Source organism: Nansenia antarctica (genome assembly GCF_963989245.1).
Source record: "Nansenia antarctica genome assembly, chromosome: 5".
In the NCBI taxonomy this organism is placed as follows: Eukaryota; Metazoa; Chordata; class Actinopteri; order Argentiniformes; family Microstomatidae; genus Nansenia; species Nansenia antarctica.
In genome coordinates this window covers 21,654,738-21,726,826 of record NC_137690.1, presented here as the reverse complement: position 1 = coordinate 21,726,826, position 72,089 = coordinate 21,654,738, and the positions used below count along the sequence as shown (strand labels likewise).

Here is a 72,089-nt window from a genome sequence, read left to right as displayed (position 1 = left end):
AGACAGCAGCGTTTCCCTGGAGTATGTGATTTGCTGTATAGTTCCATATTCCCCCTGCGTGTTGGTCGCACGGCAGCGGAGACGGTCGCTGATAATTAAGACCAGCAGTAGAATGTTGCCAATAGACATATTACACAAAACACAAAACGAACAAAACAAATAAAAACACTTGAAGCAAACCAGTATCACCGGCCCGAGTCGCTACAGAGCAGCGCCACCGGAAGTAGGAAGTGGAAGACAAATTAAAGATGGCAAACCCCAAACACCACATCTTATGCTGGATATACAACCGGATATTCAGGACGCACATTTTTGCGCCCCGGCCAAGAAATAGGAGACAGCCAATTGGAGCGCTGCTACAGCTCACGTGTAAGCGAAAAGTATTTGCAGTGCCATAGACTTGCATTGACCGTAGGGCTGCAACTAACGATTATTTTGGTAGTCGACTAATCTGTCGATTATTTTTTCGATTAGTCGTGTGGCCGCGCGGGCTCCAGTGCATGTTGTACCTCACCTTCTCAAGTCTGCACACCTGTGAATGTCACCCTGTTGTCCAGTCTCTCTGGCTTAACATACGTTCCCATTGCAAATTCAAATAATGACTCATGAAATATTTGAATTTGGACCTTCCAAAACATTTAATACATACAATAATCAATCTCTGTTTCAATGAAACAAAATAAATAATAAACTGATTTATGCTTCTGCGTCACACCGCCGCAGAGCGACGCACGACGCGCACCTTCCCCAGAATCTCAAAAAGGGGCTAGTGCTACGCAGACCGCACTGCACGTGATTGGTCCGCTTGGTAGCACGTGACTCTGACATGTTTCTGACTGCCTCGTCGGCCTGAATGCGCAAGCGATGATAGAAATGTTGTTTACGTTTTCTGTAATTACTTGTTAATAAAGATTTGAAAAATTAAGATAACTGTCGCATTATCTTAGTTTAATATAATTTCATGTTTCATGTTAATGTTACCTTTTTTTATAACAAGCTTAACCCCCCCCCCCCCCCCCCCCAAAAAAAAAACTTTTATTTTTTTCAAAATTTTTAATACGATGCGTCGGCACTTAAATTCCACGGCGACGAGTTTTTATGATCGACATCGTCGATTATGTCGACTAATCGTTGCAGCCCTAATTGACCGGCGCCCCGCGTCCTCCCCCTATGTATTTTAACAGTGAATTTTACACACACACAGATAAAAATGTTTATTGTTTTGGAGGATTTTTAATGAATGCTGATAGGCGCCGACAGAATATCAGCCGCATTTTGTGAATAAACAATGTTTATTTTTTTTAAAAACGTTTACAAATCGCAACTAGGAAGTGAAGGTGGGGGCGGCGCCCCAGCGCCCTCTATCGGCCAGCCGCCACTGAACTCATCCAATATGAATACAAGCTTCGTGGAGGTACCACCGTCAAAATGGTCAATTCCTCTATGGGAGAAGTACCTGACATAAGACAAACCCATTGAATCCTGTTTTTTCCCAGCTGTCATGAACATCAATTACCTAACTCATTCTCAGAGTAAATGTATGAGGTTCCTCGGGACTACACCGAATTAGGTAAATCCGCTTTTAGGTGTGGTGCACCTCACTGCTGGAACAATCTGCAGAGAAGGTTTCAGTTGGCAGCCGCGCACACACACACACACACACACAGTTAATTGCAGTACAATTATGAATATATATATATGTTTAATATATATGTTTAATAGTATTACGTCGTATGTTGACATTATTCATAGAAAAGCAAACATCAGCGTATCATATGTTTCTATACTTCGAGTTTTCGTCTGCCAAAAACCGAGCACGAAACGCGGATGGGTTTTTGGTCATGTTGTGATACCGTACATTCCCAAAACAAAGTCAGGAGCATCTGCTGGTGGTAGTTCCGACGTTTATACTGATTGTATGTTTTTGTTAAGAACACTAAGTAAACATTATGGTTTGAATGGCTTCATTGTTCGTACTTCTACCAATAATACGTGAGTACACAGGCACTTAGGCTTAACGATACTCGATAGTTAGCTAGCTAGATAATAGGATGGCACGTGCCCATCCTCCGGCGACAGCTTGTTAGCTAGTTCTATAGGAAGGATAGAAGACAACCAGCTGCTGGGCTATCGGAATTTATTATATCAAAGTTAAAGCATGGACCCCAATTTACAGTAGGCTTTGTGTCGTAGTCCAATATGCAATGATTGCAGCATATATCTCATATTTTTCCAACAGCTGCCGTCATCTGTCTACAGCCTACCGAACATCTCAAGTCATCACTGATCCTGGACCGGCACTGACTGAGTCGCTTCTGAATCCCCGTCGACTTCATGCATCGAGCAGGTTCACTCGCAGGTTTGTGTCAAATCACAGATCACCTATTCCTCAGCAGCGGCCGAGCAGCAAATGACAATGCCACTGTCAAGCGTTTCAAGATCACTTGTGTCATCAACGCCACTCAAAACATTCCCAACACGTCCACGCTAGAGATGGATTATCTCCATATACCTGTTGAGGACTCACCGTCTTCTCCTCTGAGTGATTATTTTGATGGGGTGGCTGATAAGATACAGAGCGTTGAGGAGAAGTGTGGACGGACATTGGTTCACTGCAACGCCGGTGTGAGTCGCTCCGCTACACTATGCATGGCCTACCTAATGAAGCACCGTGAAAGAACACTGTTGGACGCCTACAAATGGGTCAAATGTTGTCGGCCTATCGTCAGGCCGAATAGTGGATTCTGGAAGCAACTCATCCAATATGAATACAAGCTTCGTGGAGGTACCACCGTCAAAATGGTCAATTCCTCCATGGGAGAAGTACCTGACATATATGAAGAGGAGACCAGAGATATGGTGCCTTTTTGAAATGTTATTACCACTGTAAAGGACATGCTTGTCTTTTGTACTTGATCCATTGAATTTATTTTTAATTCATTACAATTGAATTAATGTTGTTTGCAGCAAACTCTGTGATGCACATTCAATACAAAAATAAAAAATATATAATTTGTAGTTTATACTGTTCTTAAGAGCCAGTACGGTGTTAATATTATGTTGCTTTTACAGAACTACATCTGATCCCTTTCACATGAAACAATAACTGTTTTCTCTGCATGACTCAGCACAAAGGATTACACACATGTGTAAGACCTGATTAAGATATTTCAATGGAAAACAAATAAGTAATATAAATTATATTATAATAAGTAATAATTCCAAGGTGGAATGATAATATTATCATGGAGCTATATAAAGACACATAATAGAACATGATATCTACACAATTTCAATATAGGCTGCGTTTACACCGCCAGGTAGAAGTGACTGTGGCACAGATCGTATATGTAACACGTACGTGTAAAGCCGTAAAAAAGCACATTGACTCTGATATTCTCAGATCCGATTCAGGCCTCAATCTCATGCCGGCCTTAATCGTGTTGTGTCGTGATATGTGTCATTTCGCAGGGACGTGCCGTCCATATAAGCAGAGGTAAGCAGTGCTTACCCAACGAAAAAATAAAAAAGGACCGTGAAAATATTAAAATAAAAGGGCATGTAACCGTTTGTTTGTTTTCATTAAAAGAGTCGTATTTTAGGTCCCAGGGCAGCAGGAGTCATTCATTTTGACGTTGCATTTTTAGCGCCACCTGCAGGAGTAAGCACTTCCTACTCTGCATTGCGTTGCATATAAGCACTCCTCTCTCTGCTTTCCCTCGCGTACATTCGAATGCGTGAAAATGTATTTTTTATTTTTTCCCGATGCCTCAGCCCGCTGTTTAATGTGGCCATGGTAAGCATGCTTATAGCCAATCAGTAGGTCTTTAATTCCGATAAGAGCTACTGATTGGCTCTTATCACTTTCAAGTTCACTTAACATTTCACCTTACTTTCTTTCGCCCGGCAGAATAGCTTATGCCAGCTAGCTCAAACGATCTAAATAATAATAATCAATAAGGATAACTTGCTTGATTTTGTGAATATGGACATTACTGTCAGCGACCTAAAGGGATTTCGTAGACTGGACTGGAAAAACACAACTACTGGCTAAAGGCCGCCCGGGAGAGTCGCTAGGGGATGCAGCAAGCCTGGTATGAGCGGTTTATATGATTTATATGATTGGCGAGGCTGGTGGCGATCTGTGCTTGTTTATATGGTTTGATGTGATGTCAAGTGCCTGTGTGACAAAGTGTGAAAAGAAAGTGTGTTGTGAGTTTACTATGGAGGATGGAAACGGTATGTGTCTGTGTTGTGCATGTGTGCGTTTGCGATGTTGAAACTGGACTTGTGGATTTCAGCAGGTTGGCTACTTGAAATGATCTTAGTTCAAAAAAGATTGAACAATGAGCACCCCTGATATAGTCGAAACTGGCAACTGTTTTTTTTGTTTTTGGTAATCTGATCACAAAGTGACACTACAGTTTATTAGCGGGTTCTAGGGCATCAAAATTGCATTTCCTTGAAACTGCGTTCACTGATAGCGTGTATGTGTAATTATGTGTATTTCTATATCTTATGCTTACCCAATCTAAAAGCTCACGGCACGTGCCTGCAACCGTTCCCAAATGTAACTGCTGTTTTCGGCATAACCGTAGGATTAAAAGCAGAGTTTTTGATTGACTGGTGTTGTAGACGGGGGACGGGGGGTGGGCGAGGAGGGGCTGGTAGTGGAGATTAACAACAAATGTATGGGCTACAATCCAGCACAAATTACTTAAATTAAAAGCGCAGCCTATAGCATGGAGTAGGCTTATGAAATAATAACAAAATAACATTAAATAACAGAAACGGCAGTAATGGAAATGGACATAAAACTGTATCCTACAGTCTGCAACATTTCATTTCTAACATTTCTAACATTGCTATTCTTCAAGCATATTCTAAGTTTTTGACTTGCCTGCTTTGCTGAAAAAGTTCTTTCGGGCCATCCATTTGATTTCCACCAGAGATGGGGATCTTCGTCAATCACAAGCTCTCGACAATAGGCAGTCATCTCTGGTTCTGCTTATTCCTCTTTCATCTTCTTCACCTTCTGGTTCACCTTCTGCTTTTTTTTGTTAGGAATGAAGTCGCTTGCGCTTGCCATATATTTTTTCTAATTCTCCGATCTGAGGACAAGCTGTCACGTGACACGTCTTTTTGATAAGTTATTTATTTGACAAATTACAATTTCACTGCAAACTACAAGCGAATGTTAGCTAGCTAGCTAGCTAGCTTAGTAGCTACATACCATGAGCTTTGAATTACCGTAATAATTAACTAAATGAATATGAATCCAGTAAAATGGAAAGTGTGATTTCACATAAACAAAATATTTAGCATGTTCAAGAAAGTTTGTGAGCGCTCGTAATGTCGCTTCTCTCTTCAAATGTCGTATTTTCTGATGGTATGCAGAAAGACTATTTTTAATTATGTCTCTGGGATTTTTGAATGCAGCCGCAGAGAGTAACTGGAATCCGAGTTCAGGGCAGCGGTGGCTCAGAGGTTTGAGAGGTCGGCTAGCCGTCGGAAGGTCGCTTAACCCTTAATCGCTCCAGGGGCTCTGACTATGGCTGGCCCTGTGTCCAGAGCAAAAAATACCAAATTCCAACAATTGACTGACAAGTTGATTGCATGGCAATTAAAACCTACTTCTTCTTCTTCTTCTTCTTCTGTATGATTCAAGATCTTTTATTTTTATTTTTATTATAGGCGGCTGAGATGATGTCAGAGAAACCTGAGGACTTGAATCACCTGCATGGACTGACTGTTGAAATCAAAGAGGAAGAGGAGGAGGAAGATGTTGGCTTCATGATTCTCTCTGATGGAGGAGTTGATTCTCCTAATCTCGGTATGTTGAGAAAGAATCTGGCATTATTAATGGTGCGTGGGTGTGTGTATGTTACTTCCTGATCAATTAGCTTTGGCCTTAGCGTAACTGGTGGTCTTATGCACACAGGAGAGAGTTCTAGACATTCCTCTGACAGTGTTGGGGGTTCTACACCAGGAGAACCTGAACAACAACAACAACAACAACAGGCGAATGACACAGCAAAGACCTCTCACTGCTGCTCGGAGTGTAGAAAAACATTCCCGACAAACTCCAAACTTCAAAGACACATGAGAACTCATACCGGAGAGAAGCCTTACCCGTGCCCTGTATGTGGGAAGCGGTTAGCTGATAAAGGAACCCTCACAAAACACCAGAAGCTGCACACCGTCGAGAAGCCTTACCACTGCACAGACTGTGAGAAGAGGTTCGTTAGCCTGGGGGAGTTTAGAATGCACCGTCGGACTCACACCGGAGAGAGTGTGAGTATGCCAGTACAGTTATCTGATTATGGTGGTGAGCACGTTGGCGAAGCTCTAGATAGATTATGTCATTGTTACTTTCTCCATCGTTTCTTTGTCCTAGGACTCTAATCACCAAGCCGGCCTTTTCCCATCCCATCAGGTTGAACCCAAGCCGTCTGAGTCTCTGGGTTCTGGCCGTCCTCAGCACAAGATACAGGATGTGAACATGGATTTAATAACCCTGGAGGACAGTATTAACAGATCAGTTCTGGATATCGTCATTAAAGAGGAAGAAGAGGATCCCTTCTTTGGTAAGTCTAGAGACTGACTGGCAGGCTAAGCCTATACCACAAGCATTGCATCTAATTCTTTTTCAGCCGCAGTTATAACTGAGCTATACATAACTGTACTAGGATCGCAGCCTGGGGTGGTCCAGTGGTCTAGCACCATGGCCTGGGGTGGTCCAGTGGTCTAGCACCATGGCCTGGGGTGGACCATGGCCTGGGGTGGTCCAGTGGTCTAGCACCGTGGCGTGGGGTGGTCCAGTAGTCTAGCACCATGGCCTGGGGTGGTCCAGTGGTCTAGTACCATGGCCTGGGGTGGTCCAGTGGTCTAGCACCATGGCCTGGGGTGGTCCAGTGGTCTAGTACCATGGCCTGGGGTGGTCCAGTGGTCTAGCACCATGGCCTGGCGTGGTCCAGTGGTCTAGCACCGTGGCGTGGGGTGGTCCAGTAGTCTAGCACCATGGCCTGGGGTGGTTCAGTGGTCTAGTACCTTGGCCTGGGGTGGTCCACTGGTCTAGCACCGTAGCCTGGGGTGGTCCACTGGTCTAGCACCATGGCCTACAGTGTACACATTCTTCCTTACTTTCCTGACACTCTCCACTGTCTCTATCCAATAAAAAATGTAATAATGCCCCCCCCCCAAAAAAAAACGGAGCCAACCCTAACCTGCTACGGCGACTGCAGAAGCAGCGTGTCAGTGAAGTGAACTTGTCCTGCTGATACAGCTTTTTAGGTTTCAAGTCTATTTGAGTGACAGTATCTATATAGGCTAACTAAAGGGGGCGGGTCCTTCTCTCTCGGGCAGTGTTGTGTGTGTATGAGTGTGTGTGTGTTTGGTGCTCAGCTGAAAATGGTGGCCCGAAGCCAATTCAAATTGTGCTTAGAGGGAATTATTTTCACCGGACATTATGTCAGAAGAGTTTTCAATTTGTCGGACTTCAACAAATTTTACCGGACAAAGACCGGTAATTACCGGTTAACGGAAACCCTGCCCTGTAGAGTCTTTCGTCAACGGGTGGGGGTTGGGGGTGCTAGCGGAGAATGTTTTCTTCAACGAATGGAGGGTTGCTGGTTCGATCAATTTGACATTGACTGTTCGCTCCTAACTCTTGCTTTCTTGTTCACTCAGGGGAGAGGTTTGACAAGGAAGGAGGCAGACCTCCATCAGAAGCTCTTGAACAACACCAGGAGAGCCACTCATCAAAGGGCACTGTTTTCTGCACGGTGTGTGGAAAAGATTGTCAAAAGTTGTCGGCACTACAGAAACACATGAGAATCCACACAGGTGAAAAACCTTATAAGTGCACCGAGTGTGGAAAACAGTGCACTCAGAGCGGACACCTCAAAGACCATCTCAAAACACACACGGGAGAGACACCATACGCCTGCCCGCACTGCGGAAAGCGCTTTGGTTACTCCGGAAACATGAAAAGACACATGCGGATACACACGGGGGAGAAGCCCTACCAATGATCTGAGTGCGACAGGAGGTTCGCCCAACATATCAGAGACCAAACCTGGCTACTTAACTGCAAGAGATCCTCCGGCAAGAGAATATGTCCACTATGCAGTGAAATCGGCGAAGATTAGTTTCAAAATTCATTAATAATAATGGAAGACTGGACGCTCTCCCGCTTTGTACTACCGCTTCTATTCTGCCAAAATGGTGGCGTTAAGGACCATTTCTAGGATTTTCGGGTTGCGTGACGTCAACTCCCGGAGCTTTATAGAGAGCCGGCACAGCACTGTAGAGTGGCCACCTGTTGTTCCCAGTGTCGTACTGAACATGTAGACAGTGTCCATGTTTCAGAGAAACACAGATAGGGTCTAGAAACTCACTTTAAAAACAATGATATATTTCTGAGTGACAGGACAACACAATTCTTCTTAAAATTTGAGACAATTTATTTCACAGTGAAAAGGAAAGTGACTTTGTTTCCTATCGAATACAGTACATAAAAGTCAGTCCTTTATCTGTTTCTTCAAAAACCCTAATTCATGTTGTGAGGTAAATCATGGCAGTACACAGTACTGTTTATTAGTTTCTCACTGCATTTTAGGACAAGGTTAGTAAAGTGTCAAAGACATGGATGTCTTAATTACTTAGAAAGTAAACCAAACTGATATTGCATGACCTACTACATGCCTTTTCTCATCTTAAGAAGGGAAAGGTGGAGTGGCGGCTGATTATTCCAGTAGGTTGGAACATGGTTAGACAGGGCTGGAAAAGTGTCAGGTTAGTCAGAGAGAATATATACCGGTATTAGTAAGAAGAAGTAAGATAGTCAAACTGTTAGGCCTCCTCTGGGATTGTTAGTATACCTCTCTACTCAGTTAGTAGTGAAGGAGGAGAGTTGCTCCTTTCTTTGAGCTCGACTTATTTCATGTAGAAAAATATACACATCAGGTTCTATAACGGCGGCAAATCAAGCGCTGGGCTGCAAAACCTTCTTGAAAGTTGGCCACACAATGGACAGGGGGACTTTCAACCATGATTTGCAACATTATTGTGATGGAATACATGCATGTGTAATACTAAACAAATGTATCTTGGCCTGTTGAGTTTGACATCATTAACATTTGGAACACGTTTTTGTTCTCTGGTATACCTACCCCCAGGCACAAGTGTGTGGCCAACCGACTAGCACACAGGTAGCTGTTTGACCTTTCATTGTGTGTACAGTTTCTCATCCCAGATCCTGGAACCATGCTCATTCTTTTTTAGGGGGTGGGAGAGGGATACATTTGTGTTTGTCCCTAAAGTAACTTCAAATTAAAAATCTATCTGATTGATTTGATATGATTCTAATGTTTTGGGTTGTTCAAATTTGGCAGGAGAAGGGTTGCAGGACCATGGGAAAGGATTCTGCATTTCAGGGCAGAAAGCAAAGGGTTAATCGGTGTGTTAGAAAGAACAAGCCCAGCCAGCATCATCCATAGTAGAGGTTAGTAACAATGGTTAGTAGACATTAGTACTGTTAGGTATTAGAGATATTGTTAGTGCATTTATTGGTAAAGAAGTTTCAGGGTTTGCTTTCAGAGTCAAATGAAATCAATGGAGCACACTAGACCACACACTCACAACCAACCACACACACACACACACACACACACACACAATGAACACAATGAACACACATACTATTGTTAAATCAACAGGCCATAAGGTTAAGGACAGTTGCATTGAAAAGACAGGCAAAGCACTTATCTAAAGTGTGGATTTGAGTTAGGTTGATTAATACGATGTTAGTCCAGGATAGCAAACCAAGATTAGCTGTTGTTTGTTAGTTCAGCAAGACTCCAATTGAGATAATTGGAGCTTAAAATAACATGCAGCACTCACAAGACAAACTGAGGAGACGGTCTCATTTAGAGCAAAAGGAGCGAGAGAGACTCTGAGCAAACACTGCTATACAGAATCAGAATCAGAATCAGAAGACTTTTATTGCCATGACATGTAAACATGTTAGGAATTTGGTTTGGTACCATGGAGCACGGTTTACAGCAGGACAGGTGCAAGACAGGACAAGACAGTGCAAACCAACATCAAAGTGCAAGAGTCATAATTAATATAAATATAAAGTGCAGAGATCAAGTGTTCATATCCAGACAGTCTAAAGCTCTCTGGGTGGGGGTGGAGGGCCTGGGGTGGTCCACTGGTCTAGCTAGACACACCTAGTCAAAGCCCACACGACAGTACTGTGATATTGGAGTAGTGCAATGTTACCAGTCCAGCAGCACAGGCCAGTCATGGCTCAGCTCTCTACTGGCTTGGTTATAATAAACATGTTCCTCTATCACATGTAGAGGGAATGCTGTTAGTAAACACAACCTGGTTAGTCATGTTAGATGTCAAGAGGTAGGAGGAAGTGGGCAAAGTGTTAAACAGTGTTGCTAAGGTTACAGAGAAGAAGAGGGACAGAGCTGTCAGCATCAGGAGAGGCAGGCATCACCACAGAGAGGTGTTAGTCGTCTATCTACTGCAGTATTAGGGTTTCCGTCAGCTCAACAGCGTGGAAGCAGATGAAGCTGTGTTGTTTTCTACAGAGAAGGAGCATCCCTCAAGCATACATTTGAGGGGGGGAGACACAGACGCATCAGTACACACTAAAACAGCAACCATCATGAGTCTCTCTTATGGCATCAATGTTGTCCTATCAAATACAGACCTGTGAAAAAGGCCTGCGGTACTTGTCATTTACTCTTAGCATCCATGGGTAAAATGTATATTTCACAACACGGTGAACCTTCCATTTAACTATCTATCACATACAACAATAGTTGAAGCTCTGTTGTGCCCTTTTAAGTCGCCATGTAGTACGGTCCATCGCTTGTAGTAGGTGAAAACCATAGGTCCCAGTTCCTCTTCACCTAATAGATGAGCCACACACACACACACACACACACACACCGTATAGATGCATCTCATGTAGCAACTTGATAGGAAACGTAAATAGGCCTAGCCTACTGGAGGGACATTCTGAAAAGAGTTGTAGCAGTGATTAAGTTCTTGGGTGAAAGAGGACTTGCATTTAGGCATCCTATAAAGTATAATTGCTATCACAATTTGACCCATTCTTGCACAGTATCCTATTTGTCATCGACCATATGCGAGGAACTCATTGAGCTAATGGGTCTGAAAACGTACAATAGCAGATGATATTCATATTTTTCAATAATTGTTGACTCCACCCCAGACCTGTCATATATGTGGACCATATTCTGGTTTGCTAACAGTAGCGGGAATGTGGTGGAGCGATGGAGAGGAACGAGAGGAAGCTGTTTTACGCCCTCCTGTACACCTCTTGTTGAAAGAGAGAGAGAGCAGCAGCGAGCTAACTCGGATTATGCTTGCCATCCATCAAATTTGCAAGCCAACCAAAGCACTTGGTTGACAAAACTTGGCCCGTTTGGCCTCATATGGAGCAGGGGGGTAGAGGAGGCTGAAAGGCCAGGTTTTAAGCACAGTTGAAGGCAGGGAGTGACTGGAAAAGCTGTGCACGCCACTGACACGCACTGCGTAAACCTCGCTATAGTAAGCCGGATAATGAACTCAAATGTTGAACACTTTGCTTAATGCTTCTATATCTTTCTATATGAATCTACAAAGGCAAAAGCTGTCAACAATAATACCCTATTGTAACAAACTGAGGTAAACGTTGAAGTATATTCTCACCCACCCAAAAAGTTCAAAAAGCATAATTGGGCACATGATTAAATGAAGAAAATGTGCAGTTTATTTGTTGATCTAAAATGGATGATGTCATACTTATCAACTGCAGTGGGTAAAATATCCTCTTGTGAAAAGGGGTCTTGGAATGCAGAGCAGTTGATTGGCTAATTCAGCGCCTCCCCTTCTTTGACCCATGACCTCCTCTCTTCTTGATGATGCGTCGGAGGGTGGACAGTGACACCAGGTGGGCCTCAGAAGCTGTTCCTTAGGTGGTCTTGTGCAATGGCAAGATCGGAAAAATCCATTATCTAAGGAAGAGATGACATGATAAGTGTGGCAAGTGTGTAAGACAAACCCATTGAATCCTGTTTTTTCCCAGCTGTCATGAACATCAATTACCTAACTCATTCTCAGAGTAAATGTATGAGGTTCCTCGGGACTACACCGAATTAGGTAAATCCGCTTTTAGGTGTGGTGCACCTCACTGCTGGAACAATCTGCAGAGAAGGTTTCAGTTGGCAGCCGCGCACACACACACACACACACACACACACACACACACACACACACACACACACACACACACACACACACACACAGTTAATTGCAGTACAATTATGAATATATATATATATGTTTAATATATATGTTTAATAGTATTACGTCGTATGTTGACATTATTCATAGAAAAGCAAACATCAGCGTATCATATGTTTCTATACTTCGAGTTTTCGTCTGCCAAAAACCGAGCACGAAACGCGGATGGGTTTTTGGTCATGTTGTGATACCGTACATTCCCAAAACAAAGTCAGGAGCATCTGCTGGTGGTAGTTCCGACGTTTATACTGATTGTATGTTTTTGTTAAGAACACTAAGTAAACATTATGGTTTGAATGGCTTCATTGTTCGTACTTCTACCAATAATACGTGAGTACACAGGCACTTAGGGTTAACGATACTCGATAGTTAGCTAGCTAGATAATAGGATGGCACGTGCCCATCCTCCGGCGACAGCTTGTTAGCTAGTTCTATAGGAAGGATAGAAGACAACCAGCTGCTGGGCTATCGGAATTTATTATATCAAAGTTAAAGCATGGACCCCAATTTACAGTAGGCTTTGTGTCGTAGTCCAATATGCAATGATTGCAGCATATATCTCATATTTTTCCAACAGCTGCCGTCATCTGTCTACAGCCTACCGAACATCTCAAGTCATCACTGATCCTGGACCGGCACTGACTGAGTCGCTTCTGAATCCCCGTCGACCTCATGCATCGAGCAGGTTCACTCGCAGGTTTGTGTCAAATCACAGATCACCTATTCCTCAGCAGCGGCCGAGCAGCAAATGACAATGCCACTGTCAAGCGTTTCAAGATCACTTGTGTCATCAACGCCACTCAAAACATTCCCAACACGTCCACGCTAGAGATGGATTATCTCCATATACCTGTTGAGGACTCACCGTCTTCTCCTCTGAGTGATTATTTTGATGGGGTGGCTGATAAGATACAGAGCGTTGAGGAGAAGTGTGGACGGACATTGGTTCACTGCAACGCCGGTGTGAGTCGCTCCGCTACACTATGCATGGCCTACCTAATGAAGCACCGTGATAGAACACTGTTGGACGCCTACAAATGGGTCAAATGTTGTCGGCCTATCGTCAGGCCGAATAGTGGATTCTGGAAGCAACTCATCCAATATGAATACAAGCTTCGTGGAGGTACCACCGTCAAAATGGTCAATTCCTCCATGGGAGAAGTACCTGACATATATGAAGAGGAGACCAGAGATATGGTGCCTTTTTGAAATGTTATTACCACTGTAAAGGACATGCTTGTCTTTTGTACTTGATCCATTGAATTTATTTTTAATTCATTACAATTGAATTAATGTTGTTTGCAGCAAACTCTGTGATGCACATTCAATACAAAAATAAAAAATATATAATTTGTAGTTTATACTGTTCTTAAGAGCCAGTACGGTGTTAATATTATGTTGCTTTTACAGAACTACATCTGATCCCTTTCACATGAAACAATAACTGTTTTCTCTGCATGACTCAGCACAAAGGATTACACACATGTGTAAGACCTGATTAAGATATTTCAATGGAAAACAAATAAGTAATATAAATTATATTATAATAAGTAATAATTCCAAGGTGGAATGATAATATCATGGAGCTATATAAAGACACATAATAGAACATGATATCTACACAATTTCAATATAGGCTGCGTTTACACCGCCAGGTAGAAGTGACTGTGGCACAGATCGTATATGTAACACGTACGTGTAAAGCCGTAAAAAAGCACATTGACTCTGATATTCTCAGATCCGATTCAGGCCTCAATCTCATGCCGGCCTTAATCGTGTTGTGTCGTGATATGTGTCATTTCGCAGGGACGTGCCGTCCATATAAGCAGAGGTAAGCAGTGCTTACCCAACGAAAAAATAAAAAAGGACCGTGAAAATATTAAAATAAAAGGGCATGTAACCGTTTGTTTGTTTTCATTAAAAGAGTCGTATTTTAGGTCCCAGGGCAGCAGGAGTCATTCATTTTGACGTTGCATTTTTAGCGCCACCTGCAGGAGTAAGCACTTCCTACTCTGCATTGCGTTGCATATAAGCACTCCTCTCTCTGCTTTCCCTCGCCTACATTCGAATGCGTGAAAATGTATTTTTTATTTTTTCCCGATGCCTCAGCCCGCTGTTTAATGTGGCCATGGTAAGCATGCTTATAGCCAATCAGTAGGTCTTTAATTCCGATAAGAGCTACTGATTGGCTCTTATCACTTTCAAGTTCACTTAACATTTCACCTTACTTTCTTTCGCCCGGCAGAATAGCTTATGCCAGCTAGCTCAAACGATCTAAATAATAATAATCAATAAGGATAACTTGCTTGATTTTGTGAATATGGACATTACTGTCAGCGACCTAAAGGGATTTCGTAGACTGGACTGGAAAAACACAACTACTGGCTAAAGGCCGCCCGGGAGAGTCGCTAGGGGATGCAGCAAGCCTGGTATGAGCGGTTTATATGATTTATATGATTGGCGAGGCTGGTGGCGATCTGTGCTTGTTTATATGGTTTGATGTGATGTCAAGTGCCTGTGTGACAAAGTGTGAAAAGAAAGTGTGTTGTGAGTTTACTATGGAGGATGGAAACGGTATGTGTCTGTGTTGTGCATGTGTGCGTTTGCGATGTTGAAACTGGACTTGTGGATTTCAGCAGGTTGGCTACTTGAAATGATCTTAGTTCAAAAAAGATTGAACAATGAGCACCCCTGATATAGTCGAAACTGGCAACTGTTTTTTTTGTTTTTGGTAATCTGATCACAAAGTGACACTACAGTTTATTAGCGGGTTCTAGGGCATCAAAATTGCATTTCCTTGAAACTGCGTTCACTGATAGCGTGTATGTGTAATTATGTGTATTTCTATATCTTATGCTTACCCAATCTAAAAGCTCACGGCACGTGCCTGCAACCGTTCCCAAATGTAACTGCTGTTTTCGGCATAACCGTAGGATTAAAAGCAGAGTTTTTGATTGACTGGTGTTGTAGACGGGGGACGGGGGGTGGGCGAGGAGGGGCTGGTAGTGGAGATTAACAACAAATGTATGGGCTACAATCCAGCACAAATTACTTAAATTAAAAGCGCAGCCTATAGCATGGAGTAGGCTTATGAAATAATAACAAAATAACATTAAATAACAGAAACGGCAGTAATGGAAATGGACATAAAACTGTATCCTACAGTCTGCAACATTTCATTTCTAACATTTCTAACATTGCTATTCTTCAAGCATATTCTAAGTTTTTGACTTGCCTGCTTTGCTGAAAAAGTTCTTTCGGGCCATCCATTTGATTTCCACCAGAGATGGGGATCTTCGTCAATCACAAGCTCTCGACAATAGGCAGTCATCTCTGGTTCTGCTTATTCCTCTTTCATCTTCTTCACCTTCTGCTTTTTTTTGTTAGGAATGAAGTCGCTTGCGCTTGCCATATATTTTTTCTAATTCTCCAATCTGAGGACAAGCTGTCACGTGACACGTCTTTTTGATAAGTTATTTATTTGACAAATTACAATTTCACTGCAAACTACAAGCGAATGTTAGCTAGCTAGCTAGCTTAGTAGCTACATACCATGAGCTTTGAATTACCGTAATAATTAACTAAATGAATATGAATCCAGTAAAATGGAAAGTGTGATTTCACATAAACAAAATATTTAGCATGTTCAAGAAAGTTTGTGAGCGCTCGTAATGTCGCTTCTCTCTTCAAATGTCGTATTTTCTGATGGTATGCAGAAAGACTATTTTTAATTATGTCTCTGGGATTTTTGAATGCAGCCGCAGAGAGTAACTGGAATCCGAGTTCAGGGCAGCGGTGGCTCAGAGGTTCGAGAGGTCGGCTAGCCGTCGGAAGGTCGCTTAACCCTTAATCGCTCCAGGGGCTCTGACTATGGCTGGCCCTGTGTCCAGAGCAAAAAATACCAAATTCCAACAATTGACTGACAAGTTGATTGCATGGCAATTAAAACCTACTTCTTCTTCTTCTTCTTCTGTATGATTCAAGATCTTTTATTTTTATTTTTATTATAGGCGGCTGAGATGATGTCAGAGAAACCTGAGGACTTGAATCACCTGCATGGACTGACTGTTGAAATCAAAGAGGAAGAGGAGGAGGAAGATGTTGGCTTCATGATTCTCTCTGATGGAGGAGTTGATTCTCCTAATCTCGGTATGTTGAGAAAGAATCTGGCATTATTAATGGTGCGTGGGTGTGTGTATGTTACTTCCTGATCAATTAGCTTTGGCCTTAGCGTAACTGGTGGTCTTATGCACACAGGAGAGAGTTCTAGACATTCCTCTGACAGTGTTGGGGGTTCTACACCAGGAGAACCTGAACAACAACAACAACAACAACAGGCGAATGACACAGCAAAGACCTCTCACTGCTGCTCGGTGTGTAGAAAAACATTCCCGACAAACTCCAAACTTCAAAGACACAAGAGAACTCATACCGGAGAGAAGCCTTACCCCTGCCTTGTATGCGGGAAGCGGTTCGCTGAGAAAGGAACCCTCACAATACACCAGAAGCTGCACACCGGCGAGAAGCCTTACCACTGCACAGACTGTGAGAAGAAGTTTGTTAGCCTGGGAGAGTTTAAAAGGCACCGTCGGACTCACACCGGAGAGAGGCCGTACACCTGCCCGGACTGCGGCAAGAGCTTCTATCGTCAATCGCACTTGAATAAACATCAGACAACGCACTCCGAAACGAACCAGACGGACAACACAAGGAGGCGTTTTCCGTGCTCGGACTGTGGGAAGGGCTGTTTCTCCGCGGCAGAGCTGAGGGACCATCAGCGTATACACACAGGGGAGAGGCCTTTCCAGTGCTCTTACTGCGAGAAGAGGTTCGCCCTGATAGGGACTCTGGTCAGACATGAACGGCAACACACTGGCATTACCCCGTACCACTGTTCCGAGTGCGGCAAGACGTTCGCGCAGCAGTACACCCTGACCACGCACATGCGCACACACGCCGGGGAGAAGCCGTTTAAATGCGACCAGTGTGAGAAGAAGTTCACCACGTCCGGGGAGCTGAGAAGACACCTGAAGATTCACAGCGGGGAGAAGCCTCATCAGTGCTCCGACTGTGGGAAGAGCTTCTCCTTATTAGGAACGTTACGGAACCATAAGCGGATTCATGCCAGGAACGGCGCTACTGCTGCAGCTGGCGGGAGTCAGTCTGCTGACGAGTCACTCCAGAAACAAGAGGCCACTCCTCCCAATGAGGTTTGTTTACCTACAATGAATTAAATGACACTCTGGTCTACGTTCACATTTTAATTTTTGGGCATTCAGGAGACGGCTTTATCCAAAGCTAATACATTGTCTAGCATCAGTCATCGTTAGAAAAAAACTTTTTTATAATTATAGTAGAGAAACTGTACAGGGGGTAGTAGGGTTGAGGTCTTTAGGAGTTTATCAAAACTACCGTATGTTGTGTCACATTGTATGCCGGTACAGTTATCTGATTATGGCGGTGAGCACGTTGGCGAAGCTAGATTTTGTCATCATTACTTTCTCCATCTTTTCTTTGTCCTAGGACTCTAATGACCAAGCTGGCCTGTCCCCAACCCATCAGGTTGAACCCAAACCGTCTGAGTCACTGGGTTCTGGCGGTCCCCAGCACAAGCTGGGACTGACTGTTGAAATCAAAGAGGAGGAGGAAGTCGTTAGCTGTTTGATTCTCTCTGATGGAGGAGTTGATTCTCCTAATCTTGGTATGTTGAGAAAGAATGGTGTTAAGTCTCACATTAGTTATGGTGAGTGTCATATCTGTCAACCCTCCCATTATTCCTGGAATTCTCCCGTATTTTACCCTTCTTTCTCACTGCTCCTGTTTCAATATTTTCCCGTAAATCTCCCGTATTTTTAACCTTTCCTACAGGCTATATTTTTTTTAAATCCCTCCGGTAAAGCAGGTGGCAATGTGTAGCCTACAACATGATTGGCTGTAACGTCTAGTCACGAGAAGTTATCCAGCACCCCCCAATAAAAAAAAATGTTGATGCTTTGCGCCAAGAATAATGTGCCCTTCAGCTTCTGTGACGATTTCAACTGTAGTGTAGCAGACATGTTCCCGGACTCAGCCGTCTCTTGGAAGTACTCGGCAGGAAAAACAAATGGCTACGTTAAAGGAGCACACCGACTTTTGGGGAAATTTGCTTAGTTGCCATCTACCCCAGAGTCAGAGAAGAAAATACATACCCTTCTCTGTGCGTGCAGTATAAGGAAACTAGAGACGGCGTGCCGTTAGCCTAGCTTAGTTTCATTCACTGGAAGTGGGTTTGCCTGGTCAAGCTGGTCTAACCCACTTCCAGTGAATGAGGCTAAGCTAGGCTAACGGCGCAGGACGGGGCACTGGAAAATGTCCCTTATTTTCAAATCCCAATGTTGACAGGTATGGTGTGTGTTACTTCCTGAACAATTATCTTTTGCTTTAGTGTAACTGGTGGTCTTATGCACACAGGAAAGCGTCCTAGACATTCCTCCGACAGTGATGGGGGTTCTACACCAGGAGAACCTCAACAACAACAACAACAACAACAACAACAGAAGAATGACACAGCAAAGACCTCTCACTGCTGCTCGGTGTGCAGAAAACCGTTCCCATCAAATTTCAAACTTCAAAGACACATGAGAACTCATACCGGAGAGAAGCCTTACCCGTGCCCTGTATGTGGGAAGCGGTTAGCTGATAAAGGAACCCTCACAATACACCAGAAGCTGCACACCGTCGAGAAGCCTTACCACTGCACAGACTGTGAGAAGAGGTTCGTTAGCCTGGGGGAGTTTAGAATGCACCGTCGGACTCACACCGGAGAGAGTGTGAGTATGCCAGTACAGTTATCTGATTATGGTGGTGAGCACGTTGGCGAAGCTCTAGATAGATTATGTCATTGTTACTTTCTCCATCGTTTCTTTGTCCTAGGACTCTAATCACCAAGCCGGCCTTTTCCCATCCCATCAGGTTGAACCCAAACCGTCTGAGTCTCTGGGTTCTGGCCGTCCTCAGCACAAGATACAGGATGTGAACATGGATTTAATAACCCTGGAGGACAGTATTAACAGATCAGTTCTGGATATCGTCATTAAAGAGGAAGAAGAGGATCCCTTCTTTGGTAAGTCTAGAGACTGACTGGCAGGCTAAGCCTATACCACAAGCATTGCATCTAATTCTTTTTCAGACGCAGTTATAACTGAGCTATACATAACTGTACTAGGATCGCAGCCTGGGGTGGTCCAGTGGTCTAGCACCATGGCCTGGGGTGGACCATGGCCTGGGGTGGTCCAGTGGTCTAACACCGTGGCGTGGGGTGGTCCAGTAGTCTAGCACCATGGCCTGGGGTGGTCCAGTGGTCTAGTACCATGGCCTGGGGTGGTCCAGTGGTCTAGCACCATGGCCTGGGGTGGTCCAGTGGTCTAGTACCATGGCCTGGGGTGGTCCAGTGGTCTAGCACCATGGCCTGGGGTGGTCCAGTGGTCTAGCACCATGGCCTGGGGTGGTCCAGTGGTCTAGCACCATGGCCTGGCGTGGTCCAGTGGTCTAGCACCGTGGCGTGGGGTGGTCCAGTAGTCTAGCACCATGGCCTGGGGTGGTCCAGTGGTCTAGTACCATGGCCTGGGGTGGTCCACTGGTCTAGCACCGTAGCCTGGGGTGGTCCACTGGTCTAGCCCCCCCCCCCAAAAAAAAACGGAGCCAACCCTAACCTGCTACGGCGACTGCAGAAGCAGCGTGTCAGTGAAGCGAACTTGTCCTGCTGATACAGCTTTTTAGGTTTCAAGTCTATTTCAAGCATTTCTGTGTTTCGATGTTCTGGTTTAGCTTGCGAAACAAACAATGTTGGCTGAAGTAAAATGTGATACTTGCATTGTAGTTACGAAGTGATGGAGGAAGCGTGAATGATTTATTATACTGATTTGACATTGCATTTTTTCTTGCTTCTTTCACACAATAGAACAAATGAAGCCTGAAGAGAGGGAAGGAGAGGAGGAAGAGGAGGAGGAGACCGAGACCGAGAACAACATTGGTGGTTTCATTCTTCCCAATGGAGAGGAAGTAGATAGGGATTCTTTTAAACGGAGTAAGTTGAGTGACAGTGAAACTCAGTGTTTGGGTGGAGGGGTTGTGGCGGGTGGACCTCAGACCCTGTAGAGTCTTTCGTCAACGGGTGGGGGTTGGGGGTGCTAGCGGAGAATGTTTTCTTCAACAAATGGAGGGTTGCTGGTTAGATCAATTTGACATTGACTGTTCGCTCCTAACTCTTGCTTTCTTGTTCACTCAGGGGAGAGGTTTGACAAGGAAGGAGGCAGACCTCCATCAGAAGCTCTTGAACAACACCAGGAGAGCCACTCATCAAAGGGCACTGTTTTCTGCACGGTGTGTGGAAAAGATTGTCAAAAGTTGTCGGCACTACAGAAACACATGAGAATCCACACAGGTGAAAAACCTTATAAGTGCACCGAGTGTGGAAAACAGTTCACTCAGAGCGGACACCTCAAAGACCATCTCAAAACACACACGGGAGAGAAACCATACGCCTGCCCGCACTGCGGAAAGCTCTTTGGTTACTCCGGAGCCATGAAAAGACACATGCGGATACACACGGGGGAGAAGCCCTACCAATGTTCCGAGTGCGACAGGAGGTTCGCCCAAACGGACGCTTTGCAGCAACACCTCTGGTCGCACAGAAACGAGAAGCCCTTCTCCTGCCCGTTCTGCGGCAAGGGATTCATTCGAGTGGGAGAACTCAAGGCACATCAGAGGAATCACACAGGGGAGAAGCCGGTCTGCCTGGAATGTGGGAAGAGTTTCTGTAACGTGAGCGCGATGAGAAGACATATGCGTCTGCACTCGGGGGACCGTGCTCCGTCTGCGGGAAAGTCTCCGCACGTGGAAGAGGAGACAAACCCCACAGCTGCGGCGAGTGTGGGCGGAGCTCTACGGAAGCAGCAGCGGACACACCTAACCGAGGAGTCTGAAAGTGTGAAGAGTGAGGGAGACGTGTCTGTGACCGACGATGACACTTCCTCTGCAGCCCATATCAGCAGGGTGGACAAACAATGATTAGTGTTTCCTGTCTGTCTGTCTGTCTAATGTCAAGCAGGGAGACACTTACAGTCGGATTTATGCTTCCAAATAGTTTTTTTTTTCTCCAAATAATCTTTTTATCTATCATGTGAGCAAGGCTGAGTGCTTTTGTTTGATTCTGGTTGATTCATTCATGTGATTACTTAGGCGGCAGCTATACAGAGTGGAGCCATCCAATTACGCCAAACCTTAAATGTATTACCGTTTTCAATCATCAACGATGATCAATCCGACTTAACTGTCTTGACTGAATTGTCAATGTCTATGTCTAGTGCTAAAAATCCAGATACTGTAATTCATAATGTTTTCTCTTTTTTGTGTGCTAAAATTCCAGATACTGTAATTCATAATTGTATTAGCCTGAGGCGTGAAGTCAATAATGTAGTAGTCCTAAAAATGTGTTCCTTACAGTTTTTATGAAGACCTGTGGATTAGGGCTGCAACTAACGATTATTTTGATAATCGATTAATCTGCCGATTATTTTTTCGGTTAATCGAATAAAAATGCAAAAACAGATTTCTTTTGCAAATTTTATTTTATGTTTTCTAAATCAGCCAGGCCTATACATAGTACATGTGCAAAATGAACAAGTATTAATAAAAAATAATAAATAATAAATAATATAAATAAAAAAGGCTTTGCTACATCAAATAGGTTTAACAACAGGCCATGGACTATGGCGGTAGATTGTTTCAATAAAGTAGTTGAACTCTAGCTCAATACATGCATTGTTTTAGGTAATAACTTTGCTTAATGTAAAGGTCAGTAACCCAAAGTGCAATATAGGCTACAGACAAGACACTAATGTTTTTATATAACAGATATGCTCCAAAACAATTCAATGTGTCCTCTCACTCCATACAATAGGCTAGGCTACAGTCAGTGCCTCACTCTAACTCACGGGTAGCTTGGTAGGCTACCACTAGCTAGCCTTTAGCTTATCACCTCTGCTCTACCACTGACGTTAGCCAGCTAGCTAAATACACTTTATGCAATATTGAATTCATGAATGCAAGCAAACACTCACTGGCTATCGCATTACATTACAGCCATTTAGCTGACGCTTCGCCAGAACTCACAAGTGCATCTCTTTACTAATACAAGTGACTATGAGCATACTCCGGTGCTGAAGGCATAGAATGCGAATAGCAAGCTAAAAATACAATAGGTCATTAAGAGGGAGAATCTATTAGATAAACGAGAAGAACTAACTTAGGCCTACAGCTGTGCCAGTGAAACGAATTATCCTCACTTAAAAACGCAATGTATGGCATGGGTACAGCCAACGTTAAACTCGTATAACTTACCCTGCTGAGGCTGAGCCGTCTTCATCCATCACTGTCACATGCTTTCTTTTAAGGTGTTCTCGCATCACCGTTGTGCTCCCGTGCCATGCAAGATCGGTTTTGCATAGGTTGCAGCAAACACATTTTTTAGTAGCTTTTACATTTAAAATAATTTAAATGTAGCCGCCGCGCCGGCTCCGCAAGACAGCGTGGCGTGCGTCAACAGGAAGTATGTCTGTTATGGAACAAGACCCGACGAATCGATAATGGAATTTGTCGCCAACGAATTTCATTATCGATTTTTATCGATTTCATCGATTCGTTGTTGCAGCCCTAAACTGCGGTCTAAGCAGGCAGGTCGCATATAACTGTTCAAAGGTGAGGCGCGACACTAGTGAAGCTGAAATGGAAGAGGACGGGTCAGGACAGTGGACAAATGTCGAGGTGTCGTGTCTTTTAAGCCTTTGGGGCGAAGAGTCCATGCAAGCGAAAATAAATGGTTTGTACAGAAACAAAGCAGTGTTTACTGTCTGTCGTTTGTGTCCGTGTCTGTTTACTTTTGTTTCCGGTAACCAAACCCTCATGTACGCATGCGGGTCCTTTCAAATGTTAAGCAGTGTAAGCACAGGTGGATATGGGTCATTTGAAAAAGTAGGTGTAAGCAGGCGTTCAGGTATTGGATATAGGCACTCGGAACTAGGCATTACAACCTGTGGTGTAAATGCAGCCTAGGCTAGATGTAACCAAGTATAATAAGTATAGTCCAAACAGCAATGAATGTTGTTGAAATAACTTTACTCCACTTAACTTCAAGCCAATTACATACACATACTTACATTGTTATGTGACAGGTAATTATAGTGACTAAACTATGGCAACATCAGAGTATAAAAAGCGTTCCATATTTGATCTTAAATTGGTCCAGCATTCAAACAAAAACACTTAATATATTCAGCTATTAACTATAGTAAAGTATATTTTGCAAGCTCTGTATGAAACAGGGTCCTGGGTAAAAATATATAGTGATCTTTTAGGAAGCAGGCACATAATAGAAATTTACACTCACTGGTCAAGAAAATATTTATCATCATTGAGACCACAACAAGTTGGCTGAGCAGGGGGGGTATTCCATCAACATCGCTAAAGAAAAATCCAGGCTTATTTTGATTTGATAAGTCTTGCGAGACTTAAAATAACCCTGGGCTTTTCGATAAGTCTCGCAGGATTTACACAAATAAGCCTAGGTTTTTTCTAGCGACGTTGATGGAATAGGTCAGCCTTTCACTCTATAGATAACAAATACAATTCTAAGAAATACTCTCCATTGCAATCCAGATTCATGAGACATAACTCAAAGCCATTTGAAATACATGTTCATTTGGGTAGTTCCCTTGTAAATATTAAATCATAATAATATAATTAATCTAATTGCATTAAGTCCTCCATTACTCCACTCCATCAGCCAAAACAGTGCAAATAAGGAGCGGCCCTTTACAAGCCACTCTGCTATCTCTTCAGAAGGAAGACATGACAACACACATATTACATTATTGAAGTAAAAGTCACCCTATTACATTCAGCTGGCCAACATTACAATATGTGGTCATCATAGTAGATTTCCTACTATTCTAAACGTTAATTTCCTACTATTCTAAACTGTATGAAGGCAAGTTTTTTGCCAGAACCCTGGTACAGTACTCTATTACCAATCTCACAGTTGTTACCTCTTAGTGCTCTCATCATAAATGATGGTGTCATGTCATATCTGGCAATAAATGGCTTATTTCAAACAAACTCTGCAAAACACTGAGGTGCTAAAGAACCTGGAATCCAAAAAGCTAAACATTTTTTCTTTGACAAAAAAATCATCCTGAGTCAGTACCTTAAGGTACCATCAGTCAGATGGACTGACTGAAAACATAAATGGTACCCCAAAGTGGCACAATAACACACGTGTGCAAACAGACATGCTTATCTTTCTATTCCAACTTTCACAAATTCCCTCAATAAGGCAACATTGTTCTCTGCATAGTCATGCAATAAGCATCAAAAGACATGAGAAAAAAATAAATCCTATAATATATATATATTATATATATATTATTATATAATATAATTAATATTATATATACTGTATATATATATATAATTGATCAGTTAGATGAAAAGTTAGATCAATATTGATTAAACCAAGAATATTCACTACTACCAGAAATCAGTTTGCTGCCTTCATTTACCTTTACATCTATCCACAGTTTACTGCCAATTATTTTGTGACTGGGATACAACTTCACATCTGAAAGAGAAAGAAAATGTATTTAGTGCCTAAGAATTACATTTATACTGTGCCACTGCATTTTATCTCCAAGCTACTGAAATCCTGCATTATGCACAAGAGTGCATCATATCTCTCTATTTATAAGCCTCTATGGTAAGTGCACATAGTGCAAATAGTGATATTTATTTATTTAATGTGCAGTCACTGGTACTATGCAAAATAAGAATGTTACATGCTCAGTGCACTGCAAATTGATATCAGTGATTTGCTGTTCAATCTAACTTGTTGTGACAGTTTGATCAACTTTTTTTTTAGACTTTTATTCTGAAAAAAAGGTTCAGACTTTTATTCTGAAAAAAAAAAGTTCTGACTTTTATTCTGGAAAAAAAGTTGGATCTTTTTTGTTATACCCAGTATATTTCATTTACAAAAACATACAAAATGCACTGTGAAAAGTGGGAACAAGTTGGCACCCGACCGAAGGTTCAGACTTTTATTCTGAAAATGTAAATAAATTGTCAACATTGTTGAAAATCAATGACACACTCGCTAATCAAGCTAAAATATTGCAATGCAATGGATTCGGTAAGTAATCCCCACTACTACCTAGTTATACAGGTAAATCCATTGCATTGCAATATTCTAGCTTGATTAGCGAGTGTGTCATTGATTTTCAACAACGTTGACATTTTATTACATTTTTCAGAATAAAAGTCTGAACATTTCGATTGGTTGCCGACTTGTTCCCACTTTCACCAGCTGCTGTCATATATAGTAGTAACTTAAAGGAAACCATCTTTTTCAAATGCTCACATTCTGTCCCAGCTTCTTGTACTCTGTGGTGTTGGGCCGACGAGTCGATCTGGACCTCTTCCCCTCTATGACAAAGGCAAGGATCTGACAAACGGTGAACAGACATCATCATATGTAACAACCGGTTTCACTGAAAACATGACAATTATTAAATTACTTTATCAAACAATTGTCATCTAACTTGCATCTCTTGGTTGATGGACTTTGAGGAATCTTAATTTATAGAGGGATTCATTACAATAGGGTTAGATTAGGGTTACTTTTTACTGTATCTTTCTCTGTAACAACAGGGGTCACCAACTCCTGTCAGAGAGCTATTGGATGTGTAGGCTTCTGTTCAAGCCCAGCACGAATACACCTGATTACACTAGTTGTGATCTACACTCCAGATTGAGGATCATGAGAACTGATTTGAAACAGTTGTGTTTATACTGAGCTGCAACACAATCCTGGGTACCTTGTGGCTCTCCAGGGGCCTCATTTATAAAACTGAGTGCGTAGGATTGACATGAAAAGATTGCGTAGGACGAACTTCAGTTTTACACACAAAAATATTTGGATTTATAACACATTAGACTAAGTAATTGAATCATCAATCAACCAGTCATAGCAGAAAAAGTAATCTAGCTCAGGGCAGCAGCCATTGGCAGTCGTCGTGCTAGTAGAAGAAAAACACAGTGCATACGCACGTCCCACGCCAGTTTCCCTTTATAAATCACTATCAACTCTAAATGTTGCGCATGTGAGCAAGCGTCTTGTCCCACCCTTATAATGCCCATAGTTGCCTATGGTAATTGAAACACCCCTGATTAATATGCATCCATACATGGGTCAAAAGTACCAAACTGTCCTTCTTGGGCAACGTCTCGACTTAAAATGTATACAAAAATATATTTAAAAAATATAAAAGCATTAATTATCTACCTGGGCATAATTGTCTTGATGTTTGCAATGATACCTACAAATATAGTTACAATACTAAGCTTATTTAACATTTTATTCAAGAAATACTTATGTCTCCATTTCCCTAATGTCCTTCCTGGGTAACAGACATATTTACATATTTATTACTCATAATGCATTTGGATAGTCATGTGACAGGCTATTGCGTCATCAAGAAGATTCTGAAGGACCCCCTAAACACATTGAAAGGTCATTAAGTCTCTCTTAAAATGTTGATATTTTGACCTTTTTGATCACTGGTGCATTATGTAGTAAAATCATGTATCCTTCTGGATAACACTAATAAAACATTTATTTATTTTTATATTTAAAAACTGCCTCTTTCATGTGAAATATGACATTGATGTGTTGAAGGCTAAGTTATAGTTTTTCCACAGTAGGCCAAGTTAAGTTAAAAAAAAGCCAGGAAACAATATGTCCTCCCTGGATAACAAAGTTATTGAATGTTAATGACATGTTAATGAATATCGTTTTTTATTTGTATTTTTAGCTTTTTAGGCATTGAGTTGATATTGTTATATTATATTAATAACACAATTATGTATTTTTGTCATTCATTCTTACAATCTGCACTTTCATAATCTGTACATGGGGACTGTTTCACCAGACCCTTTCACATATTAAACTGTGCACTCGTATCTGCCTGAGTGAGGCATCAGTTTAAACATAATTTGTCCTACTTATTATTATTTCTGAGAATACATTTCATAAAATGCAAGTAGTGTTGAATAGTTACAGACCCAACTAAATATGATTCCTGATTAAGCTATTTGAGGGGTTCTTCTGCAAAAACAAATATTGCTGTTTGTATTTATTATCCTAAATCATGTTTTTTTTGTGTGCATTCCGGGGAACTCTTCATATATAATAGCCTACGTGTGAGATAATATTTTGATTTATTTTACACAATGGTATTCATTTCAAAGCGTTTCCTGAGTTTCATCGTTCTGCCATCGGAGTCAGAGTTGCTCATTTGTCCAGTTTATGCATAGGCATGTCCGTGGAGGACCGCACATTCTTCCGTTTTTTTTCTATGAATCCCAAAATTTGTTTAGAAGGTAACGTATGCCTTCTTTTGTGTACAGTACGCAACATTTATAAATGAGGCCCCAGGACTGGGAATATGAGAAAATGGAAATTGCAATTAATCTAATAGTGACATTAGCTAATATTGCATTACAACTAGGCCTAAAACTGCACTGCAACTAGCCATCATTCCAATGCCTTCTACGATAAATGTAAAGTACAAGAGTGTGTGTAAATAAATGTGTGTAAATAGGTCATAGATGCCAAGTACCTTCCGCTTGTTGTGGTAACCAATGTAGAGCACTGCCACCAACACAGCTGTACACACAAGGTATGCAAAGAAGTGACTACTTTCTGCATCATCCTCTATCTGTGCTGGCTTATGCTGATCAGTGGGCTCTCCTGTTTTTTTCTCATCAGTGGACTTTTCTGCTGCGTCTCCTCCAGTGGGTTCTCCTTCTGTTTCTTTCTCATCAGTAGACTTTGCTGCGTCTCTTCCAGTGGGTTCTCCTTCTGTTTCTTTCTCCTCAGTGGACATTTCTGCTGCGTCTCCTCCAGTGGGCTCACCTGTTTTTTTCTCATCAGTAGACTTTTCTGCTGCGTCTCCTCCAGTGGGCTCTCCTGTTTTTTTCTCATCAGTAGACTTTTCTGCTGCGTCTCCTCCAGTGGACTTTTCTGCGTCTCCTCCAGTGGACTTTTCTGCTGCGTCTCCTCCAGTGGACTTTTCTGCGTCTCCTCCAGTGGACTTTTCTGCGTCTCCTCCAGTGGACTTTTCTGCGTCTCCTCCAGTGGACTTTTCTGCTGCGTCTCCTCCAGTGGACTTTTCTGCTGCGTCTCCTCCAGTGGACTTTTCTGCGTCTCCTCCAGTGGACTTTTCTGCGTCTCCTCCAGTGGACTTTTCTGCTGCGTCTCCTCCAGTGGACTTTTCTGCTGCGTCTCCTCCAGTGGGTTCTCCTGTTGTTTTTTTCTCATCAGTGGACTTTGCTGCGTCTCCTCCAGTGGGTTCTCCTGCTGTTTTTTTCTCATCAGTGTTCTTTTCTGCGTCTCCTCCAGTGGGCTCTCCTGCTGTTTTTTTCTCATCAGTGGACTTTTTTGCGTCTCCTCCAGTGGACTTTTCTGCTGCGTCTCCTCCAGTGGGTTCTCCTGTTGTTTTTTTCTCATCAATGGACTTTTCTGCTGTTTTTTTGGACTCGTCAATAACATTCATATCATTTACCTTTTTAGTTTCCTTATGACTGATGTCTTCTTTCTGTTGATTATCTGTAGATTGCTCTAGAGGTGCAGCTGTAAATATAAGCCCCCAACAGACAAGCACAAATTAGAGGCTCTTTAATAATAAGTCATTTAGAAGTCACCCTGTTAATTAGCCATATGATATGGTTATTATAATACACAAGAAAGGGCATTCTCAATCTGAATGTATTATATCATACCGACATCTACTTAAGTGGGCAACTTCAAAAGTTACATAAACTATCTACGAAATGTCAAAGTGTGACATGTTATTGTCCTTGGTGAAAGCACCAACATTCTTCACCTCTGTTCAGGGCTGGAATGCACCCTGCCTATGTGAAACCACTAACAGAAGCACACCACACCTACACTTCCGTCTTTTCAACTGCTGTTTAACCAAGGGCCATAATGCTGCAAAGCAAGAAATACCAGACTTTCTCTTCAACGTTTGATTTTAAACACTTTGTTGTCTGATGTGTGTTTCATTTTAAACCCGTTGCTGTACATGTTGATTGTCAGCTAGCTAAGTACCCAAGATGTCACACGTCACCACCAGTCTAGTAGCTAGCTGTGTCGCTAGAGACGTGGTTGTCAGTGTGCATGCTGCTGTGTCCATCACAGTACAGTGAGACAGAACCTTCCACACACACACTCCACATATTCTGCTAACGAATTGCAAGCAAGCTAGCTGGGGGGTTACATTGTAGCTGTTGAATTAGCTAATAACTAGCTGATAAATGAAGTTATTAAACTCACCGTTGCTGCCATACAGATAAACCAACGTGATAAACCAAAATACTGCCCGCATTGTGTCCAAACAAGAGGTAACACGAACGTTTGACAGTAAAACAGACAGGTCAGATCCGTCCCTGTCAACACTGAAGTGATGGTGGTGATATGACACTGATGACGTCACGAGAGTCAAGAGAAATGGCTACTTTACAGTTCAGGGGAAACTACACATCTCCAACCAATAGAGTACCGAGGCGTCACGTACTTCCCGTTTACTTTCAGTGGCGATATTATATACAATTTGAAACCATGAACCCATCAATTACTTCCCAGATTAATTTGTTATTAAGTATTATTAAAGTATTCTTGAAGAGCGACCGTTGTGACTTTTAAAATGATAAAGGTATGGAAATGTTTTCTTATTTTTTTTTTTTTATATATATAATTTGAAGATACTAGTTACAATAACAATCCGTGAAATTCCTGTAAGCATTCGCTGAACACTGAATTCATAATAATTACCCTAAAGAACCGAGACGGAGAAAATGAATGTGGAACGTTCTTGTGTACACAAAAGTGACGACACACCTCGGTACTCAATGCGGCGCACAGATCTGTAAACCCCTTCCGAGTGACCCACAGAGACCAGCAGAGGGCGACACAGGCCTACTGGTAATATTAGTCAGAATCATAAAATTGATCACCAAATCTGCTATACAATTGCTATTGTAGTTTGCGTTATGCCAGTTGTCAAAAGTGATCATGATTTTAATTTATAAATATGATAAGCTTTATAATAGATCTGCATGTTTTAAAAAAAATCAATATCATGTATTCAGGTCTTTATATTCATATGAATATATGGCTACATGCTATTCACACCAGAGTTACTGATTCTGAGTGTGAATTACTGTGAACACAGAATGTGCAAATGATTAAAGTGGGGTTGATTCATACAATAGTGTTTGCCAATCTTTGAATATTTTCAAGCTCAGCAAAATAAACCTGTTGAAATATGAGAAAAGCTTCGATATAGTCCTCCATATCATCAATACGTTGCTGCTTTAAAGGAGTGTGTATAACACAGCATGACCTGAGAATTTGGAAGACAGGATAATCATCTAAATGTTAATTAGAGATGTTTTACATCTCAGCTGGAAATGAGAGACCTGTGGATTCTTCTAATGGAAGTCTTAATTATATGGTTTGACATTTGAAAAGTCAGGTGATCTCTCTCATGCTTGAGTCATATTTGCATTTCCATCTTTAAGGTCAAATGGGTATGAATAATATATTATGGAGGTTCTTAAGCTCACAGCCAGCCATACCTGTCTTCATAGAGGTGCCAGCTGAGTCTTGTCAAATTCAATAAGCATTGGGGAAACAATCAATTAATATCACGTTGGGAAAGCAGGGGAGAAGCAAACCTTCTAGACATTCCAACTTCCTGTTGTCAAAAGGGGCTAAGATAATGATAGCAATGGAAAAAACACTGATGTGACTGCCTAATAAAATGATGAGACTGCTCTCAAGGACGGAGCATATCATCTATACCTTAGAATAGATGATGACATAAGTAGTCAATTTAGACAGCGCATAACACTGAGGCTTTCTTACTCATTTTAGTCTATGGGTTTGGCTCTGGTGCAAACACTCCTAAGATGTATGTCCCTTTATCCCCATGCTAGATGTAGTACAATATTACATGTCTCATGTCTACCATGTCTTACTGCCAAACTGGTAATAAATCCTTGTCTAATGTCTATAATACAATAGTATGGTTGCCACTAATCCCTAACCCTATTTGTCTTAAAAAGTATATTCTTAGCTCGAAAAACAATATTATTACCTCTCAGTCTCATTGGGGACTTCCTTTGGTCTACAGTGGAGGCGTGTGTCTATGTGTCCACGTCATACATATGAAATATCAAAGGGTTAACCTGGAATGAATTCAAGATCAAAGGAGTGCCCAAAAAAAGAACCTTGGCAAGAGACTGCAAGAATTTAATGAGCAAAATTAACATGTATTAAATCTGACCTTGTGCTTACATGGCAGATGTCTAGTAGAGAGGCAAACCAATACAACAACTATTATTGTATAAACAGTGATGTGTAGGAAACTGAGATAAGAACCGTAACCCCAACCTGCTTCAGTACAAAAAGTTACATCCATCTCTCAGTCTGTTAGATTTCTTTTAAGAGCATTATGTCCCATGTATTTCAAGATTTTCATTGTAAAACATTTCCCTGCTAAATAATGAATTGACACTCATTATCAAAGAAGTTAGATTTACTAGTTGAATGATGTCTAAATTATTGTTTTAATCAAACATTGTTCATGGTTCATACCTATAAATTCATATTGAAAATATACCATTACAATATCATGACCGACTTTAATATCTACCCAATGTGCATGAGCAACAAATATAATAGGATTAGATCTCTATGGAAAAACATTACAATAGATGTGTAGCCTTGAGGAGCCAGCTTTACCAGCTGTTTTTGACAACTCATTACCTGTAATTTCAGTGACGGATTGGAGAAGTAGGGCAGGCAGGCATGGCACCAGAGACCATGGCCTCTGCCTGAGATGATGTAAGACAGAAAGGAAAAACAAACAGAGACTTATTATAGCTAATGATTGGTTAAAACATTGGTGGGAGACTGACAGCTCTGTATCTCACCGCAGGGCAAAAACAGCAACAAATTCCTCTGTGTGCACCCGTCCATCAGTCTGTCGCTTATGGTCCAGAACATAAAGAACCCAGAGTCTGAGAGAGAAATGCCCTTGTCTGAGAAAATTGTCCTACAGCAGCCTTGTAGAAAAAGTGTATGTTAAGGGTTGGACAATATTATATATACAATATATTGGACATACTAATCATTCCATACATATTATATTAAGGAATACTATTGTAGTTATTGGTTATTGCTATATTATTGAACTTGTCTTAGAGTGGCCAACCTGAGGACGCGATACTCAAAACCCGGAAAACTTAACTCAAAGCAGAGTGGGTTTGGGCCTCGAAGGCCGGTCAGTCTCCTACCATCTTGATGTTGATGGATTAGATTGAATTAACTAATTGCTAACTATTTCAGTTTGAATTGTTTGAACAATCAACTATACAAATATATGGATCTGGGCATCTCAGTTGGCAAATCTACAAAAAACAGTAGCTTAATCCCTCACCCAATGAGAGGTCTGGGTATGGTCTAAAACATACTCAGTGTCACAGGGTGATGGAACTTCAATGTGCTCTTCGAGGCCAGTCCCTCAGCTGGAAGCTAATTGGTCCATCCCTGGCACTGCTCCTCATCTCCAAAGCCACCAAAAACTGTAACCTACCTTGTGTATTTTTCACTAATTGAATTGCCTAATGAGGTCCCAGGGGCTACATCCTATTACCTCTGAGTTAATTAAAGCCTCAGCAGTGTGCCAAACAGTGAATAAAGATGCAGTAAAACTGTGAGAGGAACAGGGAGAGCGAGAGGGGTTTAGTGTGCCGGGGAGGGGGCTGACTTGCTTTTTTGTCGTTGTTATGAGACTACATTCCAGGATGGAACAGATGTCTATTATTTTTTAATTTGTATTTATTTTTGGCTTCAAATTTTGTTACCCTGGCACAGCATCTCTTTTTCCAGTGTGGTTAGCCTAAATTCACCCTATTAAAGATTAAGTTGTGATTCTTCCCACTACCGTCAAGATTTTTCATCGTCTGAAGAACTGAGACAAAAACACAACTCTGTCAATAAACAATACAATTGCACTTCCACTATTAATCTTGTTCAACTTCATAGGACCTCCATCAGACTGTTACTGACTTTCCCTTTTTGTCAAGTCAGTAGAGGCCCAGAGGGATCTTCACCTATATACAGCTACCTACAAAATACACTTTGTAAGCTATTGGAAATGTTAGATTGCTTCTGAAGTCTTCATATGATGTGACAGTTGTCTTAATGATTCTCATTTAAATGCAATCATAAAAAAAAATAGGCAATGATCTTTTTTTATTGTACCCAACTGAGAATACAATTATGAAATTAAAAATAAAGCTGTGTGTTCACAGTGCCTAAAGTAGCAAAATGTTTTTAGAGTAATATGCTGTAGGCATATTTGTGGGGACAATTATTCACAAGATGTGGCAACATAAAGCTGAAATAACACTTACTATCAAGTGGTTAAACACATCATGCGGTATACATAAAATAGGACGCATTTATTTTTTAAGAAACAATCTCAAAGGTTTATTGAACATGTCAAAGAAGGGTCACACACTTGAGAATTGAAAAGGGGGAGTTGCAAGGGCTGAAATTATTGGCCTGTTCTATGAATTAAACTCAGTACTAACATTAATCAAGTTTTGGCTAAAAAAGGTGTTATTTGTTCCTTTTGTTTGTTTTGTTTTTTTAAAGAAACATTTTATACATTGGTTCTTTTATACAAGAAGTTCATTGGATAAATGCATCAAAAAAGAAACCAGTTCTGCAGTAAACTTTACAAAAAATACATTTTGTTTCATTGAGAGGAGTAGAAAAGGAGGTGATCAAATATTGACCAATAATATTTCTTCCTTTTCATCATTTTAAAAAGTTGTTCTAATATCTATTGTTTTTTAAAAGTAAAAGCAATATACAGCACATACAAGAGAGAGAGAAAAAGAATTGCTTTTGTAGATTTAGTCATTTGATTTGGTTACCAAGGAGAGAGGCTGCGACTGAAACAGGGCATGATGGGAATGAAGGGCAGCTTGATGGAAAGGGGAGGGCGGGGAGAGCATTGAGTGGTGCAGGGAGGTGAACGGGATTGGCCGAGTGAGAATGGGTGTGGTGGACTGGCTGCCTGAAGTACCGATGGGGATGGAGATGCTTCGGTGGGAAGAGGAGGATGAGGAGGAAGATGATGAAGATGAACTGGATCCAGAGTGTTTGCCAGGTAGGGAGAAATGGTGGTGCAAGCGTCCCTCTGGTTTGGTGGTGAGGGACAGGGGCTGGGCCTGCTCGGAGTGGGTGGCGGCGGGCGCAGCTGGAGAGGCCAGAGCTGCAGAGGGTGTAGCTGGTGAATCCAGCATGCTTCCATGAGATGAGGCAGGGCTGTCACACATCTTCTCTGAGGGCAGGTATTGCACACACTGCTTCTTGTTCCTAATTGAGAAGTCTGGGGAAACAAAATGAGGGGAAATTACAATTATGCCGTTTAAGAAACCTACTACAGTTCAAAGTACCTCACTTCTGCCAGTTTCCTTACATAAAAGATGAATCAATAAATAAATGAACACACTCCTTTACAGACAATGCACACAATAGGGAACATTAAAGGGTATGAAACAAAACACAGATGCACTTTTATATTAATTGACAAACAAATACAGTTGCAAAGTGTGAAAAACATACAAAGAACATAAGGCTTTAAATGCAGACTGAGTGAAATCAAATGTATGTGGTCATATACATGAGAATGTTAAAACGCCTGCACTGAAATGAGGTTTGACCACTGTGGGTGGAGCGCCCCACTCCGCAACAGCAGACATACCTGCTAATATTAGCACTGAACCTCATATGCTGCTTGTCAAAGTATAGAGGGAAGAGAGTTGTTAGTAAGAAAGAGTTGATAAAGGGAAAAAAATGAATGCGTCCAAAAACAAAAAGGGTGTTATTTTTGTGGGCTTGCTTGGACCAATGCCTAATCACATGTATGCTGCAAGTCAAGTGAAGCCCATGGCAGTGTTTCACACAGGCCTATAGATGGAGTTATTTCTGTCCAAAACAGAGAAGAAAGGCCCAAGAGCAGAAGGACAGAGAGAGGGCCCCTTACCCTCTGGTGTTGAGTCTGGCTTATTATCTCTCTTCCTCTTTTTCCGCTTTCCCTGCACAGATAAACAAAACAATGAAGTCCAAAAAAGAAAGAAAAAACAATTCACTATCAAACTGAAAGCCAATTGCTTTAAACTACCTTGCATGATTTCAATTGATGAAAACAAACTTGTTATTACCACTGCAGATACATTTCATTATTTGTGAACCAAATGGAAATGAGGGATGCTTATGTTACAGACTTTCTACTCATTGTGACAAGATCCTTGGGAAAATGTCCTACTCACATAGTTATCTCGTGCCGACCAGCCTGGGTAGAGTTGGGAGTGGAGTTGCCTCTCTTTCCTTGCCAGCTCATAGTATTTGGCTTGCTCCTCTCTTGATAGTGAGTGCCACTGGGAACACAGACAAGAGGATTGGTACAAGGCTTTCACGCACACACGCACGCACACACGCATCCACACAAACATGCACACACACACACACACACACACACACACACACACAAACTGTTGTGTCTCAATCTGGTCAAGCACTCTGCTTACCCTTCTGCCCAGGATTTGGTTGATGGCAGCGCTCTCTTTCAGGGTGCACTCAGCCACCACCTTGGCCCTCATCTCCTTCATGTACAGCATGAAGGCATTGAGAGGCTTCTTGATGTGAGGCTTTTTGTCCTCCTCTTTCTTTGCTGGGCCAGGAGACTTCCTGCTGAGACAAAAAAAAAACATTTTAAAAGCCACTCAAAATTGTTTATGGTAAGATGTTTGATTCCCTTACGGATCTAAATCCACTAGGTTGACCCATTACTCTAGAAAGAAATGTAGGCCATTTAGCTTGGAAGAATCTCATTTAGGGTCCACTGAGCTTTTCCTGACCACATGACCTGACCAAAAATGAATAGGTCCCCTATAGTTTTCCCTGGTCAGGTACAGTATAAAGCCATGTGAGTACAGAGGAAAATGAGGTGTGGTTCTTACGCATGCATAGACGGGCTCATGTGGTGGTCACTATGGGGCTCTTGCTTGATGGCTGGTGACACGATAGCAGGATGAGGGATGCCAGTCTGGTGCAGGCTGTGGGGGTGATGGGACATCATGTGAGGGGAGAAACGACTGGACACCAAGCTGTAGACAAAGAGAGACAACATGGAATGTTGAACTTTCAATCATCTTCTCAAAGGCTCTGCCTGAGATGTCAAGTCAACCTCAACTGGTTGACCATGGGTCTAGACGAAAAGAATGTCCACAAAGAGCTACATATTCAAGTTTTTAATCAAATAAAGGCTTTTACAAAACCCCTTTATCACACCATGCCTTGAGAAAAGTGGAGTGTGTTGTTACCATGGTGACAGAGAGGACCTGACACCTGAAACCACTTTCACTACCACGCTCCAAACCATGGAGCGCCTTCTACAGCTCCCTGAACAGAACACCTCACGACAGTGGCTCTCTTATTTTCCAACCACTAACACAATGGAACATTGTGATGGACAAAGAGGAAAATTAAGTTCCATGCTGCTCTGCCATGCATTCTTGTTAAATTGATGTTTGATAGGAAAATCCTTCAATGCCTAATAAAAATCGAATATACAATAACAATTTAACACAAAAATAATCATGAGCGTCAAAACATACAATGGCCTGATACTTCAGGTTTGTGAGTGCGCACAGATTCTTTCATTACCATAAACGAACACATTATAGCCTACAAGTCAATAGAGGGCATAACCAATTATGCGGGCATTTGGGGAAGATTTTGCAAAATGCTGATCTCTTAAAATAGCTTTGTAAAAAAACAAGATGCAAACAATAATACAAAGACATTTAGCTTGCTAGCTGGCTAACAAGCACACTTTGGTTAGCTTGAATACAGTCCCTCTAAATAGGACCAGAATATGGCATCAACATGTCACAAGGGGATATATACATATATTGTCATGATTCATACTCTTATTATTCTAAGAATAATGATAAACTGTCAGTTTATTATTACCTGATACACCTGTCAAATCCTTTCAAGGGGGAAGAACAACATGATAATGTTCTGGCATGAACGGCAGATACTATTGACCACATTGATACTCTGCTGAATATTTCATCTCATACTAACACCGGAAGGCTCGCTACAAATCTTTCAAATTTTTACAGTGGGGCAGAGTTAAATCAGATGGGAGTTGTCGGTTCAGATAAGCTTTGATTTGTCCTAATCAATTCTCAGCCCTTTCATGTTTCTGTGTGTGTAGCAGAGCGGTTCAGAACACTGGCCTGGCCGCGGTACTTTTACTGAGAGAAAAGACAGTGCTGTCGAAGGAGTCGGGCTCTGAATGCTAACTCTGTTCACTTTCTCTTTGGAAGGCTGAACTCGTCTTTATAAGACTTAGCCTCAACTTTCCTTTGTAGTCCTTACTCACTAGAGGTTTATGGTTGGATATTCCTGTGCCGTTAAAAACCAGGAGCAAGGCAAGCATCAGAAACATGATTTGGGCATGTAATGTAACCACACAACATTTAATAATCTCTTTTTTGGGTGCAGGGGGAGTTGCTGAGGCAGGATGACACAGAGCAGAGAGATCCACTCACCTGGACATGGAGGCATTCATTGCTAGCGCAGGATAGGGGTGACGGAACCCCCCCGGGGGGATGGAGTACATGTGCTGGCCCTGCCTGAGAATGAGAGGAGAGGAGGCACCATTGAGAGGTGGATCAGACACAGCTGACAGATAAACCAGGACTAATCCCACCCTCATCAAGTGCAATCCCCTGCTTGCGGAACTGCACCGTTGAAATTGATTACCAGACCCATAGCGAAACACATAAATGTTTATAAGCTATAAGCCTGCTTCAATTATGTCTGTGTTTTATGGAAACTAAAAAGGAAGAATAATGGTTGTACTGTTAAGTCCCTCTATGTAAGTTGTATTTACTGATGCACTGCTGCAGGCCCAATTTCTTTGAACTGAGAGCAGCCCAACATGAGTTAGGAGGATTTGAGTTACTCACTGTGGCACCAGCCAGCCCAGGGGGTGAGGGATCTGACCCACTGCACCAGGAGACAGGGGGTAATATGGAGACAGCTCTGACGGGTGGGGGGTCCGGGGAATGCCTGAAGGCAACAGAAAGGGAACCATTTAGACTTAAGTACTTATACCAGTAACTGTCAAAATAGTGACGTGATCTTTTTATCTAGGAAATGAACTGATGACAAAGTCAAACACACTGCAGCTATTTTAACTCAGGAGACAGACAATATCTTGAATGCGAGCCATGTCATATTTTAGATCCAAGTCTGTGCTAGCCATCAAACATCAAAACATTAAAAAGTATTCCATAAGGAGGTACCTGTCTTTGGGTCAAGGATCTCCGGGGAGAGGTGTGAGGGAGGGGTGCCGGGGGAGAAGTGTTCGTTGCTGTACGTGATGAGGGGGGTCAGCGGGTGGACATGATGCGCATGCTGCACCACAGGGACCTTGTTGGACTGGAGAGAGAAGAAAAGAGGAGGCTTAGAACGACTGGATGGACAGACCAAAACACAAGCTGACAGGTGGACATTTGCACAGTAACTTGTTGCGCACGATACTTGACATGTTATGTCCTCTGCATCATGCAACATAGGTGATGCGACCTATGTTTTCAACACACCATGTAAGCCACCTAGCCATTTGTATGGAGTATCCACTTTCTGTAGTCACTGAGTGAATAACTAGTGTGAATGTCTGTGGCGCGGGTGAGCCCCTGTGTCTGAGTGCTGCTGGTGCTGCTCTCCATGGTAAACAACACAGGCTGTACGTGTGACAGGCCCTATGATGCAATCTGGATCCCCACCAAGGAACACTGAAAAGCCTGCGGGTACATGCCAAGACCATTACAGCCATTTAGTAGAGGAGAGGACTGTTTGTTCAGACCAACAGGCAAAACAACAGGGCCACAGATCCAAAAGTCATACCAACACAAGTCCTCCCCTCCGTACCCAGAGTAAGGTAATCTGAATGCTCAAACACCAGTGAATCCCTTCTCTCACTCCACTGACTCAACCACAGACGGCTCATCCCTCGGGATGACGTTTCCCTGGACAGTGCTTTTCTAGGCGGATACGGTTAGGTCTTGGGTAGGGTACACTGACATTAGATCTATTGATCTGACCAGAAGCATATCTACTGCATGTATCTTACTGTACATATCTCGGCATTGTCTATACATATCTCACTGTACATATATTTGTACATATATCTTTATGGCTTTTGCACTATTGCACTTCAGCTAGATGCCCAATGCGTTTCGTTGTCTCTGTACTTGTACTTTGCCAGTGACAATGAAAATTGAATCTGAATCAATAACAATACTGAATCAATCCTGATTGTGGGGGAATAAAAAGAAACATCAAGGAGTTAAAGCAGTTTCACTTTCTAGCACCAGTCTCATTGTTATTCCAGCTATTTAAATGGTGCTGCGTGGTGCCAGATAAAGTCCAGACCCCTGACTCTGGCTGTAGTGCAGCTTGCAGATCTGCCCAGGACGACGATGATGATGATGATAAATAATGATAATAATAATAACCAGCGTCTCTACTTTCATTAGGCAACGTTCAGCCTCCCAGTCATTTCCCCTGGCCGCCCCACTGAATGGAACGCTTGTTGGCTCAACTTGTCACATGGGAGGGCCAGAGGGTGGGGGGGGGGAGAAAGGAGTCTTGTTCCTCCAACCTAACCTTTCTTCAGTATCCCTCCCAACCCCCTTCTCAACCTCTCGTCTAACCAACATGGTCTGGGAGGGAACAAGGTTTGCATTGAGACTTCTGTATGCTCTCTTACTTCACGCTACTTAGAATTGTTCCAAATCTCAAACATGCTTTTTCTGCCACTTTTTTAAGGCAGGTCCAACCCTTTTTTTGATTTTTTAAAGTCTTAGCTAACTTGTTTCTCCTATGTCCAAAGCCTGCTTTGATTTCAGTGATCCCAGTTGTGATAAAGAAAATATTTGCAGATTCAAAGTAAGAGATCCGTTGCCTTGTTCAAAGACCTAGAGAATGTAAGATACATGGATAAAGCATCCATAATCTACAGTATGATAGCCACATAAAGTACAAATCCCAGCGCTCCAATCTCATGTATACTTTAGGGATGCTTTGTTGTTGTATTTCATGTACAATGTGACAGAATTTTCCCTATATAGAAAATGCTGTTTGAGACCTTGAGACCTGAGTGCCAACACATTTTGGGAAGCACTTCAGTGAGAATTGGAAATGATGTCTATCAATAATTCATACTTTGGAATACACCAATCGTGTGTTAGTTCTCAACAGATTTTCAAGTTTAAACGCACCAGTTTCAATATAGTGCTCAGAGTCTGCAAATGAGTAAAGCATGCCAAAAAAATGTATGGTACAAAAAACTAGGCTGTGTACATGTGCAAAACCATTTGGCCCAGCAACATACCTGCTGAAACCATCTCCAGAGAAGAGAGGTGATCCTGTGGTCTACTTTCAAGGGGATAGGCCTCGATGGTTACCTCATCATGTTAGGTGCTGAGCGCTGACTGAATAATGAGCAACTGCCTCTTCTTCAATCAAATATCGCAAGTGTCTACAATTAAATACACTAAAAGAGATTAAAGCATTGGTGTTAAACATACTCATTCTATCACATGTATGGGTTCTGCTAAAAAGCTGTTTAACAGAAGCCAGCAAACGTAAAAGTGATGAAACATAAGTTAATCGTGATCTAAAACTAAGGGCATACTCCTCCACCCATCAATGCCTCCATTCAGCTGCCTCATGTGTAGAGGTAATATTCCTCAGACCCATGTCAGCCTCGCATGCTTGGTTTCATGATCCATGGGCAAGGTGTAATAAGGAAACCACATGGAACATGAGCTGTGTTTTAAATATAAACAACATCTACGTGACAGGACGGAGAAAGAGCAACCTGGAACCAGATGGTATACGCATTGACAGACAGCAATCATGCTCTTTACATAGTCCTGCTTGTTGAAAACAGGCCTGTGCACTGCAACAAAGCACAATGCTTCAGGACTGGCATATGTAGCAACACTGAGGAATGGTATTGGATTTGCGTAGACATGGTAACAGGAAGATGAAAAATAGCAAAAACTTGCTGAGCCAGTACAGAGACAAGGTGGCTGTCTGTTGCGGTTTCAGGCGAAAGAGGCCGAGGTGGCAGTACCTCACTGGTCCGTTAAACCTGGAACACAGCTAAGAAAAGCACAGTCCTTGGTCAATGTGGGCGGAGGGGTGGATTTCATTCAAGCAAACATGTTTTTGGATCCTGCACATCTGAATTGAATTACTAGTCAAACAGCCGATGGGGAAGAGAGCTCAGAACAAACTGAATAACCCCAGAGCTTTCTGTGTGCCTTTCTGCTACGCGATCACTTCTGGGTGGGAGGCTCAGAGGCCCTTCAAAACTCCAGGAAAGAAAGAGTGAAAAGAATGCATGGCATGCTGAGAAATCCTAGCCTTGTTTGTCAACGCCAACAGGAAACGGACGTGAGAGTGGACTGACCGTGTCGTATGCTTTTAGAATCAAGCCCCCCCCAAAAAACGATGCCATTCATCAGACAAGTTAGGTTTCACGTCTGGTCATCCACTTTGACAGAGGTCAACAGCAATAATACTCAAGGTTAAAAAATCATGACACACATTGCAGTGTCACGTTGCAGTTGCTGGACACCAATCTATCAGTGAATAGTCACTTAGGGCACAAAAAGTAGACAAGTTAATGTCTTCTTAAACAGCACACACATGGATACCAACAATGGGGAATGAAAACAGAATTCACTCAAAAACTAATAATGCACCTTTTTCAATGATATGCTTGACCTAGGTATACAGTTAAGAACCCTCTTGTTTTCAGTGGCTCAACATATGGACTACAGATACCATAAAGTCCAGACAGTGTATCTATGTTTGACTTTCACTGAGGTACTGCCTACAAAATGACAGGTTTCTGCAGTGCCACAGTCAGACAGCAGCCTTCACATCAGTATGCAGTTCAGGCTTCCAAAAAGCCTTTGATTTCATGATGGACTATGGTTGTTCAATGCGTAATGCAACACAGGAAAATCTCAGAGGACTCCAAGTCAATGGTCTGTCGAAACATTTGGGCCAAGTGCTAAGAGTAAGTATTTTCACAGAAACAACCTGGACAAAAACTGATATCGAATGTGTTAAAAAATGCAATTAACACTCAACGGTGAGCTATCTTTGGAATGCATATCCATGTCAATGCTGAGGCTTTGCCACTTCAATTCACTTAACAGGCAATTTGGTGACTAAGTGAGTTATGACATGCTGATACAGAGACCCAATACCAGGTCTGTTGTTGGGACGATTACTCTGGCTGGTAATAGAATATTAAAAACACAGAGAGGAATTCCTCGGTCTCCGTCAAGTTCAGACTGGCCCATATTTGAGCTCTGAGTGAGCCATGATGTGATGATGACTGGCTCTGGGCAGACAATGAAGTCAGGAGGACTATCAAACCTTATTAGCAAGTCATGGCTTTCCTTGTGACCCCGCTCAAAAAGTGAATCACTTGTTAACCGACGACGCGATTAACAGTCATCATGGACAAATCAATGTGAATGAATGACCTCGACCGATGGTCAGTATTGATGACACGATCACCATAGGAGCGATCATGCTGGATTAATCTAGTTAGAGGACTCTGTACTTGCTGTGCAGATGCATATGATGTGGAGATCCACACAGCAGCTTCCTCTCCAGTCCAGCACGGGTGCTACTGGTGGACTGACAAGGCTCGAGTCTCCCACAATGCATCACCTGGCCCTGCATTGGCTTTGATGTATTATTCATGAAGAGGCAGCCCTCTGAACACAGGGGCTGATATGGGGGTTGTGAAGGGGTATTCATAGACAAGCATGTTTCCTTCTCCCCAGTCTGCGCCCCCCCCCCCCCCCAACACTACCAAAAGCAATACCAACTGAATGCTAAACAAACCTGTCTCTTGAATAATTGAGGATCTCGGCCAGAGCAGGCTCCTATTAGCATGCAGGCCTTATGGGCCCAATCTGCACAGCGACAGGACAGCCTTCCCAGGGCCTTTCATATCCACACAAGTGTTTGATTGCTATTTTACACTGTAGTCCTCGACTGTTCCACGACCACGGCGAGAGGAGACCAGCTCCATGCTAGCAATGGATTGTCGTCTGTATACATCATTAGGGACAATTAATGATCTGAGACAGGGGGCATCTGATCAACATTGTCATCATCTCACGGCTGCTGCAGTGCAGCCTGTCAATGACTTATTAATCAGCAACAATGCTGACAGGGGTGAAGACCTTTCACCAGTCGTACAGGGTATAGGACATGCCAAATCAATAAGGCGGTGTCATGCTGTGCATAGCTGGCTTATAGAAAATGGAATGGTCTGAGGGCGTATGCATGTGTATATTGGACGGTCCCCCCCAGAAATCCCATTTAATCAATATCAATATAATGTCTCCATGATGGCCGTCATGAATATACAATGTTATGACATGTAACGAGCGTTCACAAAAGGATTGCAGGAATACATAAAGTGTCTTTAGGAGGCCCTGCTGGTGACTCCCGGCTGCCTCTCCTCAGGTCCCTCTCTGGCTTCTGTTGGCCCTGGGCAGTAATCCCTGGCCCCCTGCGTGTGCCCATCCGCTCCCCCTGCTCTCATTAGTGCAGTGCTGGGGCCTGGGGAGCCTGCAGGCCTGGGGAGTCAGCCTCCTGCTCCCCCCCTGCTCCCTCTCTCCTCTGCTGGGGTAATGAGCACATAATCAGCCTGGCTCACTGTCAACAGCACAGAGCATGTGGGCTTGTTGCTGTGTGTGTGTGTGTGTGTGGGGGGGGGGGGGGGGGGGGTAAGGCCACAGTGGGGTGTTTCAGTCTCCATCCTCTATGCCCAGGACACGCAGTCCCTGTATAAAGAGGGAACCTCTGACCACACTTCTGATGACCCCTTGGTCTGAGACCACCTGATGTGGCATGTCAACTCAAGTTCACATGATGAGTGCAAAATACACATTCGACAGTGGGACAAGGGGAAATAATACGTGAGGAAAGATTCATGAGACATGACTGTGTAAAGGTTTGAAAATGAGTTTAAAAAATAGGCAATGCAAATTTTGATAAGCAAGAAAAATTAGGTAATCAAAACATTCTCCTTGAGATACGTTAATCCCCCACGTCTGAATGGCAAATATCCTTGCACTATAAGTCGCCCTCTATTGACCCTCCTGGTTCAATGAATGGTCAATAAAGAAGAAGGTCAAACCAATCTATCCACAACAGAGAAAATGATGTTGTTGTTTTTTATGAATCCTGAAGTCATCACCGTGCAGTGTGGACACGAGCCAAGCAGAGACCTCAACATCCACGTGAAGTCTTCAATACCCCCTTTCATTTCCTCCTAATTCAATTGGCATTACCCTGCTCCTTATTCTGATTTTTTGCTGTCCCATAATGCGGACCCATGCATTTCATAATGTTATATATTAAGTAAATAAAATAAAATCCATTGGCAGGAACAAAACAGCGCACAGCGGGTTCTGTGTCCTGCAGACAAATGAGCCATGCTCAGAGAGAGTCACTGACAGGTCAGCACTTATTGTAATAAAATATCTTTAATTGGCTTCCAATTGAGACTGAAGTCAGCCACAGAGCAGCTCTGGGTTCCCTTGGGCGAGCTCTGCTCCACTAACAACAGCTTCCCATTGATGGCACTCAATGAGGACTTTGTCAAGTGCATCATTTCGTTTATGAGATCCGACAAACACACCACAAACTAAACAGACACGTCTAGCCGGGATCACTGAGGTCACAGCTGAGTCACCCTGGTTATTTACCCAGAGGGTGGTGAGGGTGGCTCTCCTCTGTGCACGACTAACCATTACTTCCTTAACCGGAAAGATCCCTCAGATAGGATCCAACACATGATATGGCTGTTCTACTTTCTCCCCACACTTCACAGAATGTGGATCTCTCCTGGTGTTTAACTGCAGCATTACAGTTATCAGTACAGCTTGCCTCTGTCAGAGGTTCAACAGACCAAACAGGTCCTGTATGGTCCCGCACTGTCAGATATTGAGTAGGGGCGGGACCGAAACATGACCATGAATAATAATCATACACAGAAAAGTATGAACAGAAAAGTGGTATAGTTCGGGATTCCTGAACTGTGATGGTATGAAATTACTAAATGGTTGTCCTAGTGAGTAGATTCAGTTCACTGCTGGTGGGTATTATGGGTGGATGGTATACTCACTAGGTGCCCTGGGGTGGGGGAGCGTGAGTCTTTGAGACCTGCAGCTCCAGGGACATCCAGAAGAGGCCATTTCATCTGCAGGTACTGTGGGTGGAGAATGGTATGACAATGAGACAAATGTCAGGACACTGAAATAATACAATAACAATAAACTGGAAAAGACTATCAAGACTCATAATAAAACAAATATTAAAATAACAATGATAATGGTCAAAAGTATGACAACAAAATAAAAACTCAAGCAATAAGAGTCTCAACAGGAATGTGTATTTCTTATACTTGTCATGACAAATCAAAACACAATACACAATACAATAATGCATTAACACCATATGACATTATGTAACTTTGTATCATGTGTTGAGACTAACTCCCTACCACTTGTTGATACGGACCTGCATGAAATGCAGCTTTTGTATTACTGAGCAGACAGCAATATAATAAATGGTGTGAAAGCCAGCGGAGAGCCATAACTCTGACAGGCACCTGTATGAGACTCATATGCTGTTGGAGTCAGACAGTGGGTTTTGGCACCAGAGGGGGAGAGGGATGTGAACACAGCGGACTGATGGGGGACTGTGAAATTGCCGTTTGTCAGGGAAAAACAAGAGTCCAGCTGTGGGCGCCCATCGACGAGCGGGTGGGAAGGGACAGCTGGAAGGAAGCCCCATCAGGAGAGAAGGGAAAGGCAGGGGTGGGGACCCCAGCATAAGCCTGTAGTATCCTGGTGAATTGTTTTGGCCTTTTGACCCAAATCAAACTAATCCACTCTCATTGTTAGCATTTTTCCATGTTGTAATCATTGGCTGTTGCATAAGTGTTTTCTTTTACAGTTTTTTGGGGCACAATTCTTATGGCAGCCCAGCCCATTTTCCCCATGGGACAAGATCATGCATAAAGTAGTAGTTTATATTCCCTCCTAAATGCAACCAGTTCAACTGCTCCTCTTCCCTCTCTGTTTAGATGGTGTGGAGCTGGTGCTCCGTAGCAGAGCTCCACCATCTGGTTTGTGAATCAGTTTAAATACCGGATACAGCAGATTGTCATGCATGTGTATTTTCTCCATGGTATCCAACGATTTCTAATTAATGAAAAAGGGTTTTCCTTTCAGCTTACATGTAGAGATTTTGAATCATAGTTCATTTAAATTGCCTTTTGGGCCATGGAATGTGAATGTGCATTTGTCAAACCGCCTTGTTCTGCCATGCATTCACTAAAGTGTTGCGTATTCAGTAGTCTAATTTATTAAACTCTACAAAATGGGTTGTCACCGTCAACCAACTTCAGCCATCGGGAGTTGGATAGAAGAATTTTGACTTCTGAACTGCACTGATCTTAAAGTTTGAAGACAAGCACAGCTAGTTTCTCCTGTGTGGCCAACACACACACACACACACACACACACACACACACACACACACACACAGTCACACACACACACACACACACACACTGCATGAACCAAGACTGTGCATTTTCATCAATGAACGTTAGGGCAGCACAAAGTTCTATGTCTGCTTAAAATAAAAACTTGCTCATTGTTCATTACGACAACAACGTATTCAAGGCTCAAAAGAGCTGATAGTCTTTCATACAGGATTTGATTCTTAAAGCTTCATTCATCACTCAGAGTTTGCTGGGAGGAAGGAAGCTTGGATGACTGCGGGTTAAAAATGGAAAAGACATTATAGCTGGAGGGGAAAAGGGAGAGAGGAGAACACGTTTTTTTCAGGAATGAGTTTGTCGGAGCAGGCAGAGGGTATTGTTTCCTGACAGCTGGGGTCCAATAGAGCACTGAGGGAGGGGGAAGGGGACCCTTATTCCCATCCAAAAGGGGGGAAATTCTTGGAGTTGACATCAGCCCTCTTCATTTTCACCACTGCTCAAGGCTGAATCGCAGGTTCCAACTAATGGGCCCAAATCCATACAACTGTCAGGAGGCCCTTCCTTTTAGAGGCTGCTAGCTCCCTATTGAAACTTTACTCTGCTCTGTGCATGCTGCCTAATGAATGCTGCTTTCTGTGAAAAACTACCCCAAAACAATACAGTTTTCACTGTCTAATCTATGTCAATCATGAGTCCCTCCACGAATGAAACAAGCCCTATTGTGAGCGTTTGGTCTACTCTGACCATGCCCACCCCCCCAACTCCCTCCTTCCCTTATTTGACAGCTTCTGCCAAAACTGAGGAACATGCCCTGAGGCACTTTTATAAGAGCCTCCTTTATATAATTGCCACTAGACTCTATGGACCGGCTGGTTGCAGACACCCTGAAACTAACATTATCCTGCTAATGCCTACCTTATATCCTGTCTGAGTAGCTCCTCCCTCACTATAGTCAAGGACACAGCAGCACCCTGCTCACTATAGTCAAGGACACAGCAGCACCCTGCTCACTAACACACCAAGGAAGACGGAGTGTGTCTGGGTACAGTCCAGTGAGCTGCATTTTAGGAAACAAAGAAGGAGCAAGTGGGAGCCAAACTGCTCATGGAACTCAGGGGGGCACAGAAGGTTTAACATGATTCTTTCAATCTTACCTCACACACTCACACACATACGTAGATGGGTTAAGGTCACTTTTTCCTTATGTATGGAAAGCTGCGAAAAATGAATTAAAAAGTCCTCTGTAGAACATAACACAATAACAAGGGCCCTATTCAACTAAAGACAGTAACAATGTACACATTCTAAATAACTGTGTACACCTAAAAGGATTTTTTTTTTTTTGGCAGGATCTTATTTTTGTTACACACAGTTAATCACCAATGAGTTAGTTTTCCTCCTACAAAAACGGCTCACGTTCATAAACAGGTCCACTATAACCACCGGGGAGGGGGCCACAGTAAAATAGGATGATAGACTGAATTGAATGCAATTAGGGAAATAGGTTTTCCACAGTTGTGTTTAAGTGCTATTGAGATCTGTGTTAAAGATCGAAACCACTGATAAAGTAATATCAGTAATTACATCTTTCAGTAAACTTCAGGCAGTTCTTTAATACTTTGCAGATGCCCTTCATTTCATTACAAACAAATACAATTTGAGGCATATGGTTGGCCCCATAGAGACGCTTGTTTCAGAGTGAATAGTGTCAGACAGAAAGCTGTGTCTGAGCTGTGCGAATCGAGTGAAGTTCCCCAACTATCTGATCCATTTTCATGACTCTCTAATTGTCTTCCAGCTTTCCTCTGCCTCCAATACTCAGAATAGACATCAGTAGAATGTGCTACTTATGAGGGACCCAGATGTAACAAAGGTGGCAAAGTTGCCACAGAATTTTTCCAAAAAGCCAAAATGAAGCTCTTTGGTTTTTCGAACAGAGAGAATACAACATATGCTCTGGGGCATGTTGACTGCCAGAGTTTGGTTCTAATTGTTACATTCCCCTCACAGAGCTGGATGGAAACATGGCCAAGTGTCTTTGTCATCTCTGAAGTGTGCGGTGCCATACTGCCGGCCAACATCAGAGCATGGAAGAGAGGCAGATGTCTGGACATTTGTTGTCAAACTAAGTCAGCCACTGTGCCAAAGTGATAGAAAAATAAATCCCAAACTTTTAGACCAACTATTTGCACACTTTAGAACGTATGCCTTAGAAGAATGTTGCTACTACTTAAGTTGACGTTCTTTTCTATCAATTTGCCTTTATTAATGGGGTAATTTTACGGGTTGTAAATTGTCAATTGTTTTGGGGAATTACTAATAGCAACCTTGACTGAAAATCTATAGTTATAATTGGCCATATTGATATCTCTACCACAAATCACCTCACAATGTCAAAATGTCACATTGATTCCAACAAATAAAATGACACTCTTTACAGAAAATATGGTTCTTCTGACTAGACCTAAATCTGGTGCAAGTTGCATCAACCCCCACCTTTCTAAACAGCAGACCCCAAGGAATGCTTCATTGGATTGCTTCAGCAGATAATGCCAATCACCTACTGTGTGAAGAGCCCCTCCCCATTGTTTTCTTTTGCCCCCCAACAGAAACAAATGGGTCACACAGCTTGCTGTTTGGCTGAGGTGTTAATTATCCTCTACCCATATGAACAGCAGCTTCAGACAATGGCTGTGTCAATCCTTACATGCATGTCACTCCCTGTTTTTCTCAGCTAATATCACCTGCAAGTAATTGACACCTCAACTTGATCTATGCATGAAATACAATTATAAGCTTGGAGAGCACAAACAATTGTAGTAAGTAGTCCCCGCCTTGTCTCTGAGTTTGCATTAAGACCCATTGTTTGAGAACATTACAGGCAATTACATAGACAATTCTTAAGCAAACCCCAGCCCTCATTGTGTTAATTAGTGTTTAATTGATGGGGAAATGACAAGCAGTTAGTGCTGGTCAATACAGTTCTGTAGTCCTGCTACTTGCCACAGAAATGGCAGTGAATGGAAACATGTCCCATTATCCCATCTGCCATGAAGTGGATTACCTTTAGAGGAAGTTGTAAATGCAAACAATCCTGAGGAAAAACTACGGAACGTAAAAGAGGGGGGAAAAACCACACACACAAGGGAAAAATATTTTGGTGCCAACATAATTGATGGAAAAAATAACTATTTACTCTGAATATAAAGTTATTGTATTTATAATGTCTAACATAAAACACTCTGCACATCTGTATAGAGTTATCAGCAGATAGCAATAGCTTTGCAAGAATGATAAAACGTACAACGCCTGTTTCCTTAGAAACATTATACAGTCAGAACCTAAATCATTTAATGTACAGAGCTAAATGTCCACAAAGAAAATTCGAAACTCCATCCTCTATGTTTGTAAGGCCTAAATCAAATTCTTACGGCAATGCCTTACTGAAACATGTACAGTGGTGCTACAAATGTACCTTTAATACCATAGCCCATACAAATATAATAATGCCGTTTTGACAATGAAAAGAAAATGCCAGTGGTGGTTGAACAGGTGAAAAGCAAGGTGATATTTCTCAACATCTCTGAGCACACACACAGGTTAGGCATGGGGTTAACCCTGAGAAGCCTGTGCTCCAGCAGTGTCACTAGCATCCTGCTAATGGCTACCACATTTGAAGTGTCCATTAGTACATAGAGGAGTGAAGTTAAGTGACTGTGACAGGGGCACTCCCTCAGCTCGCTGGGCCTCTATTGTGACCTGGTTGGTAGCCCTGCTCTCTTATTCACAGCCTGTAAAAAAATGGGTCAAAGGTCAGCCATCCAGAGTGCAGTGGTTTCTATGGTAACATGGCCTATTAAGGCCAGGCTCATTGGTCTCTTAACATGCTCTTGTACACAAAAGAACTATTAGCGCAAAGAGGGAGAGAGGAGAGTGAAGAAGGGAGGCAGCGTGAGGGAGGTCTTAAAAACACAGTGAAGAGCCTTTTCCAAGATTCTCAACTAGTTACACACTGAGCCAAACAGTCTGTCTAAATCCATCCATGATTTCCAAACCCCTTCAGTTCTACTCATGCTGGTCTCCCCAAAACGTTTCGAAAAAGTTTCAACACAGAGACCAGCAATAAGTAAGGCCTTCTTAATGTAACACAAACATTCCAGAGATTCAAGTTGATTGAACTCAATAATCTTTAGTATCATATGACTGCCTCATGCATATTCTGAACAATGCCAAACTGGTCTACAACAAGCCCATAGTTATTTATGTAGCAAACATTTGTGTGTTTGAAAAGCCTAACAAATGAATTACTGATGCTACTGCAGTAGTAGTACAAATATATTTTACAAGATCAAGTGGTGCAAGGCCAAGTTTTTGCTCTTATTCTATCCTCCTGAATGGTGCCTTGGGTGTTTTATTTGAGGGGGTAAAACTGTGGCTTTAGTAAGACTACACATATTTGTATCTCAAGCAGTTATTTTTGCAGGGTTAATCTTTTTTTTTTTTGGGGGGGGGGGTCGGGGGTGGTTGACATGATCCTGAATTATTGCTTCCTGCAGCGAGGGCCTAAAAAGAGTTGCTACAGCAGAGTGAATATGTCTCTATAAATGAAGCAGCAGGCTATTGTTATAAATCCATTTCATTTACTTTAAGCCAATTTCAATCAGTGGTGGAGGAAAATAAGCACTTTGTATATAGGCCTTGTTGGGGTGAAAGTTTGGAATAAGTGAGCAATTGTCGTACGGAACACAACGACAGGGCAAATAAAACTGAAGGTATAATTAGAGCCACAAGAAAATAATCATGCATCTGGCAACGAGCCTCACTTTGTCATACAGAGAGAGGAGGCAGCCATACTGTTGAAGTCAATTATGTGAAGTCAGTTATGTGGTTTTCCATACCTGGGTATCTGGTTTAAATTGTGATAGACTACACATAGTAAACTCAGTGTCAATGCAGTCCAATGTCGACCCGTGCTGCACCACTAATCTCAGAGAGGCTGTCTGCCTTTCTCATCATTTCCTCTGGCATTGTTTGTCCAGTTGTGCAGGAACACAACTTTTTATTGTTTGGGGAGCAGCCTACTCTCATTGAAATTCACAGCCGTAAACCTCTGTATAATTAACTCCAGAACATGTGGTGGTTAGCAGTGTTTGGCGGAATGTTTACTGTAAAGCTCAACAGAGAAATCAAATTAAGTGTGTGTGTGTGTGTGTGTGTGTGTGTGTGTGTGTGTGTGTGTGTGTGTGTGTGTGTGTGTGTGTGTGTGACAACAATGCAAAAATGTAACATCTATGCAAATAACACATCATTGAAACCTGCATTTTTCATTTATGACCAAACGCAAATTTACAGCATGGGTCACCAATATAATGCTGTGTGTTGCCAGCCAAGGTGGTTAAGAGGCAATAATAAGTAGACCATACACCCCCACACAACAGGGTAAATACACAGTAATCACTTTTAAACTGAGGTAAAAACATAAAAATAAACCTTTTCCGAAAAACAGAAATAAATATTTGCGCCTCAGAGTAAATTTGATCTTAAACGACGGTAAGTCTGCCAAGTTTTCTATAAGTGATTTTCTGACAGAGCACACAGGGCGATTTTTGGTTGGCTTTTCTTGCTCTTTCTAAACTTCCTCAGAGCAGCTGACAGAGGCAGGAGGCCATGAAGCATCTTTTTTAGAAAAAGTCAGTTTGAAAAAGTGGGGTGGGTGGCTGCTAGGGAGAAGGAGAGAGGAAAAAAATGCCTAAATTAAACACATTTGTTTCTGCTCTCACATACCACAAGTCTTATGAAAACAGAGGGCTGATTGTGTTCACTCTGCAACCACCCCCCAACACCACCCTGCCCCCCATCCCACTACCCCCCTGCCCCAAGCACCAGCCCCTCCCCCCACACACAGCTGCCTGCAGATGCCTCCTGTGTTTGCACTGCAAGCAGGCACAAATCTCAGGGCCCAAAGTCTCAGCCCTGCCTCATCTCAGTTTTACTGCCTGACATCCATCTCACCCCAATGCTAACCAACTCTCTCTCAACCCCCCCCCCCCCAACACACACACACACACACACACACACACACACACACACACACACACACACACACACACACACACACACACACACACACACACACACACACACACATTGCAGGTATGCATGCCTGAACACTCTGTATTGCTCTATAAACCAGACATCCATCATAAGTTATCAAAGTTTAACATAGCAGGTTTTGGGCCATAAAATGGATTTACAACTTGTATACATAAAAGGAGTCAGAGTTGCATAAATGACTTAAGGAAAAACACTTCACATTAGGGTATCATTTCTGGGGTTTGTAAAGGTTAGTTAGTTTATCATTCATTCATAAATAGTATTTGAATCAGTTGTGAATAACATAACCCAGTTATCAAAAGTGAAGGACCATCACGTTGGTGCAGGGGGTAACAGAAAGTGGCTTGCTCTACCCTAAGTATAGGGATTGTAAAGTGTTACAAAGTCAATTGAAACACAGAGCAATCAACCAACTCATCCTCCTTTTCCAGTCCCCTAATTCCAGAAACATTTGTCTTTAGGAGGGACACAGAGCAAAACGAGGGTGGGCCATAAGGTCCTCTACCTCTTCAAGGTTCACCAAGTCGCCTGAGAGCAAAACAAAGGAGTAGTAAACATATGCAGGGAACCTTCACCTTCCTAAGAACACATTAACCTCTCAGTCCCTGTCAATGGGAAGCATAAGCAGTGTGTTAGGAAAGAAGGTGGGGGGTTGGGGGGAGGGGGGGGGGGGGGGTGTAGGATTCAGTGAGTTTACAAAACAAGAAAAACATCTAAATGGATAAATAACTGCCATGTCAAATTGAATTAAAATTACATGGATCTGAGAGGATGATGGGAATTATCAAAGGAGAATGATCTTGATGAATGTCAAATATCATGGAGACCTTTCTGAAAGGCAGAAGGAATTGGGGCTGGAAAACTCAATTACATTGAAATACAGGCGGTGTGACTACTACACCAACATAAACGTAAAGTTATCCTTGCTGTAACAAAACAAAACAAATATTCCTATTGCTGCATATCATTCGATCTGAATACATTCCTATGAGAGGGGTAAGGTGATTATGATCTGGGGCTGCTGCAAATATCAGATTCCCAGCGACTGAGCTTAGGAGAGGCCCCTACCAATTACACTGTGAGGGTTCAGGAATGCAGAGCCTCGACCACGGTACCACAAACCTGAGGACCAATACTGTTCTTTGCTAAACTGGGCAAATGAGTACTGCTTGTTCTGCCTTACTAGAGATAGAGTTTGTTAAGAGAGACTGGAGGCAAATATTTTGTATGACTGGATATTCTTCCCTAAAAAACTAAATCTCCACAATATAACAAACTTCTTCCAAATCCAAAGTGCTCACTCCTGCTAACAATTAGAGATGACCCGAGCACTGTAAGCTGTGTGTGTCAGAGAGTGAGGGAGAGAGAGAGAGTGAGCATGAAGAAAAGAAGGGGGAGTGAGGGAGAGGGGAGCTTGTGCACAATTACAGCAGGGATTTATGGCCTGAGAAACAATTTATAAATCACAGCGCCTGAGCTAATGTGATCCAGATTGCTCTCCATGCAGCTGCAATTTTGGTCTGCGTGAAACTGCATAATAAACCTGACTGGAGGACATTTTTGGGTGGTGGTGGTGGGGCGGAGAGAAGCTGACATTGTGGGTGGGGGCTGAGGAGGGTGAGGTCTTTGGCTTGTAAACTCTGGAGGTGATTTGGACAAAGAAGCTGAGACCATTTTTGAGGTTTGGTGTGAAGTTTTGCAGAGGTGCAAAACAGGATTCCTAATCTTGATAGAGGCTTGTGGCCTTGCATAAACCTCACAATACAACTTTTCACAAGCAAATAAGAAAGACAAACATTTAGAACAAGCTCAACAGTTCAATATGCAACTTTGTAAGGAAGTTAAGACACAAACAAAGTCGGCCTATAGCAAATGAACATATCTCCTTTTTCAACACAAATCACAGTTACAATGTTGATAGCTTGCAAGATGCAGTATCCATATATCAAGCACAAGTTATAAGCCATGTTATTACATCCATGTGAAAGTATTTAGCCAACATCATCATAATCACATAAAGGAATTAGAGTAACACTGAAAATGTACTTAAAATAAGCATTTATGATAGGATCAACACAAATAATGCCGTTATGGTTGGTGTGAAAAGGGGAGCGGATGTGCTCAGGGAAACCCAGGCTTTGGTGCCCACTCAGCCAACTAGCCCTGAACCTTGACCTATCACCCTTCACCTTGGGGGGGCAAACAAAGCTCTGAGTGACATCTGAAACAGGAGACCCTATGGGGAGAGAGTGTCTGGACAGGGCTCAACTGACCCATTAACTCTGCTGATAAGATTTGGGGATTTTTTCTCTCTTGTGTGTGTCTTAAACCAGGGGTAGCACACAGCTCAATCAATATAACGAAGCAAGTCAACTAATTTGAGGTCAACGTTTTTAGCTTTATCTAATTTAATCTCGTTTATTTGCCAACACCTTATATATAATCCAAGAGCAAACTAAAATGTTCCCTAATGGACAACTTCACCTGCCTGATGCCAAGCATAGAATACCAACGACAAGAGAGAGAGGCACAAGTGTAAATACTATGTTTAACGAGTGGTATGCTTAGCCCAGACTACTAGAATTATAGGAAAGGAGCAGGTGAGGTCAATTGAAGAACATGGCAAAACAAATTACTGACAACACATACATCAGAAACACGTTGATAATCACTAGGCTGTGAGAATCTGACTGATGCATATGCACCACCCTTCCAAGGATTCCAAATAATATATCTAAACAGACTTCTAGGATTTGCATATTGTAAACAAAAACATTGGGGAAAAGTTGATCACAACTGTCCTGTAGTACGAATCTGAGCCTTCCGTCTACAGAATGCTTAAAGCCACTGTAGTATTTAAATCAGGCAAGGAGGGAGGAAGACTGGGAGAAGCATTCTGTAGCTCAGCTGTGAGGCTCTAAGCCGTTGCCCTGGGGTCTTTGTCCTGCCTTTCAGGGCAAGTCTGAGGTAGTCAAAGAACCTATTCATGGCCAGCGCTCCCCCTGCCAACACACCCATACAGCCCCAGTCAAGTCAGCCGAGAGCTATAGAGCCTTCCTATTTCACACGAGAATCAGACCTGCCCCCAAAGCCTGCTTCAGGGATTTCCAATAGCAAGCCTTTCCAGCCCATGTACAAATCAAACAAAAGGGCTCCTTGGCCTACTCCATGTCATATAGGCTTGATTAGATCTTTTTTTTATAATGTAGCTGGTCTGAATTTGCAGTCATTCACATTTGTAGGGATTTTGTATTCAACCATGTAAATGAGTGAGAGATTATGCCTGGGGAAGGTGTGGCGTTTGCATCCAGCCACCCAGCATCTAGCCTTCTCTTCTACTATTCTATTCTACTAACCATTAGATTCACCATATTCCAGTGGCATACACAAGGACCTCCTTATTATCTATTTGTTTTACTTTGACATGCTCCTGAATGAATCAAAAAAATCTAATATTTGATTGAAAAAATGTTGACTTGAATTTCGAGGAGAAATTCTGATTGACTCAGTCAGTAGACAATGGTCAGGAGTTTTGAAAACATCATGAGGACAAGTGTCAAATAATCAGATCTACAAAAAGTTAATTACAAGTGTAATCTAAGGCAGGAGGAAGGGGGAATCCCTATACCAATCACAGAACAGATGCCTGAGAAACGTTGCTGGAATTCATCAGTATTAAGTACCATGACCCCTTGTTCACAGTTAATCAGTAACAATGAATCATGATTTGAAATCACAAGGTGGACAAAATATCAGGTTTTTACATCTCTTCTGCCTAACTAGATCCACAGGTCTAGGTGGAAATAAAGAAGCTACACATTTCAGTTGACTTGTGTCTTTGCTTTGGCTCTAATCAAATTTGACGCTCTGCAGAACATTGTGACTCCTTAACAAGTACAATTGGTTTACTGGGGTTATTTGGAGGTAGCAAAGGGCACCAAGAGGCAACGTCGAATTGAATGTGAGGACAACATACACATCAACAACCTAAATGAAAACTAAACAACAATTTCAATTATGGCTTTGCACTGAAAGCTCTCTGTCAGTTTCCATCAGCTGCACTACTAATACTTCCACGAGGTCCAACACTGGTCTTCCATTGAGATGACATAGCCCAAGAACCATCTCAACATCTCCCCAACTCCACAAGTTAACAATTTCCTTCACAAATGTAATAGATGATGTAAATGTAGTCATTTTAGGGGTTACATTCTTCCATTTGGACTGAAAAACATTCCAGTATATCTTGGTTCCCATTAGCAACTCATGCAAGCAATCTTGCATCATAACGACACTATAAACACTTCTTAGACCTAAGCATATACGTCCAAAGTTGGAATGCTGGCATTATGTCAACTCCAACTTAATTGAGACCTGGTTGTAAAAGAATCAAAAAATTGACCAAATGTTTCTGTGTAATGTGATGCCTAGTATGTTGGTCTCATGAGTAAGAAACAAGGATATCTTCATCTTACGGTAAGTGTTACTGTGGTATCCAAGACCTTTCTGTGGATCGCATGCAGGTGCAACATGCTGGCTCTACATCCGTTCACCAGGAGACTTGAGCCGGGACGAGCAGTGCAAAGCCACTGCACCGTTATGGGGATTTGCTTTGCTGGAAGGAGCCAAACTGATTTACAACTTCAACAAGAAGAACAGCTGCTCCACTCACTGTCAACTATCCTCATCCTGGAAAGATACCCATCCACTTCTTTATATAGTACAGGTTGGAGAGTGCACTATAGACTTACTGCTCTACACATAAGAAATAGAAACAAACAACGGTAACATAACAGAGCTACTGGTCCTTAGATTGGACAGACTGGGTTGCCCAGAAACCGTGAGAAAGCATTTCCATGCCCTTTACATGAACTGAAGTGAGACCTGATTAATATCTCAGTACCAGGGAATCTAGATCTGCATGATCTGATCTGGTCTTCTGCAGCTTTCTGATAGGGCTGTGAGGGAAGGGAGAAGTCCAGCTCTGTGGGAGAGAGAATCCCTCAGATAAGAACGAGCCTCAAGGTCTGGAAGCTGGCCGACCTCAGGATAACAGCCGAAGGAATTGCGAGACCCATATCGACCCCAGTTTATGCTCCCACCACCACATCTCATCAACAATCTCTCCTCTTCCCTACCCTCTCCCTCTCCTGCAGCCTGCAAAGCTTAAACTGAAAACAGCTGTTTAGAATACCAGACTGATGAAACCCTATTTCAATACTCTTTTTATTTTTTTTGCTGTACAATCAGGTTTTATTAGCATGGAGGACTTTAGTGCTAACGTTTCTTAATGTGAAGTAAACTACTCTGTGCCACGTGAGGGCCACATATAGGCCCATGCAAGGAATCCCGAAGCCCTGAGTGTGTCGTCACTGCGCCCCCATCCCCATCAATCAGCCAAAGGCTTGATCACCTGAGAATGAGATCGATTACCCGAGACCCCTGATAAAACTAGGGAGCAAACTCCCCCCAGAATGGAGTTCATTACCAGATAACAGATATTAGCAACCATGAGGCAAGTTGGTATTCACATGATATATGATACAGCCCCCACAACGTAACCCCTTTTTTTTCTTCTTTCTTTTTCTTTACTTTTGATATAATTAACAGCTGTATGCTTGAAGCTCCATTGTTTGGGGGGAGCATTCCACATATTATACTGGTGGTGTCATGACTTTGTCTTTACCTCCATGCTGAAGTTGACAAGTTTGTCTCGTATTGCATTGCTACTTCCTTAGCTCATCTGACTCTGAGCCCCATGACGGCCCATCCCAAAGACTTTAGAAAAATAAGAGCATCTGTTTGCAGAGGATTGCAAATATTACTACCACACAGCCTCTGCCTAGAGCTCCATTTTAGTAGACATTGAGGGGTTCACATCAAATTGAGGGGTTCACTTCAAAACTGCTTTCTCAGTGACAGTGTTGATAAAGAAAGTTATAGATAAAATGAATACAGGTATAGGAATACAAACACCTGCTGAGGTTTGACGTTGTACATGAGTCGATGAAGTCATTGATATCTGCTTCACAAGACAAAGGACTTGCAATCATTACATCTGACAAATATGTTTGAGCACAATATTTTTGAGCACAAAAGAAAACAGAAAGCCATATTACTCATCATGTGCATTTGACAGGTTTGTCTCTCAAAAGGTCTCTCAAGTTCAACAAAAAGTAGTCCATCATTTTTTTCATGAGGAAATGTACTGTACCAAATCTCAAACTCTGTAGTAGTTCTGGCCAAACCTAACGAACGTGAAAAACACATATCTCGGATAAATAAATTGATAAAAACACATTTGCACAAATATTCATCTTGGCACTTCAAAGGGATTCATTGATGTCACAGAACGTAGGGAGTCTGCGGCTGAAGAGGGAGGGGGGTGGTTATCCTTTCCTCAAAGGGTGCTGAGATGCTCCTGATGGGCCCTGCTCTTGAGAAGCCAGAGAGTGCTATAAACAGAATTTCTAATGGCAGGCGGGAGGGTGGGTGGGTAGGTGGTGAGCTAGCAGGCGAGGGGTGGCGGGAGGAATTGACGCCAGCTCATGCTTTCCACAGAGACCAAAGAGGGAGGAATAGAGACCAGGACTGGCACCATTTCACACACTTCAATACAAGTGCTGTTTAGAACTGAAGACGTACATCCCTGCGTCTTAAGACGAAATACAGAGAAATACCAAAATCCTGACTTCCTGAGACACCCCAAGAAAGTTGGGCTAAATTTCTAGGACAATTGACTGGCCTGTAGCACCTCCACCACTTCAGGAAAAGACCAATAACAAAGTTAATGACAAAATCAATATGCTAATGCCTCCTCTCTATAATAGATAGATGAACTGTAACCTTATGGTCAACAGTCTTTTCATAATGTTCCCTAGAAACATCTGTATTTTAATGTGGAGTAGAGCAGGATTTCAAAGTGTTAATCGCAGACCCTCTCTAAACAAATCTTTCAATTATGTCAACATCACCAAACATAATTTTATGGCACTTGATTTCCCCAATTGTAACACTAAATACATTATAGCAAATAAACCATTTTAGAGATGAGATGTTAGCTGGCCTTGACATTCTTGAGGGCGCATGCAATCTTTTTTTAATCAAATACTGCTACTAAATTGATGTAGATTTGTTTGCCTTCTAAGAAAAAAAGCCTTTCCAAAACATAAACCAAGTCAAAAATGTTAGCTCTGTTTACACAGTCCTTGGTTAAAAAAATATTTGCAAGCTAACATTCAGATTACTTTCAGCAGTCGCATACAGCAGTAAGGGTTGTCAGAATGTGAGCCCTGGACACTGTTCCCTCTGTAGCAATGCACCCACAGACCCTCCCCTGATGCTCCCCACACACACACCCCACCATTGAGACTGCAAGGTGAGTGTGCTACCTGATGAAAAGATAGCTCCACAAACACTGTTTGCTTATGCAAGGAGAGGCCCTTTTATTCAATAGGACAATGTCACTATTTGCTTTTCTTTGTCTACACATTTTTAAGTACCAAAAGTACCAGAAGGACTGGAAAATAAGGACGTCAGAGGAACATGCAATTGTAGCAACTAACATGTTCAGACATCGTAGCTGTAAACTCACAGCACCATTTCTGACTGTGTTAGATGGATGTATTACTATTATGTACTTAGTAATACACTTACCATTACGATTAGTTACTATGCATTTGATTACGGTGTATTTAATTGACTACAACACCCTCACTCACCTGGCACCTCTCACACACACGCTAGGTGTTTCACTATTTACTGAGTTACTACTACAGTGTTAGGGGAGCAATCTTCACTGACATAGTGGAGGTGATACAATATAGTACTGTCTGTGTGTAATGTATTTAAGAGATTGTGTTCACCACAGAAATCTTTGGTTTTGCACAATTCACGCAACATCGGTCACTGAGCGTACCTAATCACATCCATCTACACTAGGACTAAAACAACAATATCTGACATTCTACCCCACAGGGAAAGCCACATTGACCCCCAACCCATGAAAAAAGTCTAGTGAAATGTCTACCCAAAAGCAAAACTCCCCCTGAACTCTCAATGGATTACAGTGGAATTTCAGCTCAGAACAGCGCTCTAAATCAGTTATGCTTTTCCCTCCAGGGATTTTGACTGAGCTCATGGGCTTCACATTGCTCATGATAGGGTTGTCACATCCACATTCACAAGTTGTGCCTCAAAATAAATCAATATGCCACACTGCATATCGCACTAAAGCTAAACAGAAGCTTTAGATTCAGATATAGAAACAAGGAGTATCCTACAGAAAGCATACTGGTAATGGTATCTAGAGAAACGACCAAGAATAATATACTTGGACATTATCATTACCTCTAGGCATGTATGAAAGTACCATAGTCTCAAAATATTCTAACATATTCTGAATTAGTTAGATAACGTTTTTAGTTTTCATTTAGTTACTGAAAGGCCAATTAGGGGGAGTTGTCGACAGCTTTGTCCCAGAGACTAGGGGCCAGTTTCACAGACAAGGCTTAAGCCTAATCCTGGACTAAAAAGCATCTTCAATGGAGATTTTACATTGAAAGTGTGATTTAGTCCAGGACTAGGCTTAAGCCTTGTCTGTGAAACCGGCCCTAAATGTAACAGGAAAAGTAAGACATCACTAACAATAACAACTCCTCTGATTAATGTTACATGAGAAAAACAGGGCTGTTGTCTAGAGTGAAACCTGCAGTCGAATATATTTCACACGCAAACAGGCACAACTAAAATCATTTTAGAAACCATCCAGGTAACAGCCTGATTCAGGTAATTAAAATATAATTTCACCCATCATGCACTTGGTGCACTTCTTCTGCTCTGAAGTTTGTTATCACATACGGTATTCTAATCACACAAGTATTCTGAGCTGTGCAACAATGTTTTTAAACCTTTGCCTAATATGTGAGTAAAGAAACATAAGTTATGTTGTTTATATCAAGTACAGTTTATGATTACACTATTGTTTCCTTTTCAACAAACAAATATTTACAAACCAGACTATGAAGCAGTTTTTTGGAATTAAAACGACTTGAAATCTACAGCTTCGGCAATTATGTATTCAGTTTGAGGGTCTAACTTTTAATGGTCTATTTAATGGTCTTTTAATGGCCATCATATACTGAGGAACAACTTTCAAAACGGCCTAAATCTGGAGCAATGCTGTTAAACTCAACAGCACTCATTATTTGCTATATGGGCCAAAATATGGATTTCAAGACCAGAAAGGTAACAACATAATTGCTCTCACAGCCAAGCACTCTCTATCTGGCCAACTAATTAGGAAACATTGCAGGTATGTACAGAGCAAGTGTACTGAGCAAATATCACTGTGGAGCCCATAGTTAACTTCTGACCCAATGTTTGTGCAGCCCAATAGCAAGTATTCTTCCTTAAATACAGCTGCATTTTACTCCACGCACATTAGCAAACACATTTTTAAAAACTGTCAGCTTCTAGGCTAAAAAGATTACAAGTTCAACATCCGATTATTCAAATTCAGTGCATTTATGGTATTAAGTCCAAGGCAATGAGTTTACTTCAGCTCAAATATGGCAATTACCAGTAAATATGCAGTCACAGCACAGGACTTCTTGCTCAGTAAATATCCAAAGTGTACCAACCAGCCATTGTCTCACTTTTTCTTTTCTTTTTCTTTTTCTTTAAACCTGTGCTGATTGACAGAATAGGCTGTATCTGTCCTATTGACCTGATTCTATCCTCCCCATATCATTTGGAAGACATGAATCCAAATTCGAAAGGCTTAGGAAAAATGTGTATTCTTGCCTAAAGCAAAGAAAATTGAAAAATACAATTGACAGCCTAACTAGCTTTTTGTTTTGAAGTGTGTTTGTGTTTCTGAACAAAATCAAAATCGTGTGCTCTAGGTTCCAGCCAGCTTTGTAAGGAACAACTTGGGGTCAAGATAGTTCACTTAAATGTTATTCTGTCTACATACAAAAAAAACACATATGATCCTAGTTTTGAAGGGGAAGCTTTCATTGTAAATAAGGTTGTAGTAGTCTAGCAAAATTGGAAAAAAAGACCCAGAAAAACCTTCTGATGAGAATGACCTTTGATATAGTTCACATTTCATGTCTCCAATGCATGCAAATGAGAATGCCCAACAGGCAGCATTTGCTACACATTTGTAAAAGAGAAGCACTATAAGAGGAAGGGTGTGAGGGAAGATATAAACACTTGTCTAGAGAGAGGCACAATGATTTGATGGCACAAAGACAGACGACAGAAAAGGATGTAAAAAAATAAAATATAACTTAAATAAATAATTGTGCATCTTTCAAACAATACAGACTAAAGCAAGAGAAGACATGCATGATAAGCACGGCATGATTCTTAAATGCAACTCATTTATGCTTATTGGTTATCCCTGCAAAACTGTCATGTCTTGAGGGACAAAAGAGGATCTCCACAGTGGTATGCACCTAGTGTGTAGAGAGTAGCCATTTAGTTAATGAGCCCCAATGGAGACCTCCAATGAAGCCATCATGCGCCTGATCAGAATAACAATAGTCAACTAACGCCTCTCTAATTGAATGGAAGGTACAGGGAGGCAGGGAGAGTTGGTTTGGAACAGTGAAAAGGAAAGAAAAAGCAAAGAAAGGCAGGGGGGGGGGGGGGTTATTGCTTTTCAGTCAAATGCTTGGCTGGTCCCAACCAAATCACTTGCTTTTGGGGGCGAGACAAGGATTGGGGGATGGAAATGCTCTTAACAACAATAGTATTCCATTAGGTGGTATTTCAAGGAAGTTTGCATTATCCAAATTGCTTTTGCGTTGAAAATGTTGCATAGGAACAGCAACTTCAGATCATGTAACAATGTAATAATGGATAACTTTGCTGTGTTGTGCATGCGTATTAATGCATGTAATGCATGAGATTGACCTACCTTTACTACTACTACATACCTGGACTACCAGGCTTCAGAAGTGAAACTTAATGGTGCACAGATTATTGAATGGTGTTTAGATCCTAAAAAGTCATATGACCTGGTATACATTACGAAATAGATATGTTGTAAGTGGCTCAAATACTGTGTTAGTACACTTAATTCCAGTGTGTGTCAATTAGTCTCAGCTTCACTGTACATTTCATCCCAGATAATATGAATCGACAGGAAATGAATTCCTCTCATAATGCTGGAAATATGATTTACCCTAATCCAGGCCACCTAATAATTTTTGTGTGCATTAAAACTGTGTAAATATGTGCAATTTCTAAATAGAGTAAAAAGTGGTAGGATCATTTAAATTGTTATGCACTCGTTTTTGTAACATTTACAGGTAGCAAGCAGGTTTACAAAAATACTTAATGTATTTGTTTTTTGGTCTAAACACTAAACCAGTGTTACACAGTAAAATACCAAGGCGCACAAACAAATCAGACAAAACTGGTCAATCAACTCTCTCATCACTCACTGTTTTAATTCTCCAATACAAGTTGTGAAACACTATATCATGGTTTCATAGCTACAAGACATGTATATATTTACCTCAACATTGATGCGTATTGTAGGCCTATGTGTGCTATATTACACTTCTCAGATAAGTTTAAAGGTCCATATGTTAACATCGGGCTCTATGGAAATTCAGATGATAATTCCATCCCCATCGTGATTTGTAACTTGTGGATCTCAAGTTTGCGCAGAGTGATATTAAGTTGTGAACTAAGCAAAAAGCCACAGCTTCCGTTAAAAAAGTCCAAATTGCAAAACGATTCTAACTGCTAAATAAGTGTCATGTTAAATGTTGCCTACGCTACTTCTGGTTCACGATCAATAATAATGTAGGCTGGGATTAGTTAGCGAGCCTTGTATTGCATGGGTCAGTTGGAAGCAGAAGGCTGACAGGGGAAAAAAATCCCCAAAGAACAAAGAACTAGTTAGCCTACTCCTTGAGAGGCCACTCGAAGGGAATATGGCGGTCTGGTTGTGCAGAACCAACTTTTACGCAGATGCCTCCAGTGTTGGACAGGGGAGGAGGAGCAGTGCCAACAGGCTGAAAGTGTAACATTGTGATCTCAACTTTGTTTTGGCCACTCACCGTTCTTGCGCTAGGGGACAGGGAGCCATTGGATAGGTAGGGGTTGGAAAGATCTGGGATCATAAGAAACGGGTAGCCAGGATAATGGGGACTCTTGAAAAAGCCACCATCTTGCTGTCTTCTTAGTGCTGCAAGGACATGAGCATTGGACGTTAGAAAATATATTGCTATGCCTCGCGTAAAAAAAAGTTAATGCAACAAAAACTTAAATGTGGCATTTGCAAGTGACAGAAGTTTACCTTCACTGAAGTAATCTCTGTAACTGTCCAGATCAGGTCTGGGTTGGGGACGCCTCTCTGCTTGCTGACAGAGGGACACACATGGAACAAGAGGGGAAAACATGTCAAAACTTCATCAGCAATATTTCTGAACAAAAATATTGATTAGAATATTCAGACAAGCTGTTTGTAATGCACTTCAGTACAAGACCCTGTTCTAACCTCTGAGTCTGATGAGCTACTGTTGTTTTCCGACTCGTTTACTAAAGATGATTTCAAATCATCCAAATCCCTCTCGGCTGAGACGTTTTCTGATATTTTTTCCTCTTGCTCCCCTTCATCTTTGAAAGATATCATCTCATCATTCGCCCCCAAATCATCCCCACCGCCTCCGTTGAGTTGTGGCATTTTTGTTGATGAAAAAGTTCTCTCGTATGAGTTGAGAAGAATGTGCGATCGCTCGTACACAATATCTCGTCTTTTCGCAAAGGGAAAAAACTTAGTCCACTTTGTCCACTAAAATAGACCACCAAAACCAATAGCAAAAAAATTAATGCCACGTTTTCAAATCTCCATTTTGATATACTGAACAATCTCCCACTTTTCCATGATGATAAAGTATCCAATAATCCACCCAATGCAAATGTAACAAATCGGCGTCAACAGCCGGACACTAACAAAGTTTCTTCTCCACTCAGGAACTTGTAGCCCAACTCTCCTTATGGCTGTTGAAGAATGCAACAACTACTTCAGTATTCTTCCTGAAGCTCAGAGACAAACAAACTGTAGACGGACCGATTGAAATTCAAGGGTGACGACGTCCAATTTCACCTTCTAATATCCATACGTGAGTTTATAGTTCGACAGGCAGAAGATGAGGAGATCTTATGCATGGAAGTCGAACCAGTATTGCAAGTAAACAATGTTCCTCTAGTCTAGTTCCGACCAAGTTGTTGCCTGCTACTTCTAAGAAGTATACATGTGAATGCTTGTCCGTAAGTAGCTTATCATATGAGCTGTCAAAGTAGGCAATAATAGTCCAAAATAGTTTCTCCGGACAGAAGGTTCTTTCCCTCCACATTAGCTGATGGGGAATGCGCTCCAAATCGACTTGGTTGTTCAAGTGGAAGAAAAAAGCGCAGCTTGTGCAGAATGCAGAGGAGGAGTTAGCGCTGGAAAACGACACTTCATTCACTCAGCAGCCTATGTGGACGGGCTAGGCGATGCTTAAAGGGACAGTTTCACCATATCATTCATTACATTACATCTATTGTTATGGAAAGTCCTGTTGTTTCACAACATCAGGATCATATCCTCAGGTTAGGTATGACCAGTTGTTTCTAGGATAGGATAGGAACTGTGAATGAGTCTTTGATGATGATGATGATGATGATGATGATAAACATTTATATATATATATGACAAGCTTATAAATAATTATCACTTTATCACAATTATCACTCAGTCTGTTTCAATCCCGTAGAGCCAATATTAAGGTAAGCCTATCTGTTTTTATAACTTTCAGAAAATAGTCTTCTTCAATTAAATTATTTTGTTACATCCACATCCAGCATCTCTGATGCCCTCCTAACCCTCTCATCCAAGTCATGTTACAGGCAACTATGTAGCCTAAAGTCGTGTGATAATGATAGGCTCAGAAAAAGAGTCTTAATTACACGCTGCTTTGCTAATTGTGTGTTGGTGTGTGTCCTGGAACAATGCACTGGGAAAGGCAAGGCCCAGCAGCAGTGGGGATAAGTAGGCTCTGTTAACAGGGATTTAGGTTTGTCTGGGTGACGACATCCTCTAGGTTGGTTCCCCAGGCCTCCCACCAAGACAGGACTGTCCAAGCTATAGAAGTCCTTGTCTGCAGTTAATCAGGGCTTTTTTATACAGTAGGTTCCAGAGGTAGCACGTGCAATCTTATTCTGCTATTCTTGCTAGTTAATTTTCTGAGGGCCACAATAAGTCATATCATATTGCTAAATGTTCTGCCATATTCATACTGTATTTCCCAAAGGTGTGGCATTTACTGTAGCTTATTGTATGCTGTCAAAAGTAAGAACAATAGAGCATAAGTCTATCCCTAATCCCAACAATTGTTTTATATTCTAAAACGTATTGTAAAAATAATAAAGTATTACCCTCCTGTTATAACCTATTATGAATCATAGCTGTCACATAGCTGTCCTTTTTCCCCACACCTACATTCTCTGCAACAAATTTGCAACCCAGGTAATTATGCATATTTAAGGAAATAACACTACTGCACATTAATAGCAATACCTAATATCAATAATAATATTAATAACATTCATTAAATGTAAATAAACATACAGTTGCTACTAGCTTAGTTTTGTAGTTTTTTTTTCACATTAAATTTATTTGAATGCATAATATTTGTCACAGGAAGGGTAGGCCTACAATGTAACAATGAATTGACCCACAACAACTGTAGGAAAGGGATCTGTCTGATCATTTATTGGCACTGAGAAGCACTTTTTGGCACTGAAAAGCCTCATTTGAGTAAAAAGAATGAATTAATATTAAACTGATTGTCAATAGACAAGCACCACAGAAGAGAACACAGGGGTTATATAAAGTTATATTTATAATCTTTTCTTCAGTGCCTAAAAAACAATCCTTCTCAATTTGTTTCTCTAGCTTTTTATTACATTTGGAACTATTTTAGTCTACCTATCTTTCCCTTTCCTTTTATCCTTCTTTCCCCATCTCCTTTCTCACCCCTTCTCCTTCATCTCTTTTACTGAAACTATGGACTTCCGATTCTCTTTGCTTCTGATGCAATCTAACAGGCTTCTTTCTGTTTGAGAAAAATCTCATTGATGTTGTCGACAGCGTGTCAGCAAGCTGAGGTTTGATTGACAATCCAGCAGGGTCTCCAAGGGCCTCATTAGAGCCCTGCTCCCCCTGGGTGTTTGTGTGAGTATGGGAGAGAGAGCCAGATAGAGAGAGAGTGTGTGTGTGTGTGTGTGTGTGTGTGTGTGTGTGTGTGTGTGTGTGTGTGTGTGTGTGTGTGTGTGTGTGCGTGCGTGTGTGTGTGTGCGTGTGTGTGTGTGTGTGTGTGTGTGTGGTGTGTGTGTGTTTGCACATGCATACTGTATCACTATGAATTGCATGTATGGTGATCTTGAATAGACTCTAGCCCCGGATTTTCATTACACATAGCACACAGGTGAATATTTGCCCTAAAGGCTTCATCTCAGTGTCTTTTTGCACTACTGCATGCACAGCACATAATACAATACCTATCCCCATGATGCATAGAAACACTCGCACTCTTGTATTTCCAAATGGATAACCTAACCTCAAATGTTACTCACACCAACAATTTCTGCTTACACACTTTTTTATATTGCTTATATCAGGCCGTAATCATTATGAAGAAACTAAGAGGCCCAAAATATAATTGCAGTGAATTATTTTCTTATTTCTAATCTTTGAAGGACACCTGCTTGTATTGCGTGACATAGTAGTAATTTCAGTAACATTTTATTTTGGGGAATCTTTTGGGGCGGTTTGTTTAGCATTTATAATTAGTTAATAGACAGCTATGCGTTTATTGAAAGTCTTTGAATCAGTTACAGAGTTATAGCCTGTTTAATTATACATGTAACACATACATTTAATGTGTATGTTATTGTGTTACTAGTCCCAGCAGACATAATTAGCGTCATATCCACCAGTGCTCACACACCATACACTTATGAATGATTTACTGAATCAATTATTAAATCACCCTACAAAAGTCATTAAAATGATGGAAATCAGAGTTCTTGGCTTCACCTGAACCACAAATCTATCTCTAACACACATGCTTCTCATGCCTGCGTCAATATGCTATTGAGCTCCACTAGCAGCATACTGTGTGTTATGAAACTTCCATAATAGAATGAAAACGGAAAATACCAAACCCCTAAAACAAAAGATACATCGAATGAACTATCATTGTAGGGTGTTGCTTTACAGGGTTATTATGAGTATTGAGATCGATTAGTATAGTATAGTATACACATGAGACTGTTGTACCCATTTACAGCACTTCTAATGGCCATTATAGAATCCTTATCTCCTCTATATATCCATCCACATATCATTCTATCTTTGTGTCTGCCTTGTTAGTGAAGGATTCATTTTAACTGGGAGCTGATGAGGGGTCAGGAGAGATGCGAACAGCCACAATCTTAGCCTGAGGGCAGATCGACTGGAGGCCAGAAGATTTATTCAGAGTGTGCTGTCCCTGCATCTGCCTGACTTTGAAGTTGCTCTCTCAACTCTGGCTTGTCGTACGTGACTTTGTGCCCATTTTTTTCCTGACTGAAGTGAGCGAGAGAGAGTGAGAGAGAAAGAGAGAGAGAGTGTGTGTGTGTGTGTGTGTGTGTGTGTATGTGTATGTGTGTGTATGTGCGCGCATGTGTTTGTTTGTGTACTTGAATGTGTGTGTGTGTGTGTGTGTGTGTGTGTGTGTGTGTGTGGGTGTGTGTGTGTGTGTGTGTGTGTGTGTGTGTGTGAGTGAGAGAGAGAAGGAGAGGGATACTGCGTCTACCCATCATTGCTTCAGCGAATTCAAGGTCATTCTTTCATGTTTTGCCAAGCTCCGGTCAATCAGTTTCCCATCAAAGTAACGCTTAATTCAGAGCTAATTCCAGCCTCCATGCCACAACTTTACCTCAGTGTATTTCAAAAGTGTAAGAGATGCTCCTCTCTCTGGTCTGATCTGCATTATTATGTTGAACACATTATTGCATGCTGAGCCCACCTCTCTGTCATGTATGTATGTGGATAGAGGTATGTCTGACTCCACACTGTGCCAATCTTTTCTCCTAGATCCAAATCTGCCTGTCTTATTAACCCTCAGGGCCAAACACTCCATCGCAAAATGAACAATAAACACTCAGTTAGTGACTCTCTGAATGTACACCAGGTTGAACTGATATTACTGGTTTCACAGGTGTTAGAATAATAAGTTATTGTTTCTTTCATGGAAGGTGTGATCTGCAGTGTAATTGTTTGTCCATGATGTATTCTGTAACAGGCTGTACCAGCGTTTCCTGAATTGTATTACTGTTTGCTCAGTCACAAAATGTTCAATATTGTAAATGTTTCCCAGTTCATGAAGATACTTTTCTAGCATGTTTTGATTGACAAAACTGAAATGGACATTGCCCAATATTCTTCAGTTGTCTTTCCTGCAGATTATTAATTATTAATCTCTGATTATTGGAGAAGGGGTAGGATTAAATAAGTTTATGCTTCTTCCTACTCCTTTTCGGACATGTTAAGTAAATAGTGTTTTTTGTTTTGTTTAGTTTTTTCTTGTTTTTGTTTAGTTTTTTTCTTGTTTTTGTTTTGTCTTTTGTTGTTATAACTATTTCTTTCTACACATGTTCGAAATAAAAAGCTTTTATTCATTCATTCATTCATTCATTCATTCATTCATTCCCTCTTATTTCTTCCTCAGTCACTCTCTGACTCTGGGTAGGAGTGTCACATGCAATCATGCATTTCATTAAATAACATCATATCAGTTTTTCTCTAAAGAAAGGCCCCTTTTTCAAGCTGGTAGGGCGTATGTGGTATCTAAGACTGTATTAGGACACTATATTAGATGACAGTTTTTTTTACTGCCCAGAGGGTGTAACTGAAATACTAAACTGTTCTGAGGAGGAAAAATAAAAGATTCAACTTTTACTCCTTCTTCTGTTTCTTCGGGGTTGTGTTGCACTTGAAGTATTAGCTTGCAAAAGCTGTATTTTTCAAGATTTCTCCAGTTATCCATCGATTTTTCAAACCACATTTTGTTCACATTATTAACGATGTGCAGTATCAGGTTTGCATTGAATGAATCCTACCACTGAATAATTGTAAAACCTACAGTATACGACCCTTAAGAAATGAGAACCCATACTAAATGTTCTTGACATATTGAGGTGAATTCTAAGACTCCCCAAACACTGTAAATATAAAGAAGAAAAATACATCAAGTACATCTATGCACCCTCCTTTACATGGCTACACATTTCCAGGCTGCTGACTGAAATACCCGTTTGTGTTCTCTGTATTACAGAAGATGCTTTAAAGATGCTTTTTTCCCCCACAAAATGGACAGGAAGAGGCCAATGTACTATTGTGCAATATGACAACCCTAGTCGTCTATCTGTACAGTATAGTACAGTGGTTAGTGTACATAGCCTTTATTTATGTAAACCAGCTCCTTCCCTTCTTGTGATTTTTTTTTTTAAGTTTTTTTTTTTCTCTTTCCTAACACCGGGGGAGCCACCCCTCCTAAATTTCGTTGTTTGGTACCTGTACTGTAGCAATGACAATAAAGACCATTCATTCATTCATTCATTCATTCATTCATTCATATTGAGGTGATGTTAAACAAGGTGCTTGTTTTCCACATGTAACCCTGTTTGTCTTCAATGAGGGAGCAAACACTGTACTAAGTA

General features: G+C 41.8%; 4 protein-coding genes across 4 annotated transcripts; 2 read left to right on the top strand and 2 right to left on the bottom strand.

Annotated features, from left to right (window-relative positions):
• Positions 1-2,334: 2,334 nt before the first annotated feature.
• On the top strand, positions 2,335-2,889 carry LOC308157868 (dual specificity protein phosphatase 18-like; the record flags this gene model as incomplete). Its single annotated transcript, XM_080531465.1, has 1 exon — positions 2,335-2,889. The coding sequence occupies one exon, from the start codon at positions 2,335-2,337 to the stop codon at positions 2,869-2,871; it is 537 nt and encodes a 178-aa protein (XP_080387591.1). The 3' UTR covers positions 2,872-2,889.
• A 10,113-nt stretch (positions 2,890-13,002) lies between these two features.
• On the top strand, positions 13,003-13,557 carry LOC308157495 (dual specificity protein phosphatase 18-like; the record flags this gene model as incomplete). The annotated part of the gene is made up of 1 exon (XM_080531052.1): positions 13,003-13,557. One exon carries the CDS (start codon positions 13,003-13,005, stop codon positions 13,537-13,539), a length of 537 nt encoding a protein of 178 aa, XP_080387178.1. The 3' UTR covers positions 13,540-13,557.
• Positions 13,558-23,492: 9,935 nt separating this feature from the next.
• On the bottom strand, positions 23,493-29,880 carry tgoln2 (trans-golgi network protein 2). Its single transcript, XM_080530958.1, has 4 exons — positions 29,759-29,880; positions 28,041-29,053; positions 25,781-25,864; positions 23,493-24,985 (listed from the first exon to the last, which is right to left on the bottom strand). Exons 1-4 carry the CDS (start codon positions 29,808-29,810, stop codon positions 24,980-24,982), a joined length of 1,155 nt encoding a protein of 384 aa, XP_080387084.1. The 5' UTR covers positions 29,811-29,880; the 3' UTR covers positions 23,493-24,979.
• A 4,533-nt stretch (positions 29,881-34,413) lies between these two features.
• Positions 34,414-66,024, bottom strand: tcf7l1b (transcription factor 7 like 1b; the record flags this gene model as incomplete). The annotated part of the gene is made up of 12 exons (XM_080532610.1): positions 34,414-34,892; positions 35,550-35,601; positions 35,836-35,943; positions 36,094-36,253; positions 36,526-36,672; positions 38,128-38,211; positions 38,548-38,650; positions 38,887-39,022; positions 45,819-45,902; positions 65,399-65,526; positions 65,638-65,701; positions 65,839-66,024. The coding sequence occupies 12 exons, from the start codon at positions 66,022-66,024 to the stop codon at positions 34,414-34,416; spliced, it is 1,731 nt and encodes a 576-aa protein (XP_080388736.1).
• Between the last annotated feature and the right edge of the window lie 6,065 nt (positions 66,025-72,089).

Bases quoted from the DNA above. Each gene is read 5' to 3' on its own strand.
- tgoln2 (XM_080530958.1), bottom strand. From the start codon at position 29,810: ATGCGGGCAGTATTTTGGTTTATCACGTTGGTTTATCTGTATGGCAGC. The intron at 29,054-29,758 runs GTGAGTTTAATA...TTATATTTACAG, and splicing joins TTATCTGTATGGCAGCAACG to CTGCACCTCTAGAGCAATCT. The intron at 25,865-28,040 runs GTACTTGGCATC...ACCGTTTGTCAG, and splicing joins GTTACCACAACAAGCGGAAG to ATCCTTGCCTTTGTCATAGA.